This window comes from Artemia sp. Qi Xiang Cuo, chromosome 5 (genome assembly GCF_049724085.1).
Source record: "Artemia sp. Qi Xiang Cuo chromosome 5, ASM4972408v1, whole genome shotgun sequence".
In the NCBI taxonomy this organism is placed as follows: domain Eukaryota; kingdom Metazoa; phylum Arthropoda; class Branchiopoda; order Anostraca; family Artemiidae; genus Artemia; species Artemia sp. Qi Xiang Cuo.
This window is the reverse complement of record NC_142798.1, coordinates 56,150,436-56,222,524: the sequence shown is the minus strand read 5'-3', so window position 1 is coordinate 56,222,524 and position 72,089 is coordinate 56,150,436. Positions and strand designations below refer to the sequence as shown.

Below are 72,089 nucleotides of genomic sequence, written 5' to 3'. Positions count from 1 at the left end.
TTTCGTGCTCAGAAATCACTTGTATTTGAACAAGGCACGTTCGCTTTTTTAATGTAATCGTATCGTTTTCGTGTGTATTGGTCAACCAAATAAAACCTTCTCCTTTATCATATAAAATGATCTGTTCCTCGCAAAACAGATTTTCGGAGATTTCTTTACACGGGGATGCAAACCAAATTTCGGAATTGTCATTTACGGGGTGACCATTTGTGAGATTTGAATTCTTTGCATCGTTTTTGGGGGGATTTTTGTTTTACGCACCAAGAATCCATAGTATTTTTCTTCCGAGTCATTTTCTATTAAGTTAAGATTGGCGCTTGGTTGTGTCATATCTTCCGCTTGTGGGGTTGGCTGTAAGGGGACGGTACTTGGATTTATTATCTCGTTCCATAGTTCTGCTATTTTCTTTATTTCTGTTTGCCTATACTCCTGCATTTTCCCTATTTTTGTTTTTATTGACTTGACCCATTTGCTGCTTGAATTTCTCCCACAGGACGAGAGATGGGGTACAAAAGATTTCATTCTATTCACTATTGCTTCCCCTCTCTCCACGCGTTGGAGAATAGGATCGTATGTATACACGAGTCTGTTATTTGCTATAGCTAATAACACTTTATTAGATTTTAAAAAATTTGCACCGATTATAGCCTCATATGGGAAATTCTTGCATATTATGAAGTTTGTAGGGAATATTCTATTATCTTTCGTCACATCTAGACGTATGGAGCCAATTGCTTCCAATCTATGTCCCGTGAAACTAGTTAAACTGGGAATATTAAAATTTTTCCGTCGCTTAATATATACTGGTAATCTATTAAATACACTCGAGTTTATTATGTTAACTGCTGCCCCGGAATCTATTAACGCTCTGAAATAAATATTGGCAACAATAAAATCATTTAATATGGGTAATATGTCATTATTATCACTTAAAGAAGGTACCATCACTGGAAGGGACCTATAAAAAATACTGGCCTCCACGGTCCCGGTTAATTTTCTCGGGGGCCTAATTCGTTTCCCTGTGTGCTTATTTGATAAGTTGGCGTTTACATTGGGGCTCGGTGGGAACTTCACTTGCAAGTTGATTGACATTTGACTGTCTTAGTTGCCACGAATTATTATTTGGGTTAGGATTCTTTCGACTGATGGCTCGCAGCATTTGTTTATTTTTTATCGACAAGAAGTTCCTTTCATTTTCCGAAAAATTTCTTTCGTTTCCTATCGGGAAAAAATCTCTTCTGTCATCGCCCTTGTTCCTGTTGAATCTTGTCGGACACACTGTTCGTGAATTGAATTGGTACATGTTTTGTCGCTTATTTGGGTTGGGGAACCGGAAATTATTTTGTCGATTTGGGGAAGGGTTCGGATATATAAATCCTTGTTGGTAAGGGCTGTGGAACAATGGGAGGAGTGGGGGTTTATTTCCATAACTTTCTCACACACTAGCATTTAGGATTGTTCTCCCGAATAAACGGTGATTAAAACTGGGGGTTGCTGGAGTATAGTTGTTTCTAGTACGGCATTCCCTGGCGATATGTCCATGTTTATTACCTGCATAGCATATAATTGGGGGGTTATTTATGTAGTTTGCGGTGTTCGTGGGTAGGAAACGTACCATTCTTTGTCTGGCAGAGTTTGGAGACTTATTTTGGTTCGGGTTGGGTGAATTATTTCTTGGAAAAAATCCTGTTGAAATTTCTCATGATCGTCCCTGAGTTGTATCTTTTACATTATTTATCCTTGACTTATTGTGATTTATCACAATCTAGTCAATTTCAATCATTCTCTATACTTCCTGAACTGCCAGCTCTAATGTTTGAATATTTTTTTATATCAACATTCGGTACAGTTTGGGGCTCAATCCTTGCAAGAAAGCATGTAGTACAATTTTATCGTGTAAAGGACTAGATTCTTTCCCGTATTTAGCTACAATGGATACCATTACTTTGTGTAGGTATTCCCTAACATTTTGGGTTTCGTCGAAACATACAGTTCCGTGCTTTAATTTGTGTGTTGAACTGGTTTCAACAAATCTTTCTTGGAACGCTTTTAGCAATTTTTCTATTCAGTTTATTGGAAGGTTATTATCTTCCCCTATTGTATTTTATATTTGTTTTATGAATGTTAATGCTTGCCCCTTAAGTCTCATTAATAACATACCTACTAATGATTTGTAGTCCGTTTGAGTTATTTCTACGAATTGCTTTAATTGGATACTAAATTCATCTACATCTGAATCTCCGTTATATGAGGGAAGGGATTTTGAAATTTCCACTGTTTTGGCAATAAGTTTTTGCTTTAATAATTGTTCGTTTGGATCTAACGACATATTGATTCGTTTGTTGCTTTTTTCAAATAAGTTGAAATTCGGCACTGGTTTTAAAATTTTTTGATATTATTCAAATTCGATACTTCCAAATTATATTTTTTGTTACTATTTTAAGGGGACTTATGTCTAACAAAATATTGCACTTCAAAGCATGCACAAAATATTGCACTTTAAAGCATGCACAAAATATTGCACTTTCCCCATGCGTAATATTTCTCAATAATCTTTTTTTTGTCGAAAATTTTGTCCTTGTGTTTTGCTCCTTTAAAGAGGCCGCGCCAATTCTAATGGGTGGGGTTTTCAATAAAAAGGAATTTTTGTTCTTATGTTTTCTGTTGTTTCATCATGTGGGAAATTCCAATTAATTAATTCAATGGGGAAATTCAGTTACACTCTTAGTTGACGGTTCGCGAGTGGCATACCTGAGTGGAGGCGGAACTTCGTGTGTGGGGAGCTTAAATTAGCGGTCCAAATGGGGAGCTTAAATTAATGGCCATACTGAGTCAAAATCAGATTGAAAGGTTTCTGGTTCCCTTGAGAGCGAGTGGAGCCACAAGGACTAACTACCTTGAGAAATACTAACATAAAGAGGATAAAATAAGAAAGTAATGTATTTATCTTTTACTCAAATAATCGGTACAGAGCTTGTCGGCAATATCGAAATTATTTCACAGTCATATACACAAATATAAGATTGTTGTCAAAAGTTAATTCACTGATAATAAATATTCTCCAAAGTTCATTCCCAATAGACTGCAAATAAACTCACATAAGACTGATTCTAGACTGACGCAAAAATTGCTAAGTCCTAACTATCTACTTTCTGCAATTTCGCCAGAGGTTACGTTCAGGCGTTACTAAAAAATACAGTACACTCATTCTATTGGTTCCAGCTGTATGTCCTATATTACTATTGGGTAGTGATGTACCAATGGGCTACTTGGGTTTAATTACAATTTATGTCTTTTAAGACATCACTTTGGAATTTTTCAGAACAAAAAAAGTTTTACATTGTAAGATTTTGCTAGCGAGGTGTCACTTAGTTTCCAGAAGACTTATAATTTATTTCTGTGAAAGTTATTAAAGGACAATAAGATTTAGTTACATTGGGATACATAGTTTTAAACTTAGTTTCCAGAACAATGCAATTAGATTACACAAAGATATTTTGTATCTCAAGTGACTATTATTTGCATAATAAATTCTACCATCTCTTGATAGTTTGAAAATTCAAGCTCTTAAAATTTAAATTACATTGTTAGTCACCTTTCATATAAGATTTGGTCAGCCTGATATTTATTGCATCCTTTGGCAACGCGGAGTCGGATTTATTTATTAAATTTTCTGTGAGGAAGATTCTTACAATGTATTTTTGAATTAAATACATTTGTTTTACTATTTTGAACTGAACACTTGATACCTGCCCGATCTATAGGTTATTAGAATTTTCAGGTTCATATTTCTGCTGATGTTTTTTTACTTGGGTAACTTTAATTGGAAAATTTTGATGTTTTTGAAAATTGATCCCATTACAGTATAACTATTCCTATCTTCTACGGAAAAATTTAGAACTGAACTTTAAATTTTTTATGTCTTGGTGAACTTAAAACTGAAGCGGAAGCTTCTTATTTTCTCTGGAGAAATTAGAATTGAATTATGTTCTTTGGTAAAATTCAGAAGAGAACTTGAACTTTTCTATCTTCTATGAAAAATTTCGAACATTATTTTAAATTTTTTCATCTCTTTGGAAAAAATCTGAAGGAAAGTGGAAAATTTTCATATTATTTTGGAAAAATAGAATTGATCAATTACTTATTTCTTTTTCATTGAGAAAATTCAGAATCGAAGTTGAACTTTTCTTCTTCCGAGAAAATATTCACAACTATGGTATAGCTTTTTCTATCTACTAGGGAAAAATTTAGAATAGAATTTTTTTATGTCTTGGTGAATGTAAATCTGAAGTGGAAAATTTTTATTTTCTCTGGAGAAATTAGAATTGGATTGTGTTCTTTGGTAAAATTCATAAGAGAACTTGAACTTTTCTATCTTCTATGAAAAATTTGGAACATTTTGGAACTAAGAGTCTAAAATTTGGAAAATTTAAAATTTTTTCATCTCTTTGGGAAAAATCTGAAGTGAAGTGGAAAATTTTTATATTATTTGGAAAAATAGAATTGAACAATAACTTATTTCTTTTCATTGAGAAAATTTAGAATTAAAGTGGAACTTTTTATCTTCAAGGTAAGTGTTCGCATCTAAGGTAAAACTTTTTCTATCTTTTACGGTAAAATTTAGAATTGGAACTTTAATTTTTGTGTCTTTGGGGAAATAAGAACTGAATTGGAAGCCTTTTATCTTCTCTGGTGAAATTAGAATTGAAATGTGTTCTTTGGTAAAATTCAGAAGAGAACTTGAACTTTTCTATCTTCTATGAAAAATTTGGAATAGTATTTTAAATTTTTTCATCTCTTTGAGAAAGATCTGAATTGAAGTGGAAAATTTTTATATTATTTTGGAAAAATACAATTGATCAATAACTTATTTCTTTTCATTGAGAAAATTCAGAATCGAAGTTGAACTATTCTTCATTTCGTTGAGAAAATTTAAAATTGAAGTAGAACTTTTTATCTTCATAGCAAATATTCGCAACTATGGTATAGTTTTTTCTATCTACTACGGAAAAATTTAGAACAGAACTTTAAATTTCTTTGCGTCTTGCTGAACTTAAAACTGGAGTGGAAGATTTGCATTTTCTCTGGAGAAATTAGAATTGAATTGTGTTCTTTGGTAAAATTCAGAAGTGAACTTGAACTTTTCTATCTTCTATGAATAATTTGGAACATTATTTTAAATTTTTTCATCTCTTTGACAAAAATCTGAACTGAAGTGGAAAATTTGGTATCTTTGGTAGAAAACTTGCTAGTCTGAACCAAAAAGGTGTTATCACTGATAAAAAATATAATTTCCAAGAGAAATTTTTGTGGGTTCAGTAAAAGTATGTTACTATTAAGGTAAAATGTCGTTACTTTGATGAGAAGGTCTGTTAGTGTTAAGCTGAACTTGCTGCTTCTGACAGAAAAGTTGTTATCACAGTCAAAAAATTCTACGCCAAAGAAAAAATTTTGTATCTTTAGTATAAAAGCTGCTAGGTCGAGCAGAGAAAGTGTTATCCTTGATCAAAAATATTATTTCTAAAATAAATGTGTGTGTATTCATTAAAAGTATTATAGCTTTAATGTAAAATGTCGTTACTTTGATGAGAAGATTTGTTAGTGTTAAGCAGAACTTGCTACTTCTGACAGAATAGTTGTTATCACAATCGAAAAAATGTTACTTCTAAGAAAAAATTTTGTATCTTTGGTAGAAAACTTGCTAGTTCGAACAGAAAAAGTGTTATCACTGATGAAAAATATTATTTCTAAGATAAATTTGTGTGTGTTCAGTAAAAGAATGTTAGTATTAAGGTAAAATGTCGTTACTTTGATGAGAATGTTTGTTAGTGTTAAGCAGAACTTGCTAGTTCTGACAAAAAAGTTGTTATCACAATGAACAAAATTTTACTTCAAAGAAAAAATTTGGTATCTTTGGTAGAAAACTTGCTAGTTCGAAAAGAAAAAGTGTTATCACTGATGAAAAATATTATTTCTAAGAGAAATTTGTGTGTTTTCAGTAAAAGTATGTTAGTATTAAGATAAAATGTCGTTACTTTGATGTGAATGTTTGTTAGTATTAAGCAGAACTTACTACTTCTGACAAAAAAGTTGTTATCACAATAAAAAAAATGTTACTTATAAAAAAAAATTTGGTATCTTTGGTAGAAAACTTGCTAGTTCGAACAGAAAAAGTGTTATCACTCATGAAAAATATTATTTCTAAGATAAATTTGTGTCTGTTCAGTAAAAGTATGTTAGTATTAAGGTAAAATGTCGTTACTTTGATGAGAAGGTTTGTTAGTATTAAACATAGCTTGCTACTTCTGAAAGAAAAGTTGTAATAACATTAAAAAATTTTAACGTCTAAGAACAAATATGAAATCTTTATTAGATAACTAGCTAGTTCGAACAGAAAAAGTGTTATCACTGATGAAAAATATTATTTATAAGAGAAATCTGTTTGTTTTCAGTAAAAGTATGTTAGTTTTAAGGTAAAATGTCATTACTTTGATGAGAGAGTTTGTTAGTGTTAAGCAGAACTTGCTACTTCTTACAGAAAAGTTGTTATCACAATAAAAAAAATTTACGTCTAAGAAAAATTTGGTATCTTTGGTAGAAAAGTTGCTAGTTCGAACAGAAAAAGTGTTATCACTGATGAAAAATATTATTTCTAAGCGAAAATTGTGAGGGTTCAGTAAACATTTGGTGATATTAAAGAAGATTGTTGTTACTGTGATGCACACATTTAAAATACATATGATTTTATTAATAATATTGGATTTTTGTTCTTAAAAGATATAAAAAAGCCTTTTGAAAGTATTGCTTGGTGATGGGATATTCGAACAGCCATAAAGTAGAGTTGTAAGTGAAAAGAATGAGTACTTCAAGTTGTAAAATTGGCTTAGTAAGGACATTAAGCAAAGAAACCGTTCCGAAATAATATAAAAAAGCATTTTGAAAAGTATTACTTGGCGTTGGGGTATTCAAAAAGCCTTAAAGTAAAGTTGTGTGGAAAAAGATGAGTACTTCAACTTGTAAAGGGGATTTAAGATGGACATTACGTAAAGAACTTGTTCTGAAAAGATATAATAAAGCCTTTTGAAGTGTGGGGGCCCTTCTATGTGTCAAGTGCACATAAAAATATTAAAAAATGGGGGCTCGGGGGCCTTTGGGGCCCGGGGAGAGGGGGGGTCTTTGGGGGCTCGGGGGCCTTTGGGGGCCGGGGGTTTACTTCGGGGCTGGGGTAGGGGGGTCGGGGCCCTTTGGGGCTGGGGTAGAGGACCTCACAACACTGTTCAAATAGAACTTGTGTATTATAACGACCACAGAGTTTCACCCCAAATCATCTTCTAAATCATCTTCTAAATTCATCTTCTAAAATGTCTCTAACTGTTTCACCCAAATAATTCCCTAAAATGTCTAAAACGGTTTCGCCCAAATAATTCCCTAAAGTAATTTCTCTGTGTTCCTTTTGTTTTGGCATCCCTGCGCTGTCACATTTGAAATTCCTAGGAAACCATTTCCCACGTTCATCTCTTCATCTCTAAGATGTTCTTGGTTACACTATTATGGTTTCATTAGAATATCAATTTATCGTTAAGTATAATGACCTGAGAAGTCGTATTTAAAAATAGAATTTCTATCTCTTTAGACTCCCGCATAATTCCTAGGAAACATGTGATGTCATTTCTAATTCCCTTTCGTGAATCAATACATTCTCCCCACCGATTATGCAAATCAAGTTCTCGGAAATTCACTTCCCCCTCGAGTCCTAGATCAAAACATTCTCCCTACCGTCAATTCGCATGTGCAAACTTCGCCCGGAGACAATACACTTGAAAACAACAAATAAATCGACCTTGACCTCATTAGACTCGATCGATAATCCTTGAATAAATTATGTCCTGTCATTATTCTATGCCCATATATGGAGTCCCGTCAGTATTCTATGCCCATATATGGAGTCCCGTCAGTATTCTATGCCCATATATGGAGTCTCGTCAGTATTCTATGCCCATATATGGAGTCCCGTCAGTATTCTATGCCCATATATGGAGTTCCGTCAGTATTCTATGCCCATATATGGAGTCCCGTCAGTATTCTATGCCCATATATGGAGTCCCGTCAGTATTCTATGCCCATATATGGAGTCCCGTCAGTATTCTATGCCGATATATGGAGTCCCGTCACGAGCTCATGAGGTTAGGTTAAATTACGCAATCAATTTCTTGAAAATCCTCTCCCCTCGAGGGATTCTATGCCCATATATGGAGTCCCGTCACGAGCTCATGAGGTTAGGTTAGGTTAAGCAATCAATTTCTCGGAAATCCTCTCCCCTCGAGGGATTCTATGCCCATATATGGAGTCCCTTCACGAGCTCATGAGGCCTTTCTACCGGTTACGCAATCAATTTCTCTGATATCCTCTACCCTTCGATCATGCAATCAATTTCTCAGAAATTCTCTCCCCTCAAGGTATTCTATTCCCATATATGGTGTCCCGTCACGAGCTCATGAGGTTAGGGTAGGTTACGCAATCAATATGTCGGAAATCCTCTCCCCTCGAGGGATTCTATGCCCATATATGGAGTCCCGTCACGAGCTCATGATAAATCCCTACTGATGCATTTAGAGGAAAAGAGGCGGGAGGGGGGGGGGTAGTTGCCCTCTGATCTCTTTCGGCTCCTAAAAACTGAACTAGAACTTTTAACTTCCAATCAAATAAGCCCTCTCTGAAGTTTATACAAGCATCACTTCCATAGTAGCTATATATTCCCGCCGGGCATAACTTACAATGTCTATCCAGGGCCCTGAAGGATTGTGTCGACCCCGGAGTTTACATTATACGATCTTTGAACGATTTTGAAAAAATTGGCTCTTTCAAAGTTCTTATCGAATGGGTTTGAGAAAATAGGGCGTGGAAGGGGGGGGGGCTTGTTTCCGTCCGATCTATTTTTACTCGAAAAAAGTGAACGAGAACTTACAATTTCCAATCAAATGAGCCCTCTCCGAAGTTTATATGAGCATCCCTTCCGTAAGAATCATATATGTCCCCAGAGCATTACTTACAACACCTGCCCCCGGGCCATGGGGGGTTGCATCGGTACAGATGTTTTCTTATCGGACCTTTGAACTATTTTTAACGAAATGGCAATCTCAAAATTTTTATCGGATGGGTTTGGGGGTAAAATGTGTGGGGGGGCTAGTTGCCCTTGAATATCTTTTGACTCTTAAAAAGTGAACTAAAACTTTCGGTTTCCAATAAAATTAGCGCTCTCTGAAGTTTATACGAGCATCCCTTTCATAAGAACCATATATCTCAAAATTTGTAGTAGATGGGTTTGGGGGAAAAGGCCTTAGGGGGGGGGGGGCTAATTGCCCTTCAATCTCTTGAATCTTAAAAGTGAACTATAACTTTCAATTTCCACTCAAATGAGCCTTCCATGAAGTTTATACGAGCATCCCTTTCATAAGAACCATACATGCCATCGGGGCATAACTTAGAACAAATTCCCCCGGGCCCTGAGGGGTTGCAATGACACCGGAGTTTTTCTTATCTGACCTTTGAACTATTTTTAACAAAATGTCTATGTCAAAATTTTCATCAGATGGTTTTGGAAAAATAAGGTGTGGGGGGGGAGGGTTTTTTGCCCTCGGATATCTTTTGACTATTAAAAAGTGAACTCGAACTTTCCATTTCCAATCAAATGAGCCCTCTCTGAAGTTTATAGGAGCATCCCTTTCATAAGAACCATATGTGCCCTAGGGCATAACTTAAAACACCTGCCTCCGGGCCCTGGGGGATTTGTCGACACTTGAGTTTATGTTATCTGACTTTTCAACAATTTTTCACAAAATGCCTATTTCAAAATTTTTATCGGATTCATTTGGGGAAAAAGAGGCGTGAAGGGGGGCTAGGTGTCCTCTGATCTCTTTTGATTCTTAAAAAGTGAACTAGAATTTTCAATTTCCAATCAAATGAGCCCTCTTTGAAATTTACACGAACATCCCTTCCATTTGAACCATATATGTCCCCAGGGCATAATTTACAACGCCTGCCTCTGAGACCCGGGGGGTTGTTTCGACACCGGAATTTTTGTATATGATCTTTGGACTATTTTTAACAAAATGGCTATCTCAAAACTTTTTTGGATACAATTGGGAAAAAAGGGCGTGGGGCTGGTTTTCCTCCGATATCTTTTGACTCTTATAAAGGGCTCTAGAATTCTCGATTCCCAATCGAATGAGCCCCGTTTGAAGTTTAGAAATAGAACTTTAAATTTCCAATCAAATCAGCCCTCCCTGAAGTTTATACGAGCATCACTTTCATAAAAACCATATACGCCCGCAGGACAACGCTTACAACACTTATCCCCCGGGCCCTGGGGGTTTTGTCGACACTGGAGTTTTAGTTATCTAGTTTTTGAACAATTAAAAGAAAAATGGCTATCTAAAAATTTACAGCGGATGGGATTGGGGAAAAAGGACATGGGGGGCTAGTTGCCCTTCAATCTCTTGACTCTTTAATAGTTAACTAGAACTTTCAATTTCCAATCAAATGAGCCCTCTATGAAGTTTATACGAGCATCCCTTTCATAAGAAACTTACATGCCTTCAGAGCATAACTTAGAACGCCTTCCCCCAGAACCTGGGGGGGGGGGTTGTATCGACACAGGAGTTTTCCTTATCCGACCTTTGAACTATTTTAAATAAAATGTCTATCGCAAAATTTTCATCAGATAGGTTTGGAAACCGAAGGCGTGGGGGGGGGGGGGCTAGTTGCCCTTGAATCTCTTTTGACTCTTAAAAAGTGAACTAGAAGTTTCAAGTTCCAATCAAATGAGCCCTCTTTGAGGTTTATATGAGCATCCCTTCCATAATAACCCTATTTGACCCCAGGGCATAACTTGTAATGCCTGCTCCCGGGCCCTGGGCATGTTCTATCGACAACGGAGTTTTGTTATATCGTCTTTGAACTATTTTTAACAAAATGGCTATCTCAAAATTTTTATCGGATGCATTTGGGAAAAAACGGCATGGTGAGGGGGGGCTGGCTATCCTTCGATATCTTTTGACTCTTAAAAAATTAACTAGAACTTTCAATTTCCAATCAAATGAGCCCACTCTGAAGTTTATCCGAATATTCCTTCCATAAGAACCATATATGCCCCTAGGGCATAACTTACAACGCCTGCCCCCGGGCTTTTGGGGGTTGTGTCGACCCAGGAGTTCTTGTTATGTCATCATTGAAGTATATTTAACAAAATTGTTATCTCAAAATTTTTATCGTATACATTTTGGGAAAAAGGCATGGGGGGGGGCTAGTTGCCCTCTAATCACTTTTGACTCTTAAAAAGGCACTAGAACTTTTTATTTCCAATCGAATGAGCCCTCTTTGAAGTTCATACGATGACCCTTTCCAAATGAAGCGCCTCTGGGAAAATAATAATGATCATAGGCACCGCAATCGCGCTGCCTAAGTGAAGAACGATGTTGGCACAATGTATTATTTTTTTTCATACCAGGGCACTTCATATCGAAGTAGTTGTCGTAGAAACTTCAAAAAAGGCTCATTCGATTGGAAATTGGAATGGCTAGTGCCCTTTTTAATAGTTGAAAGTGATTGGAAGGCAGCTAACACCCCTTCCAGACCCACCATTTCCCCAAACACATTCCATCAAAATTTTGAGATAACCATTTTGTTCAGCGTAGTTGATTTCCAGATAGAAATTATGTTTTTGAGGAGGAAACTCCACCCACAGCCCTCACGGCAAGGGTATTAAGTTATGCCCTGGGGGCATATAAGGTTTTTATCGAAATCTTTGTTGTACAAACTTCAAAAAGGCTCCTTCGATTGGAAATTCAAAGGGCTAGTGCCCTTTTTAGTAGTCGAAAGTGATTAAAGGAAAACTAACCCCCTCTCACGCCTACCTTTTCCTCAAACACATTCAATCAAAATTTTGAGATAGCCATTTTGGTCAACGTAGTTAAAAGTTCTGGAAAATAGGTCTTGGAGGACGACACCCCCGCCCCCCTCCCAAAGCCCTCAGGGAAAGGGTGATAAGTTATGCCCTGGGGACAAATAAGGTTTTCACAGAAAGTGTTGTCATCGAAACTTCAAAAAGGGCTTATTCGATGTGAAATTGAAATGGCTAGTGCCCTTTTTAATAGTCGAAAGTGATTGGAGGGCAACAAACCCACCTCTCACGCCCATCATTTGCCCGGTAGAAAGCTGAAAAGAGAGTGGATGGCTGCTCACATGATGGTGAGCCCCGCTGCACCAAACCCCCAAGCCAATGACATCGCAGCCACCACCACATCTATGCAAGAAACGGATGTCACCGTCCCATCTATCCCCCATCATGCTTTGCCAGGACCATCCGTCACTCAACTGCAGTCTAAATTTGGAAATGTAAGCATTCTACCTCTACCTTCTACCTGATTATAGAAATATCTACCTATTTCTTTCCAACTTTTTTTAGTCTTTTCTTTTCGCCATTTTTTCAACACTTTAAGAGTGTGTGTCAGAGATATTAAAATATTAATCCCCTGCCCCAACCATTGTTTTAAATTTCTCTGCTCCCCTCAGAGATAGCTGAATATAATGTAATTTTTTTTTATTGTCAAAGAAATCACTATTTTGCTTCTTTATGAAATTTCTGGGGGAAGGGGTTGAGACAAGTATTTACTTAAATAATGATAGGAGGGGGGAAATTAAGTTTTAAGGGAGTTGTGAAAAATAGTACTTATTTAATATCCTGGTAAACATCTGACTGGAAATGCTTCAGCATAAATAGGGTATTGCGTCTTTCTGAACTTTCTGGGGAGAGGGGTGGAGGCAAGTATTTAGTTAAAATAATGCTAGGAGGGGGGAAATTGAGTTTTGAGGATGGGGTGAAAAATGAACATTGTTTTTTAACCTTATAAAATAATGGTTATTTCACATAGAAATTAAACCCTTTTTTCTATAGATTAATGAATTAGCAGCGCCATCCTCATCAGGTCATAAAGCATCAATTTTTAGCGGACCTGAACGAATCCTAGCACCACCAATGGAGTTTAGAGATGAGCCTACACTAGTTCTTGACAATATGGAGTGGCATAGGGGTTTTCTAAATGATTGTTTTGGGGACATGGCCAGCCTAGACGATTTAACTTGTGAGATTGACATGGTGGAGGACCCGGAATGGACAGATAGATTTATGCGAGAGCATTTAGGTGTTGTTAGTAGTAGTAGTGCATCTGAACCGGGTCCTCATAAAGAAATTCCGTCACAAGACAATGCAGGCTGGCTTGATCAGCTATCCCCAAACACCCTGGAATACATACTAACTGACTTAGAGGCTTTCATGCCACCTCCATCCAGTGCAATTGAACAGACTGGGGGTGGTGCTATTGAGAATTCTACAATTCCACCCACTGGGGGTGGGGGGGGGGGTGACAAGTCACCCCCCCCACCATTCTGGTTAATGATACAACTAGTAGTAGTAATAACGATATAAAAACATCACCAGTATCCTCACTTCCAGATTTTTTTCTCTCCAACTCTGCCTTGCACCATACAAAGGTCTACAGCGCCAAATTCGGTGATCCATTTAACTCTCTAGTGTCAGGGGATATAATAACAGATCCCCTGGCCATTACAAATTAATATACTAATAAGATTCGAGCCATTCTTGAACACCAGAGGGGGGGGTGGGGGGTGGGGGTCAGTTTAAAAGCATCAATAGCACTAAAAATATTTTTAAAATGAAAATGCGAGCAAGCTGTATTCGAAATACTTGCACACAGAGATCTTGGCAATTCGCCTGCATTTATAAAATTATGAGGAGGTTTTTCTAAATTGTTAATAGCATTCAAACTAAGTGGGAAAATTATAACGAGGGGGGTAGTGGGTCAGTGGTTTTATTTATTGAAAGTTTAAACGTTAATATTTGTAGATTTAAAAAGGATTTTATTTTAAGAGGGGGAGCGGGGAATATTGAATTAAAATATCATTCAGATTTAGAGGGATGTCAGGGGTACAACGAATCTATTTCGATACGAGGCTAGAGTGTTTCAAGTATGCATTTTTAATTCCTTCATACAGACCTCTTCGAAAAGATGCCTCTAAGAAAAAGTTGGATGAAATAGCAGTTAATGGTAGGGAGGGTTCAAAGCTCCCCAAATTAGATTTTAATGGTTTAAATGTTAATTTCCAATGACATTAAAAAGACAAGATATTCTTAAGTGTCATAATGCACATTTAAATATTGTTGTCAGGGTGTTACAATGTGAAACCGAATTTGAGGAGGGCCACTGGTTTGATAAGAGCGGTATATTATTTGCAGTGAGGGCTCCTTCAATTGAATCAGTGGAACACTGGGTGTGGCTTCTATACACGCCACACACAGAACCTGATTCAATTGGACATTTTAATCCAATTTCCGATATTAGTAGGGTTTTGAGGGAGGGTAAAAATCGGAATGTACGTTATTACTGTCCGACATGCCTACCCCGATTTGGAACTGATTTACAGTTAAAGCATAACATGAAAAACTGTAAATGACAAAAAGACAAGACTGTGAAGACGGTATGCGGAGATAGAGCGATCTTGCGTATGAAGAATTTCCAAAACACGCACCTACAGAGCAATAAGATCGATTTAGACTGCCAAGCGAAACTCAAAGACGTGTACGATTCGTCAAATCCAAATCGTGTTAAAATACATGAAGCAATAGGGGTCTCTTACGCTCACGCGTAACGAGATTCCAATAATACCATGCAAGTGCTGGATGTAGTTGAGATGTTGGGTGACGGTGAAGACTGCATGCACTCGGCATTGGTCAGTCTAATCAAAACAGCGAACGGTGCAATTTCGCGCCTTTGTTACACAAACTATCCTATGCTCCTATCACCAGATGACAGATTGGCCATTAAAAATCGTAAAATTTGTTGGGTTTGCAAAGGGGAATTTCATGATGGTGTAGCGAGTAGAGGGAGGAGAAAGGTGATCCACCACGATCATTTGTGGCAGGAAATTACATCGGGGGGGGGGGGGAGTAAATTGAGGAGGATAGCACATAAGACGTCCAATTTTAACCTTATAACGCAAAATTTCGTACCATTTTTTATAAACAAATCAGATTACAACTTAAAGTTTGTTTTTCCGGCGTTGGCCCGCATTGTCAAGGGTGAAGTTGTAGATGACGCATGGATGGATGGCCCTTTTCCATATAAGATCATACCCAAATCATCGGAGAAGCTACTGCAGCTAGAATTCATTTGGGAAACAGTTGACAAGGGTAACACGTGCCTGAATAAAATCCATTTTTTAGACTTTTTCAGTTTCTTCACCAAGTCTTTAAGTCAATTGATTCAGGTACAGAAAAGTGACAGTTTTGATAGCTTCCCCCTCCTCAAACAGCACTTTCCCAATGATGAAATGTATGATTTATTAATGTTTTAGGGTATACATCCATATGATTATTACAACTCTGGCTTGAGGCTAGATGAGATGTCATTACCGCCCATTGAAGCTTTTTACAATTCTCTTACTGAGAGTGAGTGAGCCACTAGTGACTACGAATTTGCTAGAAGGGTTTGGGCAAAGGGCGGAGATAAAAATGGGTGGTATTACTGTAAACTATGCTTGGCCAGTGACGTATTCGCTTTTCTGGACATTGTGTGCAAAAACACGTTTAAAATCTATGGGGAATACTGGTTGGATTTAGGGTACTATTTTTCCACTCCTCATCGGGTGATGGACTTGATTCTTAAAATCGGCCAAGAAGAAATAGGTCTGATCACCGATGTGGGTCAGCATTTGTTTGTAGAGAGATTAATGAGGGGTGGGCATATGTTTCACGGGGAACGTATTATGAAAACTGATCAGACTGGACAGCACACCGATGAAAAGTCAGACGCAGTTTTTTTTATATGAATTCTCTTTACCCATCGGCAATCTCTCACTACTGTTTGCCGTGTGGCATTGATAAATGGCTTAACAATCCATGTGCTTTGGATTTCCCTGACATTGCTGTTGTTGAGGAAAATTGGGGACAAAGATGTTTTTTTTAAATTGACGGTGAAATACCCATGGAAATCCATGACTCGGTAAAAGACTTTGGTTTTCCGTGCATAAATAGACCGGTGGATAGGGACTCTGGGAGCCCCTACAATTTATTTTTAGTTGAGGACGGGAGTAAGTACTAGGTTCCTTCAAAAAAAAAACGAATTGCTGATCTCAACCCAAAGCAGAATATCGTAGTTCATCACGTTCTATTGAAATGGATGGTGTCCAATGGTTACAAGGTCAGAAAGATTCATAGAGCCCTCCAATTTGATCAAAAGCCTTACATGAAAATGTTTATTGACACCTTTGTCAGTAAGCGTTCACAAGCGAAAACGAAAGTTGAAAAAGAAGTCTATAAACTTATTTTGAACTCAGCTTTCGGTAAAATGTGCGAAAGGGTACGAAACAGAAGGCGATGTGACATTGTAACCAATCCCAAATATTGTGCTCGAATAATGGCAGATCCAAACTTCACATCGTTCACAATCATAGACTCTGATACGGTGCTCCTACATCGCAAGAAAAGAAACATTGTTTTAAATAAAAATATTGCAGGCGGGAGTGCAATAACTGAAATATCTAAGAAACTCATGTTGTCATTTTATTATAATGTATTCAAGGTACAGTGGCCGATTGAGGGACAAGTTCAAGTGTATTACGGGGACACTGATTCACTCCTGTTAAAAGTCAAAACTGAAACCCGATAGAATTATTTGGAAAATGGTGAGTACATTAGATCACGAATGGGCTACACCAATTGGGATGAATCCCGCTACCCAGAGCTAGTGAAACGCCAGGCCGCAAATCAATTGTTAATGTTAAAATCTGAAACGGGTAGCGATCTGATATCCAGTTGTGTGTTTCCTGGGCCGAAGGTATACTGTCTGGAAACGCACAACAAGGATATCAAACAAGTTTGCAAGGGGGTACCTACACACTTTATAAAAAATACTTTCGACATGAATGTGTATAGAAACTGTGTGGAACGTAGTTTAGTGCCAAGAGGAAAATTCATAGCGATTCGCTCTTTACAATTTAAAAACTACACAGTTAGAGTTGAGAAAAACGTCATGTCAGCCATATCGGACAAAGTCTATTTACTTGAGGATGGTGTGACGGTACTACAACACGGCCACTATTTAATGTCAGACCGATTTTAATGTATAGACGATAGAAAACAAATCGGTCAACAAAAAATAACTTAAATTCACTTAAAAAAGTACAAATTTGGTTGGAGGATTTTTTTGGGGTGATGGTTGATTTTAAATTCTTTTTTTTATATAAAAAACGATTTTTAATGTGTGTGTGTGTAAGGCAGATCAATTTCCACTATTTAATGCCCCCCTTCGGCCCGCCCCACCCCGGCCCGCTGCAGCGGGCCCTGCGGTGCTTCCTGGCCCGCTGCATCGGGCCCCGTGGCACTTCCCGGCCCGCCCCAGCGGGCCCCGCGGCGCCCCCCACCCCACCACAGCGGGCCCGGTGGCGCTTCCCGGCTCGCCGCAGCGGCCTCCCCCGGGGGGGACCCCAGTTCAAATTTTAAATGTTGTAAATAAAAGTGTGATATTATTATTTTAAGTGTGTGTGTTTGTGAATATTCTAATAAATTTTGTATTTTTATAAATAAATTTAAAAAAAAGTGTATTTATTAAAGTCTTTTTTTTCTAGTACTTATGTAAATGTTGTATTTTTTATTATAAATACATAAAAAAAAGTGTATTTTTTCATGTTTAGTTTTTTCATGTTCAATCTAGTATTTATATAGTGCTATTAATTTTTTGCGTATAATACAAGAAAGTATGATTCTTTATTCATCTTCTTTTTCTTCTCATTATTCTTGAACGGAGTAGTAAAATGAAAATTATTTAGTCTTTACACAAGTATAGTCCACAGTTGGTTTTCAAGGTTAACTGTTAAAGAGAACTTGTATTTATTAAAAACGCCATTCAGGTCGTTTTTGTGTGGACCTTCAATATGAGGTACAACAACATTCTTAACTAAAATAATTAGAAATTGCGACAAAATGTTTATGGAAAAGCCGAAAAATATCTACTATTGTTACAGTATTTGGCAGGAGTCATACGATAAAATAAAAGCAATTGGCAGGGCGGGATTGGTGCGGATACAATTCATACAGGGACTTGATGTTTTCAGCATTATTGAAACAAACTCTTGGCTGATTATTGACAATCTGGCTGAATCTATTGAACAATGGTCCCAGGAAATGCTACAACTGTTCACTGTTCACTCGCATAATGATCAGATTTCCGTCACTTTCGTTCTACACAGCCTCTTTCGTCTGAGCAAATTCATGCAACCACTTGAATTGAATTGAACTACCTGTAAAATCTACAAAGTAGTTCGTGATTCTAGCTCACTAATAACTCTCAATAAACAAATATATTCTGGGGCACCTAAATTTCTGCTCTCAGCATACAATCAGGCAACTAATAAACCCTACGGCTATATCCTATTGGATTTTAATCAAAATAAAGCTGAGGATCTACGTGTAGTCACAGATATTTTTTGCGATGAAATTACAGTATATCTCTCCTTGAAGACTAAAAACGGCTATTAGTTTCTACCATAATACTGAAAAAACTACATGAAAATAGGCATTTATTTTCAGTTCTAAGAACTTCAAAACCCTCGCTTAGAAAAGCCATACTCAAACATGGTATTGACAATTAATTCATTAATGTAATATCTGAACTTTGTTTAAATTTGACTGAGATTAATGTTCAACTACCCGAAGTAGTTAAGCAACAGGCAAAGCAACATCGTTCAATTGTACGTACATGAGCCTCTAAAAAGAAAGGAAAGAATTTTAAAAGTACAAAACATCTTCAGGTAGGTGGCAGCTTTTTCACATTTTTACCGCGAGAAAAGGCAGGACTTTTAAACTGATTTCTCTAAAGAGAGAATGGCAAAACCCTATAAATTGACTCGAATAGAACTCGCTCTCTTACCCGTGGAACACTTTGAAAACAACCTGAGTAAACTTATTGACAATGATAATATTGACAATGATAAAAAACTGATTTTATTTCAAAATGTGTTATGCTGAACGGAAAAGCTTAAGTCCTATCTTATGAGTATCATTGACATTGACCATAACAAGGAACCATTTCATGATTCTGTTGCTGCTGCTGGAACACAATTAAAAACGGGGGAATTGGGTTAATTTGTGTCTATATTTGTAAATCTACGGCCCCACTAATATCGTTAACAAATTAAACGACTCCTAACTTATCTCATGGAAAGTGGTCAAGATCATATTCAAATTGATAGCAATGGGAAAGGGATTTTAATTCAACGCAAGAGCTATATTCTACTTGATTTAATCTATGATATGGCTACAAATCGTAAAGGACTATTATCATTTGACGCTCATCTATACAACTTTCTAAATACATTAAACTTCCCCAAAAGCCTTATTAGCAATAGACAAATTCTAAAAAAAAATTAAATGAACATTCACCCTCGTCATCATCATCAACAACACCATTAAAATATGAACATGAAGAGGAAGAAGAATAAGAAGATTTTAAATCAATCTTGGAAAATACTACCACACCTAGTGGCAACTTGACAATGGTGGTGAGGAGGAGCACACCATTGATAGCTAGGCAAAAGCGAAAACGTATCAAGTCACCATCACCCCCATCACCAACCACAACTAGTATACAGAAGGGTAGAGGACGTTGCACTATGTGTTTACGTTCAATATGGTTGAAGTTCTGAAAGGTGTTTATGAAAATATTGGTGAAGCGGGAAGTTTAAATTCCCAAAATACTCTTTCGAAAGCCACTGGTGTTCAAACTAAAAGTTTCCAAAGCTATCTACAAAAAGAATCTAGTCACACTTGGCAGAGAAATTATAGACTTCGTGCTAATCATTATTGAAAAACTAAAGCATTTTCCCCATTGCATATAATGCAAGCAGATCTCCTAACTCTAGATGAGATTCAACGACGTCACAATACATCGTACAAGTATATTCTACTTGCAATCAGTGTTTATAGTCGTTATGGATATGCAATTCCATTGGGGTCAAATATAGGCGCTCAAGTTGCTCAGGCTATAGAAAGTATTCTCGAACAGGATTCGTATAAAAAAAAACTCAAACGGATCGCGGTAGTGAATGTGTTAATCACCATGTTGCAAAAGTACTAGTGAAATATAATACACTGCTCTATCACAGTCAAAGTCCTACAAATGCTGCATTGGCCGAACGATCGATAAGAACTATTCGACTTTTAATTTCAAGATATTATAAATTGAAAAATACATATGCTTTTATTCATGATTTAGATAAAATTATGTTGATCTATAATAAACGTCCTCATTTATCATTGTCCGACTCTATCCCAATGGAAGTTCATCATTCTTATCATTAGACAATCGATACCTTTTTTAAAAAGTATTCCAATGAGACGATTGTCAAGAAGAAAAAAAATTCAATGTCGATGATACTGTTCGAATTAATAGAACAACTAATGTTTTTGAAAAGGATAAATACTTGTGGTCCACGGAACTTTTTAAAATGGAAAAATTCTAGACGCTAAACCCATAACTTATCGTTTGCGCGATACCAAAGATGAAGAGATTCTCGGTGGCTTTTATGACTATGAACTGCAAAATGTCAAAAATAATAGTGAAATCTATGAAATTTAAAAGTTATTAAAGAATCTTACTCGCAGGGTTAAGAAACAGTTACTTGTTCGGTGGCTAGGAAACAACTTTGATTTTGATTCTTGGATTGGTGTTGAAGATATTGACAATGCCCAATGATTTCTATGTTACATTTATGTCCAACTCTTTCGATCCTCTCTACAACTACTTGAATACAATAAGTTATTTTTGGAGGAAACTCTCCCCCATCATTAAATTCGACGGTGCGCACGAAGTGGCTTATGTCGATTGTATTCTCAAAACTACCTATGATATCCTGAGAAAAGATCTTGTTTATGATATAAAAGTGATACCACTCGATTGGTCACTCTTTGTCGACTATGAATGGGTTGAAGCACTTAAATCTAGCGAATATCCACATGTCAAATTGAAATATATTGAATATGATAATATGACAGATTTGTGTCGTACAATCAATAGAAAAATCTCATATCGTAGGAATGGTACATTCTATTTTAATTATTCATTGGAACACGATAGGATTTACATTACCTCACCTGTTGACACTGAAATAATTATTCTCAATGATAATCTGAGAGACATTCTTGGCTTTAAAAAGAATATGATCAATGGGAAAAACGCTGGCACTGTTTACGGGATGGATAAAGTTATTTTTGCTGATTATCCACCTGGTTTCGCCTCGGACTCTTGCATATTTTTCTATGCATCCTTTGTGGAAACATCGAGAGTTGGTAATTCAAATGTCCCCCTCCTACGTGTTCTTGAACGAAAAACAACTCATGAACTTATTCATCACTATAATATAGAGAATCATCAGTATGTTCCTGTAAACACTTCATATTTCGAACACTGTCAGTTAACCCTAAACAGTGAATTAGTTGATCCTCTAGCAACAACAAAAGCCTTAGCAGTCATTACATGTCATTTTCGACCCATTGTCGGCGACACCAGCACCTAACATGAACAATAGAATAAATCCATTTGTCTGTCCCGATATCAATTGCTATGTTGGTGCTCGGAGTCCACATCAAATAGGCAATGGATTGGACTACTACTTGGGGCGTACTACAATGTCCGGCTATGGTCTTGGTAGCTGGTTTGCTAGGCTAATTCGTTCTGCACTACCCCTTGCCAGAAAATATCTTGTACCTGCTGCATCAAATTTTGCTGCCTCAACACTAGAGGACTGGGGGTCGGGCAAGAATTTCAAGGAGATTGTTAAGGAAAATATTAGATCTTCAGCAAGAGCCGTCTGTGAGCAAATAAAATCTCAGCAAAATGGGAAGGGATTGAAAAGGATGCGTGCGCGTCATCCACTCATCAGTCTCCACCCAGGCGGGAAGCGAAGGACCTCAACAAGGACTTTGAGGAATAAATAGCGAATTACCAATAAGAAGAAGAAGAAAAAGAAAAAGACTATAAAATCAAAGAACTATTTTCTCTCTTAAGGTTGTTTACACTACTCCCGGAGAACCGCATCCATCATTAAGATCCTCATTTAATCAATTTTATACTTAAAATGTTGATGTCAGCGTAAAACATGGCTGATATTTATAATATCACCCTCAAAAACCCCTCACGGGAGACATACACTTTCAAATATTGTTGAATGAAGACTATTTCATTTATTTGTCATCATCATTTATTGATTTAAATGTTGCGGTGAAGAAAAAGTCAGATAATACAACTCCAACTGTTGCCGATGGTCTCTCCTACAAAAACTGTATTCTACACAACCTGTTCAAACAAATTAATGTATTTATTAATGGAACATTGGTGAGCACTAGCAATAATTTATCCAACTATGCAAGCTACATACAATTTATGATGATGACACGAAATGCATACAAGGAGTTGAGAGGACACTCATTGGCCTATGAATATCGACGATGGATTGATACTGACGTTAAGTTGACTAATTCAGTGACTCGGGAGTTCAATTTAGATTTGAGTATATAAAATGAGGCATTCAAGATATCCGTATAGCTATCCCCCAATGTTAAAATTGGCATAGCGTTGTAAGTGGTTATTTTGAATTACATCTTGAGAAAGACACTTCCTACAGCATCCGATGTAAATGTCATTATCACATCCGCAATTCTCCACGTCCGAAAACAACAGGTTATGAGCTCTGTTGCATTGGCAGTTGAAAAGCTAAGAGCCAATGGCAACAATATTAAACTTCTTGTCCCCCATACGATCACCAATCAACGTCACATTGCCACCGGCTCTCGTAGCTATACCGATTTATCATTTATCAATGGAGAAATCCCATCAAAATTGGCTTTGGCCTTTTTGAAGAGTGGCAGTGCCGTTGGATCCTGGACTGAATCCCCCCATGATTTTAATTTTTTGGTCTATCTAGCCTTGTGTGCAAAGTGAATGGTATTCCACTGTACGCTCTATCATTTGACAAAAAATCCTATAGAACTCTGTACGAGTTGACCATGCAATCCCTAGATCATGACTCTCAACTATTTGAAAATGGAATAACCGATTCAATGTTTTCAAAAAATCATGGCGTAATTGTTTTGGACTTGTCGGGGACCCAGGATGTGAAGATACTACGAACAGGGAATTTACATTTACAGTGTACATTTGCCGATGCTTTGGCTGAGAGTATCACGCTAATATTATTGAGTCAATTTGAAAACTATTGGGAAATCACACCCGACGTCAGTGTTCTACTAGACCTAGCACCATGAACATAAACCAAATAATCAACGTATTAAGTATGGATCCATACATGTCCCAGTACAAGTCCTATTGCATACCATCGGACTTCATTGAAAAAATTCCAAGTGTTAACAATAGCCCAATCATTGTTAATAGCAGTCCATCGACTTTGAAGACAGGCCATTGGCTATGCATCTTTCAAACAGCAAAGAATCTTGAATTTTTTATCCTAAGGACCTATCATATAAATTCTACACTCCACACATCAGCAACTTTACTGAGAGCAGTGGGAAAACTATTATTCAAAATCAATGGAGAGTACAGGATTTAACGACTAAGACATGTGGCTTTCATGCACTACTATTTTTCATACTCAGATGTCGTGGCAATACCTACAAGCAGTTTCTCGACATCTACGTTGACATACCTTGATTGAACGACTTTCTAGTGGAAAATATACTTACAAGCGTGTTTAATATTGATTTTAGTGTCCTACGAATAAAATGTTCTAAAAATGTATGTGAAATTGTTTATTAATAAATGAAAAATATGTATATACATGATAAAAACGACTTTACTACTCCTTTGATTTCTTCTTCTAGTACATATAGGTATTTTTCGACAACAAATAATGCAGATAGATTGTCCGAATTCACAGTCTACTGATCCTAATGTATTGCAGTGTCAGGGTCACATTTTCTACAGTAGAGTGTAACTTCACTCTTGTCATATCTCTTTGTATTGTCAATGATACTATTCGCATTCATTTTGTAGAATTCACATGTTTCAATTTGCTTATTTGAAGCAATGTCACAAACAGTGTCCTCAAGTGGCGAATCACACTCCGTCACAGCCAAATAAAAATCAGTGGGCTTATAATCATAACACCCATTGTCTTCACAACGATGACGTAGAAACCATATTCTTTTGTTGTTCCAACAGTTGAATCGCTGACCCGGGTCCTCCTCCCAGAACAATCTAAAACCACAACGATACCAATCTCGTAGCAATAAACTAAAATCACGCTTAGAATTCTTTCCAATCATACCAGGATATTTATTCTCCCACTGATTACATTTATGATAGTGGCAATTCGAGCATAGGTGCCCTCTAGGATGAGAGTCACACACCTCTTCAAGACAGGAATTACAACCTTTAATTTGTACAGCATATCCTCTATGCAATTTACACGGGTCGCATAATCTACACTTTTCATCATACTCATCAATCATTTTGCAATTCTCACATGATGACCAGCTGCCCAGTGTGTAAATACATAGTGGATATGTATGGAACATTTCTTCTTGTGTTGACACTCTCACTGTCAAAATGAAACTGAGCTAGCAACAACAACAAATTGAGTGGGATAGAGAAAAGAGAGAGGAGTAATTCATCCTTAAATTCCATCTTTCTCATGAGAAAAAAGTCCTAAATTTCAAAACTAGTGTTTAAAGGCATATCCACAATATCATTTTGCAGTATCGTGATTAATATATCAATAAATTGTGTAAATGCATTTGGACCACGACGTAAAAGCTTCATGCAATAGTCTAATGAAGGTGAATTAGTTTTCATTATATCAACACGCATTCCCTGAGAAAATATTTTCCTTTAAATACACAGCTCTAGAAAATCATCATCTGGAATCAAATTTTTTCCATAACCACTAGATTCCCCGTGCTTCGCTCTTTCTCAAATCTATCCATTTTTTAATGGAGTCCTAACACTCTCACAACCAACTTCAGACTAACCAGAATTTTTTCTACTCTAAAAAATATCCGCTAGTCTACTATATAAAGAAAAATACCTTTGACAACATAATAATCACTGATTCATTTTGTTCTCATCAATATATTTCACTAGCGCATCTAATGCTACCTGAAGTCTATTTATATGCACGATATTCAGTTTCGCAGCAAAACATAATTGCTCCTCCATTTTAAATTTGCTAAATGATATCACATATCTAGCATAAATATCATCCCATTCAAGACATAGTCTACAGCCTCCTGTTATTTCCACAGCCATGTTGGGTACTCGTGTATCATTGCTGCTGCTACCTGCTCCACCATCAATCTCCGATAGTGTAAATGTTCCACTCATTTTCTCTACTATGATAGTCTCAAATTAACTATTCTCCCTGAATTCAATGCTCTTACTGCTATGAACTTCAATATAAATCAGTCCTTTAACATAATTCAAATTATTACTCAATTTATTGTATATAGAGTGACCTCCGCTCTCTTTGATTGGCCCTGACAAATAGGTGTTGCCTCAAAAACCAGTCTGGTTGTATTACATGGTTGCAATTATACTCTCAAAATATGTTAGACCCCCTTATAGGTATAAAAGGTTTGAACGCTTTTTACAATGTCCACGTCAAACTGCAGTGCATATTCTTGTGAAATTCCATGTGCAATTGAAATCTATAGGAATAACTAGTCTGATTGTCTTATATAATCTCAACTATACTCTCAAAACTTGTTTGACCACTTTATAGGTATAAAAGGATTCGTCGCTTTTTGCATTGTGCACGTGAAACTGTAGTGTATATTCTTATACATGCTAGAGATAAGACAAATTACGCAATCACTACTCGGACCTTTAACACTATTACTACTCAAACCCCCCCACAGCCCTCAGGGCAAAGTTTGTAAGTCATGCCCTGGGGGCAAATAAGGTTCTTATAGATAGCGTTGTCGTAGAAACCTCAAAAGGGGCTCATTCAATTGGAAATGGAGAGGGCTAGTGCCCTTTTTAATAATCGAAAGTTATTGGAGGGTAACTAACCCCCCTGTCACGCTCACCATTTCCCAAACACATCCAATCAAAGTTTTCAGATACCCATTTTGTTCAACGTAATTGAAAGTTCTGTAAATTAGGTCTTTTAGGATGACACTCCCCCTGGATCCCTCAGGGCTAAGGTTGTAAGTTACGCCCTGGGGTATATAAGGTTTTTATCGAAAGCTTTGTCGTAAAAACTTGAAAAAGGGCTCAATTCGATTGGAAATTCAAAGGGATAGTGCCCTTTTAAATAGTCAAAAGCGATTGGAGGGCAACTAACCCCCCTCCTACGTCCACCATTTGCCCAAACAAATCCAATCAAAAATTTGTGATAACCATTTTGTCAATATAGTTGATAGTTTTGAAAATTAGTTCTTTGAAGACTACAGCCCCCCCCCCCCAAAGCCCTCAGGGTAAGAGTTTTAGGTTCTGCACTGGGGGCATATAAGGTTTTTATAAACAGTGTTGTTGTAGAAATTTCCAAAAAGGGTTCATTCGATTGGAAACTGAAAGGGCTAGTACCCTTTCATTGGAAGGTTTTTATGGAGGGGATAGTTGTTTAACTTCAGAAGAGGCTCAGTCTTTCTTCCTAAAAAGACTTTGTCAATATAAAACGAACAGAAATTAATCAAAGAAACTTGTTGCACAAAATAAGTTTTTCAAAAAAAAGTAAAGAACTCCATTAAACCAAAAATGAACAAAATGACTGACAATGCACATTTTTTTCAATAAATTCATTTGAATTTTTTTAGTAAAGTACAATTTATATTCTGGCTTTTAGAAAGCATAGTGGTTTAAAACCCTGCTCAAATTAATTTCTGCACGTTTTGAGTTTGACTTATTTTAATTTCTGTTCGTTTTGGGTTTCATTTATTTATTGATACTGATTTGTGGTAGTTGTATGCTAGGTAGATTATTTGATTGTATTTTTGTTAATTTTGGTTTAAAGGAGTTCTTTACTTTTTTTTGAAAAACTTATTTGTGCAAGAAGTTTTTTTGATTAATAATAATAAAACGTTGGAGCCGTATGGCCTTTACTTTAGGCAAATTCAATAGCGTTGACTCTGATATGAGATTTTTCTATCTCGACTCCGATGAAATAGGGTGGTATCTTAAATATTTTTGAGATGCCATTCTAAGAAAAAAAGGACATAAGTGGCTTTGGTCAATCCAAAATCTAGTGACTTCAATCTAGGTTTTTCTAATTTAGTGTTCCATCCCTTCTACAAGAAACAGCATCCAATTTCATTAGGGAAAGTTAGCAGAGGCCTGGTAAATCCTATCCATTTTCAAAACTTCAGGAGCATACAAGATATGCATTTTAATGCAGAATTTCAACTATATGAGATTAAAAGCATCGAGAAGGGTGTGATCGAGGAGCACCAAGTGCAAGACGTAAAAAAAGCTGTTTAGCATTTTATATCAAGTTCCAGGCCGAGATACAGTTGCGAATCAACCTAAAAGACCCTTCATTGGATATAGTTAAAAGTCTTTCTCCAAGCGTCGCAAAGTCCGGGCAAGTAAAGTCAATTCTTCCTCTGTTTGAGATGTTTAAAAAATATTCCCCTAATGTCGATCGTCAGTCTGTAGTTTGTCTGTAGTTAGCTTTAAAGAGTGTGCTGTCAGTTTAAAAGATTGATCTGACAATCCTTTTTTACAATTCCTACCGAATTATCTGCTGACATTGACGTGTCTACCTTATACCAATGCTAAAGCAGAGCGTCAGTTTTCTGAGTTAAATTTAATAAGGACCTAACTCCGCAATGGACTCAATCCGAAAACGGTTTCTGATCTTATGCATGTCAGAACAGCCATTCCTGACCCACATTCTTAGGAAATCCTGGATATCCTTTTAAGGAAAGCAAGTGAGAGGAAAGAATAAACTTCCAAGATAACCATCTTCTAAAATTTATTGTGTTTGCTTCGCCGTATAAGTATTTAATATGTTGTGTCTTATGTCTGAATAAAAATTGTTTATAAATTAAGTTCAAAAAGAATATCTCTTCTAGTTGTTTATCTAGATTTTTCTAAATAAAAATACAATCTTTAACTGTCGTTTTCTTTAAAGTATCTTAAAGTACATCCAAATAAATGACAAATTGAAACAAACTAAGGCACACCTTGGAAGAATTTCAACAAATGCACCCTATTCATAATATTCAGCTGATTTTTTTCATTCCTCCACATTCTTGGGGGATTTATATTAAAAAGGTGAATGAAGATCTATTCAACGGTCTATTTACATTTTTCTTGCGTGAGAACAAAGTGTTACTCGAAATTGCTGGAGAGAAAGGGTCAAAACGCATTCAAATCAATTAGATATTTTAATACCTGACATTTTATGCTTCAAAAGGAAAAATGGATACCTGTACATTTAAAATTTAGAAAAGAGGAGGGTTTTTTTCAGATTGTTAATTACGATAAATAAATGTTTATCTACGTCAAATTTTTTGATTAAGATACAAACATATACCCCTTTAAATTTGGAAGGGGAATTTTTGAGCGAGATTAAATAAAAATATATTGTTCAAAAATTGCAGGCAACGACCCCACCTCTTCTAAGTGCCGCTCTTGATAGTAAAATAATAATATCCTGCCTTGAAAAGAGACTTTCCTAATAAAAGTTACATTTTAAGGGTTTGGATTCTACGAAAATTTTTGAACCGTTGGCAACCCTGTCCATTTGATCACCTCGAAAAATTGTGAGAAGGTACAATCTGTAAGAGTATGGATGGCAATTCCTGAAAATATAATTTGGCTCATTCCGCTTAACTAAATCCAAACCTTTACACCAAAGCTAGAATAAAGAAAAGGGCTAGTCCCTGTCCTCTACATGTACTTGAATCCAAGGATAAGGCTTTCCTTTGTTTTTCTTGAAGCTAAGATCTATCAATTTATTAAAACGTAAACTTTTGCACATACTAACAAAGCTACGTTTTCATTGGCCTTTTCAGACTGTATTTAGCTTGTAGTGGTTTGTCAGATTATAAGTCAATACGAACATTGACAAGCTGAGAAAACGACCACAATATTTGGTTCGTACCTTAGAGAGCCGGGGTTAGGTCTTTCCTTAGGGGGGGGGGGGGGCAAATGTAAACTTTTTCGCCCTCTGCAGCACCATCAATACACTGTAAATGTTGCAATGTTTGCCCCAAAATATTTTAATTTATGCTTGTTTTGCCGCCCCACAGGCGAGCCACCCAGGACACTTGTCCCCTCTTAGATCCGCCTCTGGTACCTTATTTGGTTACCCGTTTCAACATACCTAACTAGGTTTGCCTGCAAAAGTCAATGAAGACATAGCTTAAAATGATCTTCTAGAATTTGCAAAACTGTTCTATGGAGACACGGGTTTACGAGGCCATCTATTTATAAATTGTACTGTCAATTTTATTTAGTTGCTCACCTGCAACCAAGTTTTCCATAAATAAATTCGGAACAAGATATCTTAAAAAAAAAAATGTCATTTTCTTACCCATATCCTCAAGGATTCTCGAGGACAATGGTAAGATCAAATTTTGGTAATTGCCTAGATAGCTACCGGGAGATAAAGAAACATGTTATGGAAACAATTCTTACTTCATAGGGCTAATATGCAGAATAATCATGGCTAATACATTTTGCATGCAGCCTTGCTACACTTTACCCCCAATTCCCCCTCCCTAATGTGCAAATATATAATCAAAATTGGTAAAATTTAATTTTAGCTACTTTTGGCTATTTTAGAAAGGGGTTAGGAAAAGTTTCAGGGATGGGTCTACAGGCTAAAGTAGCCTAGCCTATGTTGTGGGAAGGTATTTTGAAGTACCAACCTCCACAGATTCACCCTTTAAAGGGTACTGAAACTTGCCTACATGACCTATTGAAATTTTGACAAAACAACGTTTTAGCTTAATTTTCAGTTAGCAGTTTCTTTCTCTCTGGTTTTAGTTCTGAAAATGCAATTCCTGTTATTTGAGTATAGTTTTTAGCCATATCAACATTTTTTTTTTCAAAATTTTTTTTCAAACCCTCTAGAGGAGAAGGAGTAGAGGTAGGTACTTCAAATACCTTCCCAGAACATACTTTAGCCTGTAGGCCCATCCCTGAAAGTTTCATTTTCCTAACCTAACCCCTTTTCCAAGATAGCCAAAAGTAGCTAAAGTGGAATTATACCCCCAAATTAGGGTAAGACACCCAGTAGTCGGCCACCTGCCTATTCTCGGACAGAATCTTTTATACTATTTTAATAACCAATTTACAATGAGCCCTTTGTATGTCGGAGTTTAGGCAGAATTGTCACTTGTTAGTAAATTCAAAAATAGGCGGCACTGTACAAGTGAAACTATTTGAATTAGTAACCTACTTGTTCAGAAATTCTTCAGAAATTTTTTGATACAAAAATTAAGTTTCTAGGTGGTATAATACAGTAATTAGAGTAGTTTAAATGTCAAAAAGTTTTCAAAGTGATTAAAGTGTACAACTACTGGGTGTCTTACCCTATATATTTTTCAATGCATTATGCCACTGGTAGCCTAACTTCTTTTTCCAGTTTTTGTTTTGTCACAGTTGATTTAATTTACCCAGGTACACTGAGACATATTCTGAGAATAGATAAGAAATATGTAATTTGGGCTATATATTTGCACATCAGGGGGGAGGGTGTTGGTAAAGTATAGGATGGCTGCATGCAAAATCTGTTAACTATGATTATTCTTCATAGTATGAATTAAGAGTTGTTTTCTTAAGATATGAAATATATAATTTAGGCTATATATTTGCACATTAGGGGGGATATTGGCAAATGCCAAATTTTTACTTTAATTACACAGCTTGGCAATTATTAGCCTAAATCTGTTTAACCTGCTTGAATTTGGAATTCACCATAGAAGAGGCTAGGCCTAATCCATTTAAGAACTTCAAGTTAGGGAAGCTGGCATAACATAGATACATAGCCTACTAGGGTAAAAGACCTCTTTTTGGGAAAGACCACTTTTCTTTGGCATTCCAGAAAATTAGCAATGGGTTTTTGGACTGCTCCTCTTTTAATTCATTATGATACAATGAAAATCTACACTCAATTGCCTCTCACTAGAGCCAGCAAGTGGGAGTAATTTGTCATTATAAATTCAAAACTCTGTTTTGACAAGCAATTGAAAAAAATATACATTTAATATCTATGATTTATAGACAAGATATTAAGAAATAAAAGTTATATTTTTAGAAACAGAAGACAATCAGCTCTCTGTTAACATAAAAATAAAACTGAAGCACTAAAAGAATATATACATCAAAATAGGATAATTGGTACTTCCAAAAAGTGGTCCTTCTAGGTAAGTCAATAAACTAGTAATTTCAAGTGTTTGATCTTGAATAATTTTAATAATAACCATATTGCTGTATAGCTTTGATTTTTAGCTATTCATTGGCATATATAATTCTTCTCAATTCTTATTTGACAACAAGTTGTGAGGTTCAGAGTTTTACCTAATTTTGCTCAATTGGATACTGTTTTTTACCCTACTTGTGAAATATGGTGAAGTTCAAGTTAAGGGGCCTCTTGCTATCTGGGAAAGTAGCTGAGTTAGGTGAATGAAACTTACAGGAATGAATCCAAGGCCTAAAATAGCCTATAGGCTACTTCAGATGCTACCAAGCTACCATCTCTACCTTTCCTTATTTATAGGGCATAAAAAATATCATGCATGACAGGTCTGTGCTCATCTAAACTAAAAAAAAGGTTATAGCCTATCTTAATTTTTGGTTTTTTGTTGGCTCTAATTTTTAAAATGTAATTCCTAGTATTTCATGGGGACCTTAAGCTTTATAAAGGGTCTTTGTAGATATGGAGCAGTCCATATTATTGACCTAAAAATAAATTAAACATACCACTCAGTGTCTTTTTTATGTTCTTTCCAAATATAACTATTACTTTTCTTGCAAATCCAATTTAAACCCTTTTTGAACTCTAACCTTACCTGTCATGATAAGGTGGATAAAAAAATCAAAACAGTTTCTCCATTTTCCCATACATCACATTTCCTCTGTTGGCTTGCTTTTAAATTTAGGCAAAATAGGTGTTTTTAAGCAGCATAACAGAATAAAAAGAAAACATGGCTGTGTTGTTTTGGATTTTTATATTCAACTTGATCATGACAAATCAATGTATGTGAATTATATAACTTTTACAAAATGGATTTACAATGAAAGAGTAAGTTTAAAACCAATGTTTTAACCCTTTTATATACCCAAATCTATAGAAAAAACAAATATTTTCAAGGGTCCAAAAAGGGCTTAAAATTGGGAAGAACAAGCAATACAACAACAAATTCAGTCTATAGAAGTTTCAGTGAATATGTAGGCCTACAATTCTGGGTATGTATTTGACTATTCGGGGGGTGGGGGTGGTACATAAAGTTTATTAGGATACCTTAAGGAATGCTATTAGTAAGTACACTATTTTAGAATGGTTTAAGGTAAATATCAAAATTTTATAGTCTTTCCTTCTGAAGAGTAGGAATGTAGCATAAGTACCATATTTGAAGCAGTGTCAAGGATTTTTTCATAAATAAAAAAAAAAAAAAAACAAGTTTTCAAATCTTTTAAATCTGGACTAAGCTAAGGTATAAGGCTCAAAACACTTTTCTTGTGCCTTGTTTGAGCAGTAAATCCTTTTCTTAATGTTTTACTTTTATAACACAAAGATTTGCTAAAGGTCATCAAATGCTAGTGCTCTTTAGAAAGGGGAGGGACAATAGTTAGCTCAAAATATCTGCCCAGGGGATCATTAAGGCTCTGGACTCATTCCTGAGAATTTCATTCACCTTCCTCAACTAGTTTCTAAGATAAGCCAATGCCTACATATAAAATTTTGCTGTGAAATGATGCTAGAATACATATCTTCTGAACTAAACACTGGCCTAGTACTGTTTGATTTTCTAGTCAAGACTGTTTCCAAATATACTGGTCACTAGGCTAAAATAACAATCACATCCTTTAATATACTATAGTAGAATATACAGTTAACTTTATGGACATTCAATACCATAAATATCATTTTCCCAGTCTTAGCATTGGCTGACAGTCTCAAAGACAAAGCACCCATTATCAAATTTTCCAAATTCTACAGGGAGATTCCAAAGCAATTCTAGTAAAAATTGGTAGGGGATCTTAAATGTGTCAATAGTTTGACAAGCTCAAAACTTATTGGCTGTGCTGATACACTGGGGAATATTAAGTCAATCCAGAGAGACCTCAAGGCAAAATAAAAACTCACCCATAAGACATTCAATGCTGGCATGCAAAGCAGAATTCAATGCCTAAAAATGCAAGACAGACAGTTGTGATGAGCCCAGCAAAGTTGTTTCCTATGGCCATGCAGAGAGAGATATATGTCCTAGTTAATGACAAGTTGAAATTTTATTTTCATGTACAATCAAATATTATGAATACAAAACACATATGGAATAGTCAAAAGAACCTTCACTGGTAGATCTTTATTAGTTATGACCAAGCTTTGCAAGATTCTAGTTTTAAAAAGCCTGGAGTTTGAAATATGAATTGATGCCTAATCAATAAGGCTAACCATGCAGCTTTAGAATCAGCTCCAAAGAGGGTTAATATCCTTGCTGCAAGAGAGGGGATGTGACAATGGTATACAAGCTTCTGATGTTGAATAGACTATTCCTGACCTTTTGTATCAGAATAAATCAAACTGAACCTGTTGTCATCCTCAGAAAGTTTTTGGAAACAAGGTAGTAATTCTAATGAGGAAGGGAAAATGACTAGTATAGTTGGCAAAGGGGCCTTGTTAAACTTACTTTTTCATTCTGGGCTATGTCTAGCTCAAGTAATGGCAAGAAAGCCCCTTTAGAAAATATGCCACCATTCAATTGAAGATCATAGCAGCATAAAAGCAAGCAACTACATTTGAATGGTTGAATGTTCCTGAGTAAGGTACTGTGTCAAGTACAGCAATATTGTAAACTTAAATGTCCTGGCTAGGATTCAGTTGTAGCTGGCCATTGAAATGCTCTTTAAGCAAGCTTTTGAAGAGAAAAAGACCACATTTATCAGGAGGTTTACATTTTTGCCAATGATGATGCTAGTAATGGTTCAAAATTCTCTGTACAGAAGTCAACCACTTTGACATAAAAATGACTTTCTCAATAGTCTAGCAGCAGCAGAATGGATCTTTTTTTTTTTTTAGTAATTCTTATAAAGTGTGCTTTTGCCTCTAAGAACCATTCTCTATTTAGCCAATCACTAGTATATGCTGTCAACAACCTTGGACAACCAGATGGGCCATTGCTTGTCAGTTATGGCATATATTTTACTCATAGAAAAATAAAAACTGGAAGAACTGTTGTTCTAGAAGCACATACAAAGCAAAGTACATTTATATTTTATCCGCTTTTGGACTGGCTGGCACACATCTTTTTGTTATTTCAGTGTTAAGACTGTAGAAGATGCTATTATAATAGATATTCTGGTTCTATCTCTATTCCAAATGCAATAAGGCATCACCTTGTCTCCTAGCCATCCATGTATATTGGATAAGGTAAAAAGGTAAAGAATATGGCCTTGGACTTTACAGTCCCTTCTGGCAGTGCTGATCTCTGTTTCTTGACCCTTCAGCTAGGAAGTGCAATTGGGGGTTGGGGGCCAACCATCTTGTGCTTTTGCACACCTTTCCTCTTTACCTTCCCCAGATTTTATCCAGGTACCCATTTAGAGCTGGGTTGACTCTGGCTGAGCTTACAGAGTCATGCCACTGACCCCTCTCCCAAACCAAATAATTGGATACACTAGGATTTGAACCCTCACCTTCTTGGACAAAGAATCCTAAATCCAGCACACCAATCTACTTGGCTAGGATGGCCATATTGGATAGCTTGTGCCTTAAATTGCAGCTAGGAGCAATCTTAGGATTTCTCAAAAAATGCCCTACAAAAGAAAGCATACTCTCTTGCTCTATTCATTAGCTCAGGGTTTTGATTGAAATATTAAGATTCACTTCAAGGAATTTTGCAAGTCAATCTTTAGAAGCTGTTGTAAATTTTGTAGTTTTTTCAATAAAAATACTGCTCAAACAAGCTTATGAGTAATTGAATTTCTTGCTTTCTTACTCATCAAGCCAGGTTTTAACATGCCTCAAAATATTTTATAGTTCTCTTTTTTTCTTAGTCAAAAATTTGAATAGTATATTGGACTTTCTTTAGGGAGTAGATAAACAATGACCCAGTTTCTTGGGGTTCACACTTTGAGAAGGTTCTTCTGTTGATGGGTTTGATTTCTTCACATTTAACTTTATTGAAACTTGTCTTATTGTTCCTTCCTTCCAGATGGATTCTTTTCTGTCTTTCTTTTGTGTAATCAAAATTAATGTATAAAGAATGTTGTTGAAAGTTAGTATAAGCAAAGTTGAAGAACTTGTAGCATCAGTAGTGAATTAGTTTGACAAGAGCTGGTGGTTCAGAACTTTTAAGGCTTGGTCTGTTGAGAGCACTATTTGACTATCCAAGTTATATTTTTGTCAACTCAATGATAAAGCCAGAAAACTTATTTATTCCTTGAACATTACAGATGGTCATATTATAGAGATTGCACTATAAATTAATGTATACTTTATGAGGGTTGTGTGGTTAAAGAATAATGGTAGTCAGTGCAAAAAGTGCAAAATAAATATCAAAGTAAAAAAGATTTGCAAGGCTAACCCTGTTTTTGCAGATATTTTTCAAATGCATGAGGTAGAACCAAACTATAAACTTGAACAGAGTAATAAGTGGCAGGTTTTCATATTTACTTCTTTTGAGAATTTGGATGTACTTAATGTAAAGACAAACCAATCCATAATAACTCTGCTCTCCCCAATAACAAAAAGCACTGAGAATGGTCAACAGATGTATTGGCAGAATACCCTGTTGTTTTATGTTTTTAGTTTATCTACTCTTTGTAATTTCATGTCTAGAATTTTAATTGCCTTATCTATATGGCGAAACTGGTTTTGTCAATATCCTCACCAATAAATAATTTTCTAGACACACTGTCTTTCCATTTTGAAGTAAAAGGAAATATGTTATGGAAACACATAATTCATAGTAACACTTAATCAAGAGAGTAAATAAAATAAACTAAGAGACCCAAAATGTTTAGGCTTCGTATCTGAACTGTCATTAATTGGGGGAAAAAAAATGATGGACTAGACTAAATAGCTAAATCATACAAGAAGATAACACAACACAATGAAAAACTGTATATAAACAAGAAAAGAGAATAGAACAAAGAATGTTATTTCTGGAATACTATTATAAATGTTTTGCAAAACTTCTAAACAACTTCTATAATGATAATACCACGTGACAAAGGTTCACTTGGTGAGGAGAAAGTCAGTTCTTTTTTTAAGAACTTAATTTCATTTTATTCAGCAAACCTTTCTGGGACAAATTATTCTATACTATCAATAATCAGAGGAAATAGTAGTGTGCTTTTTAAAATCTCAGACACTCATATTCAGCAAAATGTATTATAACTGTTCTAAGAATCTTTGATATCATTCTTATAGAAAATGTTGGAAAAAAATTCCAAAGAGGAATTTGACTACTATAAAAATTGAACTTATGATAATCAGATTAGAAGTCCAATTTGCTATCCACTGTGCTAAGAAGGCTTATATTTGTTAATAGCAGAATGATAAGAAGTACATATCAAATATCTTTAAAAAATTAAGGTTCTAAACAAATTTTCCAGGAAGTTGTGATCTATCTAGACTGTTGTTGCACATTGTTGCCTTCAGAAAGATGCTTTCAAAATAGTCTACTGTGTGAATTCTCTTGCAGACAAATTCATGCAAAATTACCCCAGGTCTAAGCTTTTAAGAATTGTAATGATATGATTGCTATTCACCATTGTAAAGCCAAGTACCAATGTCAACCTTCAGGTTGATAATTGTTTCTGGTATTTGGGTCTCTGATTTCAGTCAGCAGACAATTTATGAAAAATATATTGATTAAGCAGGAAGAGAGAAACAAATTTTTCCAAAATTGTGATCTATCTAGATCGTTTTTTTTTTATCAGATGAGAAGATTAGAGAACTCCAATTTAACTAAAGCAGTAATATCTTGTGAAACAAGATTCTAATGAAATGAAATTATTATTTTTGTATATTTGCATGGTCTGGGTAAATATAAATCAAGTTAATATAAGCAGGTTAAAGGCCTTTTAATATAACTCAGTTTGAAAAAAGTAGAAAGAATTTTTTTGTTTGCTACTACTATAGGTCATTTTTGCATTTCTATTATTACTTTCATGTCTTTTAAAATTCGAATGCAATTTCTAAATATTATCGTTTTATCATAAATTGTATTCTGGTGCTGAAGATAAAAAAATGTCTACCCCAGCTTAACTGAATATTTCTGGCCCTTTATGCTGTGGGGAAGAATCTATTGATGTTTTGTATTGTTGAAACAATTGTATTGTTGAAGTGTATTTTGCACACATGCACACATATTTTTTTCAGTTACAAGGCATTTTTACACACCACTTGTATTTTTTTGGTATTGTGTTTTTTCCAGTATTTAGAAAGTAATGCATGTTTAATGGAGTTTTGAAAGCTGATTTTATATTGTATTGTTTTAATTCACTCTTTAGTTGCTATTTGTGATAAACAAGCAACAAATAGTAGAGACCTTTCTTCTGTAATATATGGGTAATTTATTTTTTTCTGTCTTCTTTCAATTAATCAAACATCTTTCTGAAACATTTCTTTCAATCAAACATTGTTTTTCAGAGTACTCATACATACTTATAATATCTTTATAGAAAATCAATTCATTTTTTGGTAATTCAGATTGTTTGCTAGCTTGTTTAACACTTTCACCTGTAGCTTAAATATTCCTATTTGTAGCTTACTCATTTAATCTGTATATTCATGTAAGTTATAACCTACAAAGACATAAGACAGCATAAAGACAGAGAACAGAACAACTAGATACTTCAAAATTATGTCAGGAGTGCAACAGGGATGTGTTTTATCACCCTTTTTATTTGCAATTTTAATAGACTGTTTTGAGAGAAGCGGCTGGCTTCGGAATAACAGTCGGAAATAAAATCCTCTCAGACCTTGACTTTGCGGATGATGTGGCACTTCTGGAAATGACAAAGCAGCGACTCCAGGAGCTCCTTAATAAAGCGAGCGTTAAAGTGGAGAAAGTTGGCCTAAACATCAACATAGACAAGACTAAATTAATGGCAACATCAGGCTCACCAGTCGAGCTCCTGCACAAAAATTTCAAAGTCAAACAAGTCCACAAATTTAAGAACCTCGGAAGCTGGGTTGATTACACAGGAGAGGTGCAAAATGAGGTCAAGAAAAGAATTGGCATGGCAAACACTGCTTTCAACAAACTTAAGCCAGTATGGAAATCAAAGAAGTAATTGTTTGCAGTAAAGCTGCAACTTCTTAATAACAACGTTTTGTCCATGCTATTGTATGCCAGTGAGTGCTGGAAACTAGATGTTGGGACAGAGAAAAGACTCACAGCTTTTTAAAATATGTGCTTGAGATGCGTGCTGAATATTGGTTGGCATCAAAGAGTCAGCAACACTGAGGTCTGCAGAAGAACTGGTCAGCCGCTTGTTACTGAAGTGATTAAGAAGAAGAGAAGGGGCCTATCTTGGCCACGTCCTTTGGACATAGGACTCAAGAATCCCGAACCAGGTTCAACAATGGCAGTCATGTGGGCGTCAACAGAGGGGAAGACCAAGAAACACACTCAGATGCACGTGATCTACGCAGTGCTCACACATCACTACAACCCCAGTGCGAGGATGTACTTGCTGCAGCGCTAATACGTGACGTTTACCGAGGCTTCAATGCCCTATGCGCCCCAGATGGCTCAGGAGAACCTAAGTAAGTATAACCTATAGAGAATTTTAAGCACTCCACGTTTGCAGATTCTAAAAACATATGCAGATCTCTAATCCACAAGGAAGGGGGGGATTTCAGGCTGATACCTCTCTCCCCCAGTGGCTTGAAGTTTAATGCAATTTACCTTTTTTTAGTTTTAAATTATTTTCTTAAAAAAAACCTGCTCTCCTATATATGGTTAAACAAACTATTTAAACTTGTTTTTTTTTTTTTCAGGCTGGCCATCAACCTCCTATTCCATCTGTGCCACCTTTGCCAAATATGGGTGTACCTGCACCAATTGGGCATACACCTTCTTTGCCCATGGCTAACATTGGGATACCTCCTCCCCCTATCAATATTCAGGCTCCTCCACCTATACACCCTCAGTACCCAACTTTAGGCTACCAAAGACCTCTTAGCTTCCAAGCTACTCAGCCTCCATTGCCAACTACAATTTCACAGCCTCTCATATCCATGCTTCCACAAGTAGGCCTACCTCCAAGGATTCCAAATGACCCCATAAAACCACCTGCTGTTCAACTAAGTACTCCACCTCCAGTTGTGGCAAATCAAGGCATAAGAATGGTATCAGGGTCACTAGCAGTTGGGTCTGGTCTAGTGATGCCAACAAGTGCTGCTGCTGTCCAATCAGGTGAACTTGCACCATCTCCTGGGTTTCTGACATCCACTGTTGCTACTACACCTCCTACTGGTACACCCACAGCTGTTGCTCCAACTCTTCCTGGAACAGCTCTTGCTTTTGTGGCTCCACAGATCCCAGTTGTTATTCCAACTCTAACTGGTAAGAACAGATGCGTTAAGGTGTGATCTGGATTTTGTTACAGTTAAAAAAAGGATAAATTTAGCTGATTTGACTTTCATTTTTTATTTTTTTTTTGTATTTTTATAAGTTTTCTCTCCATTCTAGATTATAATCTTATTCTTCACATGTTCAAGTAACATCATTTTTCTGTATAAAATTTTAGGCTCCTCTTCAAGCTCTTAATTTTATATGTATTGGTAATTAAAATTCTAGAAACCAGAAATATTATTAATTTGTTATTTGTTGTGTGATTTGAAGTATGAAGACTAATTATTAATAGACATCATTTTTTTGGTTATCTTTCCAGCTTCTATATCATCTGAAGAGTACCTCTGGTTGAATTAACCTGCAACTTGTCAATTCGCCCACTTCAGCTAATTACCTGTACTAAGTTTTAGGCTAAGCCTGTTTTTGGTTGTGGCTTCTTATGTTTTTATTTCTGAGATATATAGTGTTTTAATTTAAAAAGAATTAGTGTTGGTAGGTTGAACTTGCACTCTAATGGCATTTTTTCTTGCTTAAAGAACAAAGTATTCTTGTTTGTATTTGTCTTACCAAGGCTTTTTTTTTCATTAGTCTTAAAGGTCAAGGAATATTATTGCACTTGGGGCTTTTATTCAAATATCATTAAAATCTTATTGTAGTGACCTATTTACATATTTCTCATACATTCTCTTTTTTTATTCTTGTTTATGAAATTTTTTTTCAACATTTCTTTAGAGGTGGATCCTTAGACAATTTCTAAGGAAGAATTTTTTGTACCCCATCTTTGTGGGCTATATATTGCAATGGTAAAGATAAATTGTAATTTTTCTTGTTCCAAACCCATTTCTTTGATTTTGAAGAAGCAAGTGCGATTTTTTTTTTATAAAATTCAAGATTACCTATATTAAATTTATTTATCATGACAAATTTCCAGTTTTTTTGTGGATGGTTTTCAACAAGTTTTACTGATAAAACAGGTTAAAACCTCAAAGGAACTGCTATGGTTTACTGAAGACAACAAAAGTGCCAGATAAGTTTGGATGAGCCCCCCCCCCCCCTGCACACACATTTCTTTACCATTGTTAACAATAGTAGCCATTTTCGATCAAAATTTAACACTTTACAGCAAATATTGAGAACAAAGTTCATGTCTCTTATAAAGAAAGACGACTTCTAAAGTTTAAAACATAAAACCTCTCTCCAGCTTAATGAAATAATATTTACTGTTATTTATACTGTTCAGTGAGAATGACTGGGAAAAGAGGGAGGATTTGATTGGTATTGTGGTATTGACCTGGAGTGTGGTCAATAATTCCATTTCCATGGAAATGATAATATTGAAAACCATAAGCCTTTTTTCTGAATGTTTCTAATGTGCCCAGTATTTAGCTAATCTAAGTGATTCTTTGCTTCTTTTATCCTTTGTTTGTAGAATAAAATCTATCAGTAAAAATTATTACTAATTATATATTGTGTTTCTTTTTTGCAATAATTTGTACACACAGACTTAATAAATTCTAACTTTTGAGCACAATAACAGAATTTGATAAAAATTTATGCATTAGAATATCTGCATAAAATATTCAACATAAATTATGCAATGAAATTCAAGATTTCCAACTGCCAAATTTTAGTAATTTTTTTAATAAAAAATATCGAATTTTATATTTTTTGGAGAAAAATAGTCTTGGATGTGTGTTTTTTTTGTGTTTTTTTTTCAGGGGTGACTGTATAGAACCAGCGATCATAGAATATTGGAAGAGGGTTCTTTTGAATTGAAATTTAAAGTTCAAAAGAGACTTGCCATAGCAAAGTGGTGGTTTTCCAATTTTTCACTGCAAAACAATGGTTTTGGTCTGAAAAAACACAAATTTCGAGATGGCCAATTGGTTTATAACTATCTAAATGCTATTGATTATGTGATAACTATAGCAGTTTCATAGTACTGCATAGTTGCGCATGGACTATTGCAAAGAGAGGGATGGGAGGCAATGGACCTTTCAATGGGAAGGGGCTGAAGCTTCAGGAATTTAATTTTTAGGCCCAAATTCTTGATGTCTCCATGAAAAGCTTTTTAGATCAATATGGATGTTGAAATTTGCCCTGTAAATTCCTTTAGTTGGAGGAATACATTTAGACTGGATACGCAGAAAGGGTTCTGAGGCGTGATAGCTCCCTCTTTATTGTTGAAACAGTAGTTTAAAAAAAGTAAAAAAGCAGCTTTAAAAATAAAGACACAGCAATAAAAGCTGAACTTTTGTATACAAAGTGGAAGGTCGAGAGCAGCAGTAGCCACCTCATCCCTGAAATGTAAAATATTTTCCGATATGATTTTGAAAACAAATGTAATTAAAAAAAAACAACCTCTTTTTGATGTAAGTAAAGACCAATGCCAATGCTCAAAACAAGTAAAATTGTCCCATATAAGAGGGGCTGTCTCCCCCTAAATCTTCTGCTTTTTGTGTTAGTCTTGATGTTATTTGCTTAAATAAATCAGGTTTTCTTTTCCTGAAGAGCTATTGTAAATGTATAACGCGCTTGCAATCATCAACAGGTTGTATTAATTGTGGTCAGAATTGCTTCATGTAAGCACTAGTCAAAATATAGCTTAAAAAGAAGAGGATTGAGTAGGTGACAACTCCTTATATGTATAGACTAATTGTTGTTCATGTTAGGTTTGAATATTGCTCATTGCTGTTAGAACTTCTTTTTAGTTTGCTTTGTCATTATTCAGCCCAAGCAGTTAAAACCAAGCTACTAGATATTATAAGAGAAAATACACCTAACCCCAGCAGTTAAAAAAATTTATTTGATTCAGTAAGGCCTGACTTTACAACCATATTTGTCTAGTACCCTTGATTTAGTTTAGTACCTTAAATTTGATCAGATTTCCACAATTCTATGACGTAATAAAATATAGGGTGTTCATGCAATATTTCTACAAAAGCCACTATGGTCTTATTCATTAAACTATAATAGTTTAATGGTGGATATTTGTCAAAACGAATTTTGCTGAGAGGGGAACTTAATTCATTTATTAGACTGTAGATGTTTATGAGTCTACCAAACACGTCTGATAGTTATAGCTCATAACTGGAATAACGTTTATGTTTGGCTATTGACTAGTTGATGTGTCTACTTTTTGCTAAATACCGTCTACTTTACTCAGTAAACTTCTATCTTAAAAACTATTTCATCTTTTATTCAACCAATTTTTTAGTGGTTAAGTTTAATAATTGATGACATGTAAGTAATTCAAGAGTAGTAAAATATTTTTTTTGCGGTTTAAGCTACTGGAAATATACAAATGTTTACATTAAAAGTTTAATGTAATGTTTTTCAAGTTACACACTTACATGTAGTGTAAGTTGCAGGAGAGGGATGGTAAACTTTTTCGGGTGAAAATATAATTCATTATTCCTAGATTTTGAAAACAAAAACAGATGCAGTTCAATTCTTTAGTCATTTTTTTTTGTTTTTGTCAATAGCAGGACCATATTAAGGGGTAAGGGTGACGTTACGGGGTCTAGATTTTTAATATTATGCGCCTTTACGAAGATAGATTTAACATTAAAAATAATTTTCATTCAAATTCGGAATTTTAATGCTCTCTTTTTAAATCTGTGCAATAGCCAGAGAAAACAAGTATAATTAATATCATCTCTTTTTATTTTTTCCCCTGTTCTTTTTGTTTTCAGGAAACAGTTGAGAATCATTCCTAGAAGTCAAAATAAGAACCTGCTGTTAAAATTTTCTTTTTGAGATCACGTTCCTTAAGTTGTGTCTGGGAAACACTGAAAATTCCAAGAAAATTTGAACCGTCGCTTACGTTTGATGACTCGGATGGTTGTGTTTCTTAGTAGCTAGAGCCACAATTTTGTGTTGCAATTTTAGAATTATGAATTGCTGCGAATGGTTGATGTACTTGTTTTTCGTTGGATCTCGTCTCATTTTGTTGGGATTTTTATTTAGCCATAACCCACTGTAGTAATCCTTCTTCAGTGAATTTGTCAGGTGACATTCACAGGAATCTAGGTTTTTTAGCAGTAAATGTTAAATACTGCAAGAATAAAGATAATTTGATGTGTTTTTCAGCTACTATAAGGCCAGCATGTTTTCACATCTTAAAACATTGCATCGTTTTGCTTTTAAATTCGTTTTCTAATCACTTTAGAAGAAAACCCTAAAAAGGAAAAGAAAACCCTTCATTTCATTTCTCGGAAGGTGAGATTGCACAGAAACATAGAGTAGTTATGCGCTTTTTAAGGCTTATTTTTATGATATATATTCTTTGAGACTCTTGGGGCCATTAGCTACCTGAGGATGTGTCGCTTGTCTAGGCAAGAACACCGAAAAAAGATTAAACTCCTTTTCAAAGAGTTTGGCATTTTTCTCCAGGAAGTAGCCTCTACTAAAGGTCTTTTATTTGTAAACTAGTCTTCACTTCAAGTGTTCAATTGTAAATGTTCCTGTCCCGTTTTCTTGGCGAAGGTAGTCAAAATGAGCAAAGCTGCATCAAGTTATTCTTGATGCCTCGGATCTGGCAGGAGTCAAATTGAAAATGACAACAGTAAGACAACAACATACTTGGCACGTCAAAACATCCTTGAAGTCACCGAGGGTGTTTAATAATCATCCTTAGCATGCGTGGTAAATTGCAGTCCGCTTTTTGTCTCCTTATTCCCGCCTCCAGCACGTTCCCTTAGTAAGCTGTGTATATCGGGGACCCGTTAGATAATGAGCGGAAATCTAGTATTGTTGTACTGATTTGACTTGACTATGCTGTAAAATCAGTAGTGTAAATTTGCTGGGGAAAAATTGAGCCGTCATCTAATTATTTGTCAATTCTACAGGATAAAAATTAATATACATTTGCTCTCTGGCTATAACAAGCAAGTTAAGAAGTCAAAACTGCGTTCAAATTCTGTGCACTTTGCAAACACAGTTTCAAAACTGGGCTTGAAAGTATAATGGGCACATTTGACGTTGAGAGCACTAGAAAAAACTATTATTCTTTGATTGTTCTCAAACTCTAGTGGTGCAAACTATTATGCTTATGCTAAGGATTTTGAAATTAGTTCAGTGATCAAGTCTATCCAGGTTAGTCTATTTGAGAATTCCAGACGAAGGCTGTTGCCTTGGAACGGTTCAAAAAGTTTAATTTATTGTATAACTGTACCTGGACTCTTTTCCAACCAGATGTTGTAAATTAAATATATAAATTCGTTATTATTTATAAATATTAACTTTCTATCGGAAGAATCATGTGTAATCTATCTTGGGATGGCTCAATGATGTCAGAACATGACTGGGGTTATACTCTGATTTTATAATTATTTATTTATATTCTTTGAATCTTTTGTTTTAAGTCTTCGCCTTTTTGTCTTTATAACATACAACACAGATGTGTGGATTTTAGTGATATAAAGTACCATGGCTTCTGTATCACTTTTCTTGTTTTTAAGATCCATTGCTTCTAAAAATAGACCATATTCAAAACTTCATTATCTTACATCTTCAGTTTTCTAGTTTTTTTCCTATCTCGTCTCCAAAAGTTATGCTTATTTTGTTGGGCACATAAAAAAAGCACTGAATTCTCTTAATTTCAGGACAAGACTCGTGAACTGACAAGATTGTTTTTTTCAACATCCTGAAGAATTGCTTTTATTTTCTTATTTCCTTTTTCATTTCTCCTAATTTCAGATACGATCACTGCGTCTCGGCGGAGACTCGTTAAGATTGGATAGAATAGCATATATTGTCTCGGTTAGTTCCTAGGACAAGACAGTATCCATTTAAGGCCAGAATATTTTTCTTTGTTTTTTACTTTTTTTTTATATATAGTTGCAACCATGGCCACATAAAGCGGGAGAGGGAAGGGCGGATGTAATACAACCCCTCTAAGAAATACACCCCCCACCCAACCCCCTTATCTACCTCCAATTATCTATTTCAATATTAGAAGTAAAATAAAGTGCATACAATTGGGACACTTGCGACTGAAAACAAAATTCATGTAATATCAGAAAATGGCATAAATGTGCGCATCTATGGTTGTAACTTTGTTAATCACGTTTAAATTTTTATCAATACTAAACTCAGAATATCTTGAAGCTGTCTCTTAATGTTTTCTTTTTTTATTTACTCAGATTCGTATCTTGTACATTTTTTATCTTGTTTTTTGTTGCTTTCTTTTCAGATGAACCTTATATTCCTGACATACCTGAATACGAAGTCCCAGCCAAGCTTGAGCAAATTGGTCAAGTCTATCCAGGTTAGTCTATTGTCTAATCTTCATGTTAAAGTAGTTTTACATGTTTCAAGCGAATATTTTATAAACTCCCAGCCATGCATGTACGTAGGAGCTTCAATCATGTTGAAATTCGAGGAGAAAGGGTAGCAACTTCGTCCAAACAATGGATTCTATGTAACACTTCGTAACACTAAAGTAGTAACGTTTTGCTTAAAACAAAAACAAAACCAACAAGAAAACTGTGATAGGAAATATATTTATAAAAAGAACTTTATTTGGAAGTGGACTTGTTTTATGTTGCTGTTGGTAATAAGACAGGAGAACAGGGAGGAGGGGGGGGGCTTGTCATGTCTTAGGAAGTTTATTCTAATTTGTTGGTTTTTAATATTTCAGTTTTAATATTTCTTGAATTGTTTGTAATCGGGCTACGTGCTTCCTCCGTATTTTCTACGCCCCTGGAAACCAAAAAGAATCACTAAACACTTTGTTGAAAATTGACAACTGGCAGGATTGCCTACGACCAATCTTCCCCTTTTACAAGGGGGAGGAGTATGTTGCCTTTCTTAAATCTTCTATATCTGGTGTATTCGAGCAGAAGTAATCTCAAGTAATTTCTTGCTCTGAAGTTAGATGGATGTTCTTGCTTATAAAACGGTCGTTTCCCCCTTGATTTAGGCAGATTGGGTAACTAACAACAGTAAGTGTTCTACTAAAGTGAAATAAATAAATACACTTTAGAGATAGAAATTACTGTAGAGGTAATGCTAAGTTTGATTACAAAGTTTTAGTCATCTCCCAATAGAACAGGTAGGGTGTAGCTAAAACTAGGACAATTTCACCGCAGATCTTTTCTGATAGACTGGATATTGGCCAAAGCATAATAAATATTGTCTTGGATGAACTTGGTATTAATAAAATTGATGTGTTTGCTTACTTACTCCACGTTTGGGCAGACTGATATATTCAGCCAAAGCATTCAGACTAGGAAGTGAATAATTCTTGCATTCAATCGTGTATTTAAAGAGAATCGTGTATTTAATCATCGTGCTTTTATTAAAGAAACATATGATCAATGTGAATCGGCCTTCAAGAAAGAAGACCCCCACTACATGTATAGAAGATTGCGGGAATTGGCCAAAAAGAAGGACATCAAAGCGTTTTGCCTTCTCGACGAACATGGAAACCAAATAAAATCCACAGAAGGAATTCGCTCTCGATGGAAAAACCATTTTAAAAATGAACTGAATTTGGACATCCACCCAGACCCAACAATTCTCGACACTTTCCCTATAACCTCTACAGATCCAAGTCCTCCCCCTCTTCACTCTGAAATAGAAGCAGCTATCAGAGACTTGAGAACAAACAAAGCTGCCGGCCCCGATGGAATCCAGCCCGAACTACTGAAAGTAAACTGCAAACCACTCCTTGACCTTTACCACAAAATAACCACAGCTGCTTGGGAAAAATGTCACTTCCCCTTACCCTGGTGCGAAGCCACGATAATCCCCCTGCATAAGAAAGGCTCTAAAGTTGTCTGTGACAACTACCGCCCAATAAGTCTTACCAGCCACGCAGCAAAAATCCTCACAAGAGTCATGCTCGGGCGTATACGAGCCATTTCTTCAATGGTCATTCAGGAATACCAAGCCGGCTTCCGACCTAATAGATCAACAATTGATCAGATATTTACTGTTCGGTAGATCATGGAAAAGTATAGAGAACTTGGCCGCAGCATCTACTACCTTTTCATAGATTTTAAACAAGCTTTTGATCGGATATGGAGAGAAGGTCTATGGCACATCCTTCTTCACTTTGGCATTCCATCCAACCTGATCTCGCTGATCAAAGACATGTATAAGAAGTTCAGTAGCCGCGCCATGACTGGAGAGGGACTTACCGAGAGCTTCAAAACCTCTACCGGAGTACTTCAAGGTTGCCTAATATCACCGGAGCTGTTCAATCTCTTCCTAACTGCAGCCCTTTCACTCAGAGATAACCCGCCCGCCGCCCTTGTCGGAGGAGTGGTGATAGACAAACTGACATATGCTGATGACATAGTCCTAATAGCCGAGTCCCTTCAAGATCTACATTCTCAGGTTAACAGCGTTCACTCGTCCACCAACCTCTTTGGGATGGCAATCAACACCTCAAAAACGAAAGCCATGCGCTGTTCACGCAAGTTCGATTCACAGGTAAATCTCAGCCTTCAGCTTGGTGAAGGTACCATTGCGTGGGTGGAAGGCTTCGCCTACCTTGGGAGCTTACTTACTTATGGTAACAGCCAACTCAAAGACATCAAGAGACGCCTGACACTTGCAAACTCCTGTTTTAAAGCTCTGATGCCCATTTGGAGGAATAAGAACTTAACAACAACTCTCAAAACGAGACTCTTCTACTCCCTCATTATTCCGATCGCCATCTATGCCTGTGAATCCTGGATGCTTAAAACAGACGATCAACGCTACCTAGCTGCCTTTGAAACCAAATCCCTATGACGCATCGCTGTTATCACCTTCCACGACAGAATCTCCAACTCCAAGCTTCTCCATAATCTGAAAGTGAAATTTACAATACTGGACAAAATAAAACTACAACAACTCAAATGGCTTGGACATACCCAATGCATGGCTAGCACTTGTCTCCCGAAGGTAGCCTTCGATGGACGAGTGCACGGTTCTCGACCCAGAGGTCGCACTCCAAAGAGATGGAAAGAAAACGTCTCACCTTACAATCTGCCACAAATCTGTCGTCTGGTTGACAACAGAAGCGCCTACAGGAGGCCCATCAATGAACTGGTTAAAGAAGAGGCCCCAATACGACCTTCAAGAACGGATGGGACATAAGTCAAGTCAAGTAAGTCAAGTCAATAGCACTAGAAGCATGTAATTTTATGTAATGAAATAAGTGTTCTTTGAAAATGAAAAGTGGACATTTAACTCTTTGAAAGAGGCACATGATCCCTAATTTGAAAACATAATGGAATAGGGAAAAAATCGTTAAAACAAAATTTCTCGATCTATCCTTGGATTATTGGAGAATAATGGCATTTGTTGTTCCTTTACCTAGAGGTTTTTGCCCCAAAGTTCATGTCCAAGCTTTAAAAACTAAAATCTAGGTATTGGAGAGAATTGTGTTATCTTACTCGTGTTCTGCGAGCTGATCACTCTTGGGAACAATCAATCCAGGGCCTAGTTTACCTTGTATTTTTTAACCTGCAAGTAGTCTTTAATTTAGGATATGTTGGGTTTAAATTTGATGCTTTTATTTGTGAATTTCGTAGGTCCTGGGGCTCGTCCTGAATTAGCAGCGTCGATGGTTCTGGCAAATGTGAAACTTGGGAAGGATGAAAAGGACACAATAGCTAGAGCAAAGAAATATGCAATGGAGCAGACAATAAAGATGGTACTCATGAAGCAAACTATAGCTCATCAACAACTGGTATGTGTTTATAGGCTCTTTCCTGAGTTATTCAGATATCAGATTAATGATTTTTTTTTTTTAATTCTTTTGCATATTATTGTCAAAATAGTGAGTTGACTCTTAATTGTATATGCTCATAAGAAAATTCGCTTAAAATAAGAACCAAAATGTATTTTGGCTCTATTGAATTATGTTTTTGAAGTCTAATAGATATACTTCATACCAATAGACATTTACATAATCTAAACTCAAAAGCAGAAAATAGAAAGAAAGTTACACTTAAAAAAAAGAAAAAAAAATTAGGTAGGGTTCATCACTAGTTATGTTAGTATGACAAGAACGTAGTTATCAGAGAGGATTTTTTAAAGTTGCTAGAACATTATTTTATAAAGAAACTTCGATAATTGGAAGTTTTAGTTCTTTTTTGCTATTAAAAACAGCTATAGCTATTATTTTAAAATCTGCCAAAACTTTGAACATAACTGGTCTCAAGCATTGCGGATAAAGGATTGTGCTTCTGCCATAAAGACTAGCATTTTTTATTCTTTGTGCCTTTGTTCAATGTCTGCTTTATGGTGTCAATTTATGTGGCATACATGGCACCCATATCTCGCTTGTCTTTTCATTTGGATCTACTTAAATACAGTATAAACGTAAATTAGAAACAGTTGCTCAATTCTGTTTAGATTCAAGTTATCAGTCGCTGTTTGATAGTAATATTTGTTCTAACTTAAGTATTTGTGAACGTTTACCGTTCGATAATAACTAAATATATAAAAGTATAACCTTAAGTTTTTTTAACGTAAGGTAGTGAGGCCCGGGTGGGGAGAGTATGCTAAGTTGAACTGCTTGTTTTGATACAAAAAAAAATATTCTACTGAAAAAGAGGTACACATCGAGTTTTTATTCCTCTAATTTATGTGTTAAAAAGCCATAAACCATACAGCTATTTGTGTATTAATAGCTGTAAACTCAAATGGGAATGAGAGTTCGAAAAGGGGGTGTCCAAAACATTATGGAAAAACTTTTAGGAGCTCATTTACTGGAAGATCGTTCGAAGGAAAAAGGAATGTTTCATGGGCAGGACTCATTCCCTCGACCAAGCATAAGTACTATTGGATGGGTTGGCTTGTGTCGTGTTTTATTTCATGAAGCATTAAAGGGTTACTAAGCATCGCTGAGTTAACTGAGACATTAATTTGAGAAATGAAAACAAAAACTGCTTATTATTGCTTTTACTTTCAGCCCTTTGTGATTTTTTTTCTGATTTATTTTCACTTATTTTCTTCTTACTTTTACTTTAGTATTTGAATAAATAATGCTTTAACAAAAATTTTAAATAAAAAAGGGGAAAAAATACATACAAAAAAGGAGCTTTTTTTAAATGAAAGCGCTCCCATTTGATATGCGCTTTAGTAATGAATGGAGAGGCCTCTTTGTATTTATTTTCCCTCGACAGCTTCGAATTTAAGGGATGGTCGTAGAAACTGGGGAGATGGATCGTTCGATTGGAAATTGAAAGCTTCTATTTTAAGAGTCGAAAGTGATTCGATTCAAGTAAGATGCATTTCTTCACAAAACCGCATTTTTGGAAGTTTTTCTTTTGTTGCACTATTGCACAATATAGAGAAAGTTGAAGAAGAAGAATTATCTTTACTAAAAGTAAAGTCTCCGATGCCTCCCTTCTTTGCTGAGCTAATCTGGTGCAAGAAAGGAAAATCAATATTTGTTTACGTTTCGTATTAATAAACAACATAACTGAACTATCAACTGTACTCTTCATGACCAAACACCTAACAATTGATACGACATTATACAACAGCCTATTTAAACTAATAGAAAAGAGGGACAAACATATATAACGCTGAAATACAACAGAAAAAAGCATAGGAGTTTGAGAACGAAGCAATACATGAAGGATGGAAGAAAGGTACCAACTCAGGCAAGAACACAGGAGAAGATACAGGAGCGAAGGAATATAGCAACAAAGACAGGGACAAACACTGGAGCAAACACAGGAATAAACATAGTAACGAACACGTCGTGACATCATGCTAAATTCCTAGTGAATCACTCTTTCTGGGTTCAGAATTACTAAAGAAGCACCATCGACACCGGGTAACTCTGAAGTACCTTCAGTTTCAGAATTTACCTAAGTACCGGAAATGAAAATAGTCCCAGTTGAAGAAGCTGATAGTAAACTAAAATCATCAGGGAAAATTGAGGCTATAGCATAATTGACAATGTTATTGTTCTTTAGGTTTGAGCTTGGAAAAAGTCAAGTCTTTTTCCTTTGCGTGACTTAAAAAACAGGAATATTAAAAAAAATGAATATTAATAAAAAATGAGAACACTATCAAAACTAAGAAAAGATCAAATTTCAGGTTTTACACTTAATTTCATGTTAAGGAGCGATAGTTCCCCAAAAAATATTATCTCTATGCTAGGTTTCAGCTAAGAATTGCCTAAAAAGGGCACTAGATATTTTTTACAGAAGATGATGCTTTTCATATGGTTCTAACCACGTAAATTTATGCTACAAGAAAAACCAAACCGACAAAATAGGATTAAAAAGCTAGAAGATTGTCAGCTAGATAACAAAATATATAGACATGGGAAAAATGTACAGATATAGAAATAAATACATATATTTAGGATGAAAGTAAAGAGTGATTTTATGACTTAAAACGAATAGAAATTATCCAAAACATAAATTGACGTTAGAACAAGTTAGTACAACTGATGTATTTGTTAGATTCTAATTTCTTTGTTTTTCATTGCAGCAAGCACGTTCACTTCAAAGACATCAGGCTCTGGTTTTAATGTGCAGGTCAGTAAAATTTTTATTTCTTTATTTTATCTTTGCTCGATTTTAGGAAAGTCTCTACTGCACAATAAAATTGATGAAATCAAATAACATGTTTTGAATGCTAAAAAAGGACAATATCGCAAATCTTTCCACTATATTCATTTTATTAGTGGTTCTGTTCTATCATTTTATTATAAAAGAAAGATGAGTTTAAGCTGAAACATATCAGAAAAGATTTTTAAAGGGATTGTAGACGTTGAAGGCTTTACAAGTTCAATGGGGTTTATTATCAAATCAAAAAATAAATTACACATAATAACAATGCTCAGTCCATTCCTGGACGCTGAGATCCTCAATCTCTACCTTTTAAACATAATATGCAGCGTGGTCACTGCTCCTACACTCAGAAACAACCTTACCTCTCAATTATCCAACAAAACTACCAATTATCCTCCTGCCCTTTGCCCCAGGGGAAACCGCCCCACCATCATCAAAATAAAATTAATTTTAACTTTATTTTATCTATATATATTTAATACATTATATCATTTTTTTAATCAATATTTAATTAATCTTTTCCAATGCTAATAAATGATTGTTTACTCTTCTTTTAAATGACACGAGGGAACTCCTATCTTTCAGTTCTTCTGGGAACAGGTTTGATACCCTTGCACAAGTTATATTCGGAGCAAAATCCGATCGTACAGTCGGATGAAGGATATTTGCAGTTTCTATGATGATCGGGTATTTAAAGAGACCTTTAAGCAACTTTAAAACCCAGAAAGAGTGTTTAAAATCTTTGGTAGCTTCTTTATTGAAGGATACTACTGTATATTGCTCCCAGATATTCTGCATCTCAGTAAGAAAAATATTGTTTTTAGGGTTTACATAGGAAGCATTGCGTTCGATTTGAAGGAAGATACAATACGTAACGCTTTTGCGCCATTCGGCCCCATCAAGGCAATTAATATGTCATGGGATCCAGTAACACAGAAGCATAAGGGTTTTGCCTTTGTAGAATACGAGTTGCCTGAAGCCGCACAATTGGCTCTTGAACAGATGAACGGTGCTGTTATGGCTGGAAGAAATATTAAGGTAATATTCATTATTATGATTTATTCCGTTAAATAATCCTGATCTTTGATTTGTTAATTGCTATGTGTTCGGTCTGATAAATTCTTCAGGTTAACCTTTCTGCTAGTTGACTTTTATGTTCAGCTAGGTTCTACATTACAGAAATGCTTTGAAACTGGTAATGAGCGTTCAACCTGTGTCATTTGTAGTCTAAAAAGTTCACAAACCCCCAAAAGGGATGTTTAAAAGGATGAGACGGGACAACATCGTAAGAATAGAGCTATATCTAGGGGAACATAACTTGATATGTTTTTTTTTTTAATATTTCGTTAGAATCATTAAATATCGAGTGTTGCAGTTTGCCTCGTCTCTTTGTAAAATTACACGTCAAAGCCCAAAAAGGAAGGCAGGCAGATGGAAAAAAAAAGAAAGAAAAACATTTCCTTCAAATTTCAAAAACTTTTTCAGAGATATTTCCTTTAAAAAAAATATATATTTCAAGTTATTTTTTGAACTATTTAAAAAATTGTACTTTTATTTTATTTTTCTAGTATGTTTAACGTGATTCTAAATGTCGGTTTCTAAAGGAACAATTGATGTTATTCATATATGCTTAAATGTTATACATATAAGATTTATTTTGAATTTCAGGTTGGTCGACCCAGCAATATGCCACAAGCTCAAAGTATAATTGATGAGATTAACGAAGAATCTAAATCATTAAATAGGATTTACATTGCATCAGTGCATCCAGATTTGACTGAAGATGACATCAAAGGGCAAGTCTTTATTTATGTTTCGATTAAATACTCGCTGAAAAATACTGAACGCAATGTATGTGTACTTTTAACGTGTTGTACCCAATGACCTTGTATTAGTAAACCACAAACGTGATTAAAAGCACACTAGGAGTGCTAACAAATATACCAAGGCTCCAGTATTTGTGTCTTTAAATTTATTCGCCATTGAATCAACCCCTAAAGAATCATCAAATAGTGCCGTGGTTATTTATTTTTGCTATGTTGTTTGTAGCGCATGGATTTAATGATGGTGGCACAGAAGAAGAAGAGCATTAAAGAGTTTCATGTTAGATTTTATAAACTGGATGCAAATGCAATGTCCCATAGAAATTATTTGTAACCCCTGGGAATGAACATTCCATCAAAAGTCCTGAGGGTCTAGAATTGGATTTCTGAAGTTAGTAACCTCTTGCTAATATGTTGCCGAAGTAAAAACTCGGTGCCGGAAGTTTCCGCTCCCAGGTAATATCCCAATTAAGGATATAATCTTATTCTAATAGAATTTTAGAACAATTAAAGTGGCAAATTATCTGGAGCCATTCAAGAGATAGTCACTCAAACATTTTTCCTCAAATTGTATATGAGAAACGTGACTCAAGGCTTCATCTTTGATGGGCCGTTCTATGGTGAAAAAAAGGAAGCAGTTTTTTTTCAGAATGTAAACAAATGTTGGATCCAACGTATTTTGTAATATGTCGTGTCATATTTAATATTCTGTATACTTAATAGTTGGATAGGTTTGGACTCATCAAGTGCCACAAGAAATTTATGATGTTTTGTTCATTAGTTTAGGGGTGATTCAAGTATATATTTATGCACATAACCTACTTTATAAATACAGGCAAGATATGTTTTTGTGTATATATTTCCTTTCTCTTCGTTGTTGTCTTTACTAAGCAAGGTATCAGTTAGGCATATACTAGAGAAGGACCCTTTGGGGTTGTGACCTTCTCCTTCCTCCCCACTGATATCTACAAATTTTTAGTGTTTTTCCATTATTTCATATGTTTTCATGTACAATCTCCCGGTTTTCGTGTTTTGCTTGGATTCAAAGGCCTCCCAACCCTACAAAAAGCTGTTGCAGCAATCCCCCGGGATGAATTCCTGCATAAGTACTTTATATTGAAAAGGTGTTGTCAGTAATTATTTAACCAACAGTGGCTTGTTCTTAGGTGTCTGGGAGTAGTCCAGGCATTTTGTATAAACAGGACTTATTTGTGAAGATACTCATGCTATAATGATAGAAGTCGTATTCGTCCCTATCTTCTATCTTTGCATTTTATTTTAGTTTGGAGGTTTTTTTGGTGACTCAATCTATGTGTAAATTTATGCAATATTTGCTTTGTATATTTGCTTATTTAAAAGTGAATCAAAGAGAAAAAGATGAAAGAGATTCTTCGGGCAGTATTAAGACCAGTAGGCCTACTCATTGAATCCGCCTTTGCGGGAAAGTTTGTTTTCCTATTAGTCCTATTAGTCTTTATTTTTCCTATTATCCTATTATCCTATTTTCCTATTAGTCTTTGTGGAGAAGAGGAGCTTGAAGAAATGGAGGGGGGATTTCACCTTTGCCTTAAAATATGAGAGGACTGGTCCAAGGAAAATATTAAATATAGACTACATTGAAACAAAAAGCTAAACACTCTATTTTATTTCAGTGTCTTCGAAGCCTTTGGCAAAATCATAAGCTCTAGGCTTGCTCCTGCTCCAGGCTCCGGTAATAAACACAAAGGTTTTGGATTCATTGAATATGAAACAACTCAGGCAGCGCATGACGCCATTGCTTCAATGAATTTGTTTGACCTCGGAGGACAGTATCTACGAGTTGGAAGAGCTATTGTGCCACCCACTGGGGTAAGTTTAGTCCATAATAATGGTAAATCAATCTGGTTATCTGTCGTTCTTTTATATCAGTCTCCTAATTTGGGAATGGAAATAAAATATTTACTGTTATTGGTGTTAGAGGTGAGATACCTTAGTTTCACTCTAAAGTATCCATTTAAATGAGTAAGACTTTCATCAATGTACCTTCGTGGGTATAAGAGCTCTTCAAGTCACTTGAAACACCAGACAAAATTCTTAGAAATTCACTTGAAGTTGAAGTAGATTTTCTGAAAAGATGGTAGTGTTTTTCATATTTTTATTTGTTTCTAATTTATTTCGTGCAATTCTTTTGAAGTCAGCTACTGTAGAACTAACTTCGGCCAGTAAATATTTTCTTTGTGCATCATGTTAACTAAACCAAAGACAGAAAATAAATTATTTTTTATATTAATTATTTACTAAAAGAAGTAGATAATTGTTGCCACAGTTTTTTACATCGTATTCATCTTCTCTATCCTTAGCTAATTAAGAGAAAAGACAGAAAATAGTATATTAAATAGTGTGTTTTGAGATAGTTCACGGGGAAAGAAACTTTCCTAAGAATGGCGTAAAACAGGGTAGGAACGGTTAAAATATCTTATGTTTTAAAGTTGAATTGTAAGGATGTATATATCAAAAAAAGGAAACTGTCTTTCTTAGATTTCCAGGTGTCAACTTATATAAAAAAAAAATTATATTATCAGAATAAATTTCGAAGGTGTTAATTCGTCTTAGCCTAAAGTGGCTCGTGCACTAGCCATGGTACTGATACCAATTTAGCCCGTTAGAGGTATGGCCATTATTATGTTCAGTGATGACTTGAGTTGAAATTGTCCCCAATATATTAATAATATAAAAATATCCTAAGAACTACTTTCAGCGTCTGCGTTTCTAAACTTTTTAGGCCAATTTTTCAAGCTTTCCACAAGATCAATATGGAGGGAAGGGAAAATTTAATCTCCACTTGAAGGAATATGTTTGAGCTAAGCGTTATCTTAATTTTTCGAATTTTCTATACAAGGTTTAACGACTTTCCCCCCTCCTTGACACAAGTAGATAAAAAAAAGAAAAAGAAAAGCACAGTTAGAAACAGACGTGGTAGTGGAATAATACTGCATAATACATTATTCTGAAATAGAATTTTGATTGTAGGCTCTTGACTTTACGAATGCCAATGTCAAATTAAATATTTATATCAATAGGCTGTTCAGTCTCGACCCTCGGCCAATATTCGTTGATATAGAGAACGTGGATAGTGTAGGGGCCAGTTAGGGCTAAAATACAAGTTGAATCCTGAAGAAACAGCTTTCAATCAGTGTACCTATTATAATTTAAGTTTATATAATGCTCCTAATTGTTAATTTTTTACTTTCACAGGGTGCCATAGCTCCACCTTCAGGCCAAGCCTTGCCAACGGCTGTAGCTTTAGCAGCAGCAGCGGCAACAGCCAGCGTTCAAGCTGCAGAAGCTGTCAAATCAGTTGTTGCTCCTCCAGTACAGGCGGGTAAGTAGGATATACAGACAGTTTAATTTTGCTCGGTAAGGATCGCACAAGGAATAACTAAAAAAAAGTAACAACAAAAAGTAAAAATTACGAAACAACCTCAAAGGTAGGCTCGGGACATTAAGTACATGTATAGTCGGTTATCGTACATACTTGGAAAATGTTTATTGCCCTATATTAATCCAAGGCAAATGAACGATGGGGATATTGATTTAGTAGGCGAAAACGGGTTAAAATTATTCATTTCTCGTAAACTTGCAAGTACTGTTAACATTCTCCTTTGTTATTGACTTTATAATATCCCAAAGTCTGAAGAAAAGATTCCCTTAAGTCTCAAGAGACATGAGTCACCATAAGTTACCTTTTTACTGTTGTCGAAGCGCTTAGAAAACGGAGTGTTAGCTATTTGCTTTTTATCGAATATAAAAATTGAGTTAAAAGGTATAAATGTTAGTTTCTTTTTTGCAATATTTCCAAGTTTGAAAGATTGTTATCTGACCCCATAGGAGTTTATGTAAGATATAATATTGCATTCAATAATTTTTCTTATTTGACACTGCAAGTCCCCAAAAAATCCAATGTGACTGTCCTGACGTCAGCAACTTGTTTAGTTTTGTAGTCAGAAATACAAAATTTATTTATAAATGTATTTATTTTAAGCAAATTTAAGACCAAGTGGACTATCCAAACGTTGTAATTCTGAGGCGAGAAAAAAAGATATGCCTAAATAATAAAACAATATTTGAAAAAGTGACCATGAAATCCCTTTTCGAGAAAAAAAGAAGTAAAAAACACCTGCGCAAAGCAAGAATAAATATTCAAAATTTGATTAGACATTTAAAAAATAGGCATGAGTTCATAAATACATAAAATGCAAAATTGACTAATGTGAAAAAATTGTTTAAGTTGTACCCTTCTTGAGATATAGATAAGGATGTATTTTTCCTTTGCAGTTGCACCTGTCGTCATAACTCCAACCATTCCTACTGTGCCTATCGTTGCTACTACTGGCTATGCAGTGCCACCCCCCGGCATTGCTGTCCCGACTGTGGCAGGTTTATCTCCTACTGTTATCATACCTCGAGTAGCAGTCCCGGCTGCAACAGTCGCAACACCAATCTCTGGTGCTTATGCTCAACCAGGTACTTCTTCTTATTTTCTGAACTTTTTAGATACTTATGCTATTGGAGGAAATGATAAAGATTAGAACTGAATTAAAGTGCGATTTTTTTTCGTCATCCTGTAAGTTTTTCTAGCGTTACTTTTACCTACCGTGCACTTTTATCTAGTGGTCAGAGCCGAGCATATACAAATCTTATTATTTACGTCAACTCTTACAGTAGAACTCGGATCTTGACGTTAAAAAAATATGTGCCCCAACCCTCCTCCAATATACTAATATTTGCTATATACAAATATTGGCGCATTTTATTTTATTCAGCTACTAAATAAACTAGAATTCACGTTGCTATTGGCGAAGAAAGTATTAATTGTAATGTAATGGTTTCAATGTAGTGGCTAAAGTCAGAAGCATACTAAGGCTTTTTCTGAAAAGTTGTAGAGATTTTCACACAGAAGAGTGTAACAACCCTACTGTTTGAGCTGTAATCTCTTTTAAAGTATGCGTCTCACCTGCCCTTTCCTAACGAGTGAAATCTTCATACCTAATGTGTAAGGTTATTGATGCTTCTTTCTATAGTTATTTATGTTTTGCTTTAGGCTAACTGTATTTATTTCTCCCATCCTTTCTCATTTGTTGAGCACCAGAATCTTCTACCATTTTCATATTAAATATTTAATAATAAATTGATTTTATTTGTTTTGCAGCTGTTGGTGCTGCTATACCTCCTCCCGCAGTGGTGACACCGTTATCAGTAGGAAGCACGACAATTGTTCAACCAGTACAGCCACCTGCACCTGCTCCTCCTGTAGATGATAGAAAAAGAAAGGTTAGTCTATTTCTGAATATTCTTACCAAGGCAGATGGTGGAGGAGGATTTCTCTTTTTCCCTAAGAATTTTCATAAAAGGGAAACAGAGAAAGATACTCAAAATGCTTGAAATACATCTTTTTGAAGTTCCTGATCCCTAAAAAGAGGTCTTGCGCCTATATTTTCCAACATTTTTACTTAAAGCATTATTTGATAATGTGCACTTTTGTAGATCCAGTCCACACTGAATTTGACAATTTCAGATTTACTGAGGCTCAAGTAAAGGGCTTCTCGTATATAGATGTGTTTCACTTGAATTTTGAGACTCACAAGGAAGTGGTAAAAGAATTGCTGGATGCCTCAGATAAGTCTTTTAATGTGTTTATAAAAATGATGAAACGTTTAGTGATTTCTTGGGAGGTGGCCAGACTAGAAGCTTTCAACAGGATATAATGGAGGAGGAGTGTTTGCTGGTGAGTCCACCTCAAGTGACCTAACTTTAAGACGAGTTTGTAGCGGAAGTTATTTGAAATAATAGTTTAGCGCCAGTAAAAAAAAACCTCTTAGATGAAAGAACTTATTGTATTTCGAGGAAAAACTTTGGAATTCACCCTACCAACGCTAAGCATGGGGACCACTATTGTTATCCTCAGGTGTTCCGTTAGAGATTACATCAAACAGTTTATGTCTACAGATTCTTAAGCTGTTTGACAAGATCTGCAGTCCCATTTCAAACATAAGCTGTTACATAAGGGTTGAAATGAAACTGTTCTCCAACACTGATTTTATTTTCTTTAGTACCAATTGTTTCATTTTCTGTCTCTTAATACTTTCGTAATATTTTAAATTGTGGCCTTGGTTTTAATGAATGTAGGTACCGCATAGAATTGTTCTATTTTTTTTTCTATTCATCTTTTGTAATTCTGAATTATGTATTTTAATTGTTGCCACTCTAACAATAAACGAGCAATTAGTAACCCCTAACACTATTTATCTTGAGGATTTTTCGTTTTCTTGCTACTTGGTTATGCACTGTCAGATGCAACCCATGTGCTATTTTTTTGTTTTATGTGATAACTGATGACCTTCAATTTTTAGGCGTAGAACTTACCCGTTATCTAGCCTGTGGTCTATTATTTGGATACCGGGATGGTATTTACGCTGCTGACTTCGTAGAAAAAAGGAAGAGTTTAAGATTTTGCCAGATATAAGAATGTAGGCTGTGACTTTGGGACCAGTTTCATCATTATTGACATAGTTTCGATTAATTTTGAAAGAAATTTACTTTAAGATTTATGACTACCAGACAAAAATGGCGATTAAAGTGGTGCAATTCCATAATTTTTTTGAAAGCTGATTCTCTGAATATGGGGAAAAGAAATATATTTTTTTTCCCATTATTTGCCTTGTTAGTGCTTGAACTTTTTGGTAACTCATGGTAAAGCAGTTCAGAATTATATTGAGTTCTGTCCACCAAATTATATTGAGTTGTGTCCTTTAGATCAAGAAGCTATTTTGAAGCCTTCACATGGCTATGAGGCTCCTACTAAAAAAGACAACAATTTCTTATGGTTTAATGTATTTCTTATGCAAATAAAGCTGTTTATTTTTTAAATGCACACGACATGCTTTAAAGGTTGAATTCGAAAATTTGGAGGCCTTCTTGTTACTTGACTCACGAATCCATAAGCATAATTCAGTTATATTTAAATGAAACCGACGTCTAGCTGTGCCTTTACTGAGATGATTGCAACACCACTTAAAACATTTTCTAATTTGCCTTCACAAAATAGTTTGGCGTATAAGTTAAAGGTTAGCCACTTTGTTTTTCTGCAATTGCTTTTATCCTAATGAGTGAGATTTATAAAATATAGATATTTTGTTTGTTTTTGATATCTTAATTTTATTAATAATTATCAGCATAAGTAATAAAATAACGATTTATTTTGCAGCTTCAAGAAGAACTGGAAGCATTACATCAGGCCGAATTGAAGAAGAAATTAGTTCTGGACTCAGAAGCAGTAACATTGGAGCAACAAGAAAATCTTTCTGTACGTGGAACAACAGCACGACATTTAGTGATGCAGCGTCTAATGCGACAGCAACCGGAATCATTTGTGGTTGTGCTTAGAAATATGGTTGGGCCAGAAGATGTAGATGAATATCTTCAAGAAGAAATCACCGAAGAATGTTCTAAGTAAGTCTGCTGGCTGATCAAGTAGACCTTTCGTAAATAGCCTCTACGCTTTAGACGATTCCCAACGTGGGATGCAGACTCCACCGGTGGGGCATGACAATATTTTGGTGGATTATGGGCAGGGCAGGACATGTACGCTTCGGCTCACTATACTTTTATAGCCTTAATTTTGAAGAAAAAGAAAACATTTTTGCTTGAATGACGTTATATCCAAATGCATTTAAAGAGCAAAAAAGACGCATTATAGTATTCCAATGATGTTGTACTTTCAGACAATATTTGTATTGTCACCAACAATGTTGACGTTATTGGTATAATTCCTCTGTAAAACCTTTGTCAAACCTTCCTCAGCCTTTCGAAACGCCCACGTTTCAGAGTCATACTTGGCAACAGTCATTACCATGGCTTCCAATATTCCAATCTTAACTCGTAAACTTAGCTTCCTGTTTCGCCAAACTTTCTACTGCGAAAAAAAAAACACTCTGCTACTTCCCATTTAATACCGTTTTCGCATTTAAGGAACACAGTTTTTGTTTTCCTTAGGCTAAATTTAATCAAAATAGCCGATATACACGGTGATTGGACACAGTCCTACTTAACTCCCTCGCCGAGCTAGCTACTAATCTCACTTCCTACCTTAACCGCAACAAATTTATTCTTATACTTTGTACTAACCTCTTCAATGCCTTCCTCTGGTATACAATTCAGTAATAAGATTTTCACTAAAACTTTTTTAGTAGCTGAATCAAATGCCTGTTTGTAATCCATAAATTTAGCACTAAAGGAGTCTGATCATTCAGACGCTTCTCCATTATTAATCCAAGAGGAAAAAAGTTGAACGACACGCAATGTCTTCTTCCTGAAGCCACTCTCTTCTCTCGTTAAAACATTATCTATTGCATCTCTTTGACTAATAAGTTTCATCATGCTGAATAATTTGCTTTCTACAGAAATCAAGCTAATACCTCTGTAATTGCCACACTCACTCTTATCACCTTTCTTATAAAGGGATGTAATGAAAGTTCTCCTAAAATCACTAGACACTTCCTCTTTTTCAAAATTTCCTTCATTATCTTCTGTTATTTATCTCTAAATCGCAACAAACACATTTCAGAATCTCAGATACCCTGTTAGCAGCAACTGACACCTTGTCATTTTTCAATCCTTTTAATAGTGTTTTTACCTCCTCGCAAAATAAATCTTCCTTCACTTTAAAATTCTTGAGTATTTTTTAAGTTCGTTTCCTACCACTTTATCACTGCTTAACACGTTCTCAAAATGTTCTGTCAATCTCTCTTTAATACTTTCCTTATCACTAATTGAGGCCCCGTTCGTTTCTTTAACTGGGATAAGTTCAGGCTGACTACTTCCTCTCAATTTCTTAAAATGGCAATACAATATATTATCATTCTGGCTGTATATTTGATTGGAAGAGAATATTTAGAATACCACCAGGTTTGGCATAAATTTCTGAAACTAGGTTTGAATAAGGTATTGTATGGATGGGGGAGGCGGTGCAACATTCATAACCATCTATAAAATTTACGTGGCTTCCATTCATTCGGGTTTTCCCAACTTGTAGACTCGATTCTGCCTTAGATTGATTTTCAGCTAAATGTTGTTGCCTTCAGTCATTGAAATAAGATGAATAAGCATTTTTTTTTTTTCTAGTTTAGCTTGTGCTCCCATGCTTAAAAAAGAAGATAGTGTTTAGAGTGGAAGGGTGCGTGACATTTACATTGCTTACTTACTTATTTGTAGCAGCACTCAAGCATCTCGGCTCTCCCTGTGGTAAGCCAAGAGTCTCGGTCGTTCGTGAGTGGCTCATACAATTCGAGCCAGGACTTACCCATCTTCGTCCATACTTCTTGAAGCCACCGAGTGGGTCTCTTGGTCAGCTTTGATGCAGACGAGCCACGCTTTCTTCTGTCCTCCATGTTGCTTTTTCCATCCCGGAAGAGGTGTACATCTGAGGGCTTTATTGACGAAGATGTGCTGTGGGTGGCAATGTGTGTGGCCGAAGCATCGGAGTCTTCTTTGTTTAATTATAGTGGCCAAATTAAAACTTTTGGTGGCAAATTTTGTGTAGTTCATCATTGCTGACTTAATCACGGAGTTTAATGTTAATGATTCTCCTTAGACATGAATGGTCACATGCATCGAGGGCTTGAATGTTGAATGCTTTCATAGCCCATGTCTCACAGCCGTATAGTAAGACAGACCGAATAAGGGTCTGATATATCCTTGTTCTTGTCTTCAAACGAACGTTTTTCTGGCTCCATAGAGAGTGATTTTGCTATGTGAAAAATCCAGTTGCTGAAGCAATTCTCGATTGAATTTCTCATGTGCATCCTCCTATTGAGTCTACCAGGGAGTCTAGGTACTTGAATTCAGGTATCTCGTCTATGGGCAACTGTCTTGAGATGATATACCAGCAATCATGACTTTTTTCTTCGAGGAGCTTATCTTCAGGCCCACCAGAGAGGATTCTTCAGCAACCTTTGATAGCATGGATTGGGCTTCTGAGCGAGATTCAGCTAATAAGCAAATATTGTTGGCGTAGTCCAGATTGGTGATCACAAAATTGGGACTTACTTCCACGCCTGAGAAGGTCGTCATTGCTCTGGTCATAATCCAGTCGATTACGAAATTAAATAAGACGAGAGACAATATATATCCCTGTCGGACACCAGAATAAATTTGGAACATTGAGGAGAGCTCCCCACTGATCTGAATTTGGGCTCGCGTATGCTAGTAGTATGCTTGGATAAGTCTGACTATCTTGTCTGGTACTCCATCCTCCTTTATGGCCTTCCAGATTCCATCCTTAGAACAAAATCAAAAGCTAGTCCTAAAATCTATGAATAGAGACACTGTCGGTTTCTGGTTTCTTGCCCTGTGTTCATGGGTTTGTCTTAATACGAATAGCTGGTCGATTGTTCCCATGCCTGGGTGGAATCCCGCTTGATTGGGCCTTGTCTTCACGTTACACTGGACACGAAAATGATTATGTAGCACTACGGTAAATATTTTAGCAGCAATGCAGATAAGAAAGATCCCGCGATAATTGCTGCATTTTCTCCTTAGCCCTTTTTTGAAGACCGGAAGGATGATAGAATCTGTGGAACCCAATCCTGTGGAACCACCTCTTCTTCCCATATGCGACAGGTTAGTTTATGGAGCATGCTGACAATTGCTGTCTCTCCATACTTGTAAAGTTCAGTCGGAATAGCATCGGGATCAGAAGCCTTATTACTTTTCAGGCAATTGATTGCTTGTCGGACTTCATTTAACGTCGGGGGAGGCACGTTCACGTCTTTGTAGATACTTCTGGGTGAGTTTGGTTCCTGCCGGCCATAGGGCTGCGGCTTGAGTTATGGCTACGCTGATTATGACCGCTTGCTGGGAAGAGTTGGTGCTGGTTAAGTAGTTTGTCAAAGTTTTCCTTCCAGCGATTGATTATTTCGTAGTTATTCGAGAATAACTTGCCGTTTTCATCTTCGATAGAGGTACTAGTAGATTTAAGTGATTTACTCCTGATTGATTTTAGGAGCTGATACATCTTCCGGGTTGCGGATTTGGAGGCAGCGACTTTTCATCGAACAGACTCCAGCATCCTACACTGAGGGGTTGTCTACGTTTCCGAAGGAGTACCTCAGCTTACCAATTTTTCGGAGAAGGCGACGATGAAACATTCCGGCGCATCGCTTGCCGGGAGTGCCGTAGTATGGGTTGGACTCTTTACATTGACTTGCATTTGGATGTTTTGTGGAAATACATTTAACCGTACAGGTCTCAACTCCCTGACAACACCCTCTGCAGTTTGGCCTAGCCAGAATTGAGATAGGCAATTCTGGCCGCTTTCCACTGACTACCACGATGAAGACACTGCAGTCGGATTTCTCCTATGTTTATCTAGGGAGGGAAGACTAGGTTAACCTGTTTGGGGGACCACATCTCCCAGTTATATCAGGACCATCCAGTTTATTTAAACCCAACCTAGTTCACAGGAGCTTTAGTCAGGCAAGTACCACATTTAGAAGCACTTGTATAATTTACAGTGCTTCTGCTCGTATCGGTTTAGTTAACGTTTCAGACTGGGTTCATTAAGTCAGGTCTTAAGTCATTCAAATAAGATTCAAATACAATGAGTTCATTTTTTCTGGTTTATCTAAAGCTTCCATGTTAAAAAAAATATTTGAGTCAAGAACTACCTGTAAAAAAATATCTTAATTAGAACATGTTAAATATCTTATGCTACTGAAAATTAGGTACAGATTGGCTTGTAATATAGTATCTAGCTAGATAACATGTCTAGAGTCTTGCCTGAAAATTTCTCATTGAAAGAGATTATTAAGAATGTCACCAGGTTTGTTAGACAATTTTCAAAATACGCTTGACGAATCGAATTTTCAGCGAAGGAGAGGGGTGTTGTAACATTTACAAGCATCCTTATAATTTTACAGGGCTTTCATTATATGAGTTTTTCAAGGCTTTAGACTAGGTTTTGCCGACTTTACTTGTTTTCAGTAATATGGCGGTGTTATAAGTCATTCCTTAATTTTAATCTAGTTTGATTTGACATTGTACAGGTATTTGCCAATGAGAGCCCTGATTTGCACTGAGTGTGCCTAATATTGCATCAATATTAAACATATAAAACATATTGGGATCTGAAATATCAAAAATCTTTTTTTTATCAACATGAAAGCTATGCAATAGAGACACTAAATGACCAGTAAAAAAACTAGATTAGAAAGTAAAATACATATATGAGGACCGACTTGTAGCAGCATATTGTATGTGTACACCACTCGTTTTAATACTTGCTTTTTGCAGGTATGGTAATGTTCAAAATGTAATAATTTATCAAGAGAGACAATCTGAAGAGGAAGACGCAGAAGTCATTGTTAAAATATTTGTGGAATTTGCTGCTCCAACTCGTAAGTATATTATCTTTTGAATGGCTTTTAATGTGGCAAGAGGCCATGGTTAGGATACATATACGCATTATATTTAAAATATTTTGGTTAAAAATATAGTAGAATCGCATTGAAACTGAATTGGCCGCCTGTGACAAAACAAAATGTGATTTCTGGTGATTCTTCAGTGTCTATTAATTTTTACCTAGGTTTTACTAATTTTCGACTTATTTTTGACTCAGTCAAAAATTTCGGGGGGGGGGGGGCGGGGTTCAAACCGGGGAAACCCCCCCAGGATACGGCCTTGGTACACATAAGGTTTTTGTCTAGCTACCAAGATACGAATTGTCGTTGCCGTATCTTCGATGCGCAAGAAAACCTACACAGAATAACTTATGTCGATAATTAGTAGACAAAGCGATAACCCATTTTCTAAAGCTTTTCCGCTCTCCTGTAAAGTTAACGCCTTATAACAAAACACCTTTTGAATTGCATGAATCTTTAACACTGGTTTCATTTATAGTTCTTTTTTTGCAATTTTGTAATGCTTGATTTATAAGTTATTATTTTTAACTGTACTTCTTTTAAATTCTAGAGGCGCAAATGGCGAAGAACGCATTAAATGGACGATTTTTTGGAGGCCGAACTGTCAAAGCAGACATCTACGATCAGGATCTCTATGATCAGAATGAACTTTCAGGATAAAGGCTACTTCTCATTTACCTGCTTGAATTATTAAAATGAGCCTCTGGAGAAATGGAATTATTGTACATTATTGTGAATAGCTGAAAAATCTCCCTTCTCGCATATTTTCATGATTGTGCTATGAAAATAGCCTCACAGTAACAGAATACGCTATTTTTGTATATACAGAATTTTATTAAGCTATGAAAACTAATTGTCTTCATCGTTAAAACTGAAACAGATTTGTAATAAGTAGATATTGAAGTGGTTGTTAACTCTTATTCCCACAATACACAAATGTTGTCTTTACAAAATGAAAATTCTGCTTTGGATTAAGTGGTAGACAAGGTACTTTAAAAATCAAACCTATTGCCTTGTTCCATTTATCACTGTCTCAACTTGTTCATAGTTCTGTCACCGTAATAGGCCTTCGAAATTGCTACGGAAGAATTTATGTAATGGAACTTAGATGTGTAAGTGGTTGAAGGATTGTTCAACTTAAAATTATTCACTTGTCAGAGACAAGACTTTATGCTTAAAGTCCTTTACGTAAACTTTTAAGTAGTAATGTTAAAGACCAATAGTTACCCTGGGAATGAATGAGCCACATTAAAAATTGCTATCCCGCGACAAAATTGACTTGAAAGAAGAAAACGAAGCTTTAATTCTTAAAGTGTAAAGGGATGTGAAAGCTCAAATTTTTAGCTCTGAAATTGTTAATGGCGATTCCTGTAATTTGGCTCTTTCATGCTAATCGCATTTAGTTTATTCCGGTCCGTGAATGCAATGTTGCTCCTTCCTTGACAGAACTTAATTCATTAACATGGTTGTCAGTCAGTTGATTTTCATTCATTCCATGCAGTTAGTTTATGCAATTGATTTCATAAAATTATTTTATTAGTGCAACAGAAAAAAAAGAAAATCAAAACAGGAAGTGTTTAATAGAATAGGAATAAAGTAAAAGATTAGTTGGTCTATAGAAAATGTTTGATTAACCCGGTGACTCCATGAAAAAATAACAGCTGTGAAAAATTACCTTTTCTTATTTATTTCAGACCGCTTCAGTAATTTACTTGGAGGAGGGTGGGCATTTTCATGACAAGCGACATTTGTGCACATTTTGGGAAAATAGTAATAATGAGATTTCCGGGATTACGCACCTTATTACGTAATTCCTTTATTATGGAGATTACATGTCTTTATTAGAGGCTGATCTTAGCAAAACAGTCGATTTAGTGAGGCTAAGTAAATGTTGGAACTTGCGATAGAATTTAATTCTCTGATAGTTCTTTTATTATTAAAATTAATGTTATTATTTGTAACTTAGGTTTTATAATAAAGTTCTGTATTTTTACTTTGTTGCGAATTCTTATATTTTTTTTTTTGCATCACTTGGTAATTTGATGTTCTGTTTCTGTACATTAGGTATGCAGTTCAGTTATTAAATAAACCATGTCAGAATTTACCTTGTTACAAAATTGTAGTATATCCAAATTTTAATATCTGGATTTATGTTGTGTTCAAAATTATTTCTTATTGGTCAATTGTTTAAATGGAAGTAATACTACACGAACTTAAATCCCTCCCCCCCCTCCCTGGATCTGCTACTGAATTTCAACCCGGCATTTTTCTCTTTTGATAAATTGACTACAATTAGACTGAAATTGATATCAATCGCTTAAACTAAGCAAATTCGATTGATTGATTCAATATTTTGCCTCCTATCATGTTTGTTCCTTACGATATTGTTTTTTATCTTGAATGCTTATTCTCTTAACTCTCTTGCAGAAATATTGGGGAATTGGAGGATTTGCTATCATTGTCATTTTTGCCGTGTCTTAAGTCCAATTCACATGTATGCTCAACTAGACAATAATGTCCAAGACTAATCATTCTAATAACCAATCGTAATATATTTCCTCTTTTTTAAGTAGTCCGGATTGGTCCTAACATCTAGTCATGGCCAATCAGGATGTCTAGCTAATCGCACGTGTGAAATCGGTTTTAGATGCCTATAAACACTATTTATTGTACAAAAACACATTTTTCAGTTTCTTTCTCTCTTTCCAAATTTATACTGTTGTATATCGCCTTTTGATTTATAGCAGCCGACATATAAGAATCCTATATATATTAATTAAGTGTACTTGTTCAAAAAGTTTGTAGTTCGTTTATCGTGTTGTCTCAAAATTATAATAGTTGCTTCCTTTTGTTCTGCAACGTGAATGACGCAAACTGATAAATAAAGCATTGCAAGGAACCATTAGCGGAATTTTTGCAATATTTCTGACGTTTTAGCTGACCATCAGTTATTAAGTTCTCTCACCATATTCAGACAAAGAGATAACTGAAATGCTAATAACAGGAATAGACTTTCAAATCGAACATGAACAAAAATTAGATAGTGAATAGATAAGTAAATTAAACAAGGAACAGTAGGCCTTCGACAAAGGAATAATTGTGAAGGCAAAGAAGAGGAAGCATTTTCAAACGTTTAAAAAGAAAAAAAAAATATGAAACAAGAAACTAAGAAATGAGGGTTCTGTCACTAGCGACTAACGGAGCCTGTCTACTAACCTGCTTTTTTTTTTTAGTTAGGTCGGTTGAACTTGGTTTGAAATGAGAGAAATTATTATTTGGATATATTTCTAACTGGGGATAAATCTACAAACTCAGTTTACGATCATTTAATACAAAGAGAATCAGCTAATTATTCCTTCTCATTTTAAACGAAGAGGTCAATGACCATATAAACAAAAATAAGGCTAGCAGACAGGCTGAGTTAATCTCTAGAGACCGAATTGTTGCCCATTCTAGTTTTGAATACTCTTTCATTCATTCTAGTTTTTTCGGTGTTTCCTATGTCTTGTTATATTTCACTTCAGACGATTAGCGTCTTTTTTTTTTCTGTGTAAAGCACTGAAGACGGCTTGGCGGGAGTTCTTGCCAAAATATCTGCTTTGTTATTCGCTTTTTTCAACTGCCTGAAATCGTCCTCGTTTGTTGGTTTCTTAATTATTTATGTATTTTCTTTTACTTGTTATCAAACGTCATAAAAAACCAGTGTGGTCCTAGAATCTATTTAACATTTTCAAAAGAGGAAAACTAAGGCTAACAAATGATCAAATTATGGGTCGGTGGAGGCTATCATCCCTGTCTTCCATGAACATCAGACCGATTTTCTAAACTTGTGCAACGACATTATAAAACACGAAGGTTCTTTTAATTTAATGTAATACACAGAAAATTACAGAAAGACAATGGAACTAGCACATTCATAAATCCTTCAAGAGCTGCATAAGAAATAAACAACTACTAACATAAACGAAGTTGACACGTTTATCCACCTAATATAGCAAACTATACATCAAAGCCAGTACGATTCCCTTAAAAAAGTAAAAAAAACAAACAAAAGAAACTCAAGTTCTGACAACAATAACTGAAAGAATATCAACTGACATACAAGGAAAGTAATAGCTGCTCATATCGAGAATATAATAACTAAGCATATTGGCACAATTTTTAAAATAGGGACAAGAAAAAAGATATCTTGAGTGACACTTTTTATTAAATAGAGATGACAAATTTACTGTAAATTTTAATAATATACGGCTTAGGTATACCAAACTACAGCATCGTGTATGTCAACAGCAATATATATACACTCAATCGGGATGATTTTTTTCTTGAATATTCTTAGAGATACAGTACTTCACACATGAGAAGGGTGTTTCCTAACTTTTAAGTAGTAATGTTAAAGACCAATAGTTACCCTGGGAATGAATGAACCACATTACAAATTGCTATCCCGCGACAAAATTGACTTGAAAGAAGAAAACGAAGCTTTAATTCTTAAAGTGTAAAGGGATGTTAAAGCTCAAATTTTTAGCTCTGAAATTGTTAATGGCGATTCCTGTAATTTGGCTCTTTCATGCTAATCGCATTTAGTTTATTCCGGTCCGTGAATGCAATGTTGCTCCTTCCTTGACAGAACTTAATTCATTAACATGGTTGTCAGTCAGTTGATTTTCATTCATTCCATGCAGTTAGTTTATGCAATTGATTTCATAAAATTATTTTATTAGTGCAACAGAAAAAAAAAGAAAATCAAAACAGGAAGTGTTTAATAGAATAGGAATAAAGTAAAAGATTAGTTGGTCTATAGAAAATGTTTGATTAACCCGGTGACTCCATGAAAAAATAACAGCTGTGAAAAATTACCTTTTCTTATTTATTTCAGACCGCTTCAGTAATTTACTTGGAGGAGGGTGGGCATTTTCATGACAAGCGACATTTGTGCACATTTTGGGAAAATAGTAATAATGAGATTTCCGGGATTACGCACCTTATTACGTAATTCCTTTATTATGGAGATTACATGTCTTTATTAGAGGCTGATCTTAGCAAAAAAGTCGATTTAGTGAGGCTAAGTAAATGTTGGAACTTGCGATAGAATTTAATTCTCTGATAGTTCTTTTATTATTAAAATTAATGTTATTATTTGTAACTTAGGTTTTATAATAAAGTTCTGTATTTTTACTTTGTTGCGAATTCTTATATTTTTTTTTGCATCACTTGGTAATTTGATGTTCTGTTTCTGTACATTAGATATGCAGTTCAGTTATTAAATAAACCATGTCAGAATTTACCTTGTTACAAAATTGTAGTATATCCAAATTTTAATATCTGGATTTATGTTGTGTTCAAAATTATTTCTTATTGGTCAATTGTTTAAATGGAAGTAATACTACACGAACTTAAATCCCTCCCCCCCATCCCTGGATCTGCG

General features: G+C 35.6%; 1 protein-coding gene across 1 annotated transcript; it reads left to right on the top strand.

Annotated features, from left to right (window-relative positions):
• The first annotated feature begins 29,553 nt into the window (after positions 1-29,553).
• On the top strand, positions 29,554-71,448 carry hfp (Poly(U)-binding-splicing factor hfp). Its single transcript, XM_089089742.1, has 14 exons — positions 29,554-29,652; positions 39,271-39,838; positions 46,044-46,118; positions 49,378-49,535; positions 52,301-52,347; positions 53,208-53,421; positions 54,052-54,179; positions 55,859-56,054; positions 57,441-57,567; positions 58,521-58,709; positions 59,395-59,516; positions 61,450-61,694; positions 66,534-66,637; positions 67,212-71,448. Exons 1-14 carry the CDS (start codon positions 29,608-29,610, stop codon positions 67,319-67,321), a joined length of 2,328 nt encoding a protein of 775 aa, XP_088945868.1. The 5' UTR covers positions 29,554-29,607; the 3' UTR covers positions 67,322-71,448.
• The last annotated feature ends 641 nt before the right edge of the window (positions 71,449-72,089 follow it).

Coding starts and splice junctions, on each gene's coding strand:
- hfp (XM_089089742.1), top strand. CDS start 29,608: ATGTCATTTTCTTACCCATATCCTCAAGGATTCTCGAGGACAATG. Junction 59,517..61,449: donor TAGATGATAGAAAAAGAAAG/GTTAGTCTATTT, acceptor TTTATTTTGCAG/CTTCAAGAAGAACTGGAAGC. Junction 61,695..66,533: donor ATCACCGAAGAATGTTCTAA/GTAAGTCTGCTG, acceptor TGCTTTTTGCAG/GTATGGTAATGTTCAAAATG.